Source organism: Pectinophora gossypiella, unplaced genomic scaffold (genome assembly GCF_024362695.1).
Source record: "Pectinophora gossypiella unplaced genomic scaffold, ilPecGoss1.1 Pgos_34, whole genome shotgun sequence".
Taxonomy (NCBI): Eukaryota; Metazoa; Arthropoda; class Insecta; order Lepidoptera; family Gelechiidae; genus Pectinophora; species Pectinophora gossypiella.
Window position 1 is genome coordinate 755,837 of NW_026063244.1, and position 72,089 is coordinate 827,925.

General features: G+C 37.7%; 1 protein-coding gene across 3 annotated transcripts; it reads right to left on the reverse strand.

The window, feature by feature from the left end:
* Positions 1–28,190: 28,190 nt before the first annotated feature.
* On the reverse strand, positions 28,191–57,061 carry LOC126381028 (uncharacterized). Of its 3 annotated transcripts, XM_050030586.1 has the most exons (3): positions 56,549–57,061; positions 33,237–33,392; positions 28,191–32,266 (listed from the first exon to the last, which is right to left on the reverse strand). In XM_050030586.1, the coding sequence occupies exon 3, from the start codon at positions 32,025–32,027 to the stop codon at positions 28,458–28,460; it is 3,570 nt and encodes a 1,189-aa protein (XP_049886543.1). In that variant the 5' UTR covers positions 32,028–32,266; positions 33,237–33,392; positions 56,549–57,061; the 3' UTR covers positions 28,191–28,457. The 3 variants fall into 3 exon arrangements, with proteins under 3 accessions (XP_049886543.1, XP_049886544.1, XP_049886542.1); XM_050030587.1 differs by lacking the exon at positions 56,549–57,061 and having other exon boundaries at positions 28,191–28,670; positions 33,237–33,715; XM_050030585.1 differs by lacking the exon at positions 56,549–57,061 and having other exon boundaries at positions 33,237–33,715.
* Positions 57,062–72,089: the final 15,028 nt, after the last annotated feature.

Below are 72,089 nucleotides of genomic sequence, written 5' to 3' on the forward strand. Positions count from 1 at the left end.
AATGTTTTTTCCCGCTAACTACCGTTCCCGTGGGAATTTTGTAATATCCTGTTGCAACTAAGCTTTAAGTTTACTAAAGTACCTGCATGCCAAATTTCAAACGTCTAACTTGAGTGGTTTAGATTTTTCATACAAAAGGATTTTCCCGCTAATTCCCGTTCCCGTGGGAATTTCGGGAATTCCTTTCTTAGTACACCTCTACGGTGTCTAAGGTACCTGCGTACCAAATTTTAAACATCTTACTTGAATGGTTTAGATTTTTCATACAAAAGGATTTTCCCGTTAATTCCCGTTTCCGTGGGAATTTCGGGAATTCCTTTCTTAGTGCACCTCCACGGTACCTAAGGTACCTGCATGACAAATTTCAAACGTCTAACTTGAATGGTTTAGATTTTTCATACAAAAGGATTTTCCCGCTAATTCCCGTTCTCGTGAGAATTTCGGGAATTCCTTTCTTAGTGCACCTCCACGGTACCTAACCACTCTACAGTCGTTGGTAATTATAGCTACCGATTCCAAATTCACCTCAGGAGTCGATGGTAGCTATACTTACCAATAGTCGGGGTTCCGTTAGGGTGACCAATTTTATGGATTAACTAGTTTTACAAGCTAGTATAGATTATAAAATTATACTAGTATTGTGTACTATAAAAATCCTTACTAGGTGGTATTTGCATCTCTTCCCTATGAGTTGGTAACATTAAAAAAACAACTGTCGAAGTCAGACGAGTGTTGGTCGAGTCTACTGTCAATTACTGTGTTTGCGATTGAGTGTTTTAGACAAGAAATATGCCGTAAGTATATAAAATATATTATTTTTATTGATTAGCATACATCTTGAATATATCCTCTACCGTTTTCTACAAAAACCTGAACATTTAAGCCATGATTTTGTTCCAAAAACATTAAGAGAAAAATATCGTATCAAAAAAAACGTCTCTTGACACTAAAATGGAGGCAAATTACGGAATATTACACGACGCATTATATTTTATAATGTTTTAAATATACCACGTTACTTATTAGTTACTCGTGGAAACACATTATTTACCGAAATAAACAATTATTTCAGCAGATGCCCAGGATATTGATTACAGGGTACACCAAATTTGGTCAACTTTCATCATGGTAACTAAACCTACCATCGACTTATCTGGGTTTAAGGGTTCGTACAAACGGAGCGCTAGCGTTATTTTAACTTCAGTTCTAAACAATGACTTTTTTTTCAGAGATGCTATAGTTCAGCTATAGAGAGGACACAGAGAGTAATTACAAAAAAAAAACGAATTACTAAACTGCCAGTAGATGTCCGACAGGAGCTTACGGACAGAAAGCGGCAGGCGCAATTAGATTTAGCAATAAGGCCGCCTTTTGTCTCTAGTGTCTCGATTTATTTGTTTGGTACGTCATTTTGTGCAATCAAGTATATTGTATTGCAAGACTGTAATTTTAAATTCTAATAAAAAATATATACTTTTAAGGTCCGAATGTTAAGTGCTTGGTAAAAAATGTAAATAAAACAAGCATTCAATTATAAATTGGTTTTAGTTCATATTAATAAACCTTAATTTTTCTACTGGTTTTCTTTAATTCCTGAAATCACACACACAAAATGTCTATGTTAATCTTACCCGTTATTGGTAACCATAGTTACCATCGACTTAAAAAGGCAGAAACGCTCAGTGCGAACAGAAACTTAGCGAGGGCGGCCATCTTGGTAAGAATACGGTGTTACAAATAAGTCGTGACCAGGTGTTATATTTATATTTCTTGTGTTTAAACTAAATAACATTAAAATATAATTTGAATACTAGTAAAAAGTGTAAGAAATGCGCTTTCAAATAAAAATTATTACAGTCCCTAGAACATGATACTTTACATGCTATTAACAGGCATGGCTGGGATAACTGAAAAAATGAGCGGATTCTGTCAATTCTAATTGGATTTGAGATAGATTTTATAATGTGATCTTTTTTATTTTTATCTAATTAGAATCATTGCACATCTGGCTTGCTGTTTCTGAATTTTCTTTATTATAGCCACAGTAGTTTTTGAGTTACAAGCCTATTTATAACACGCCACGATATCGCCCACCGAACGCCGCGCAAGTTCGAAATGCCTGGACTGTTGAGGCTAGATTTGCTAGTGCGCCTGGACTGTCAAGTGGCTAAGGTATCTGCATGCTAAATTTCAAATGTCTAACTTGAGTGGTTTAGATTTTTCATACAAAAGGTATTTCCCGCTAATTCCCGTTCCCGTGAGAATTTTGGGAATTCCTTTCTTAGTGCACCTCTACGGTACCTATGGTACCTGCATGCCAAATTTCAAAAGTCTAACTTGAGTGGTTTAGATTTTTCATACAAAAGGATTTTCCCGCTAATTCCCGTTCCCGTAGGAATTTCGGGAATTCCTTTCTTAGTGCACCTCTACGGTATCTAAGGTACCTTCATGCCAAATTTCAAACGTCTAACTTGAGTGGTTTAGGTTTTTCATACAAAAGGATTTCCCTTCACTACTCTGCTCCTATTGATTGTAGCGTGATGAAAAGTATACTATGACCTGTCCAGGAGTGTGAAGAATAATTGTACCAAGTTTCATTAAAATCCGTCCAGTAGTTTTTGTTTCTATAAGGAACATACAGACAGACAGACAGACAGACAGATAGACAGACAGACAGACAGACAGACAAAAATTTTACTGATTGCATTTTTGGCATCAGTATCGATCACTTATCACGCCCTGATAGTTATTTTGAAAAAATATTTAATGTACAGAATTGACCTCTCTAGAGATTTATTATAAGTATAGATATTTTGTTTTGTAAGGTTTACACAGAAGCAGATACCTACCTACTTGACGTAAGTTGGTTTGGTTAATGCGTGATGATGATTGCACTGCTCTGTTCTAATTATTAAAGTAAACTAAGCATGCCTATGTGCCTATTCGGTGCTTTTAATCTATAAACTAACTACCTATTTAAATTGGGGATGTGCCGTTTTTGTACATTCGCTATCAGCTGGCATAGCACCTGGTATATGAATAAAATAAAGATATTTTAACAAAAAACTGTTACCTGATCAACTGTAGTATTTCAGCGTGGTTGTGAATTATCTACCTAGGTATATAAGTTAACTTTTGCAAAAACACCCTTGATTTTGTTGTTATTTGTTCGCTTGAGTTTGATACGCATTTTATTATTAACGCATTGGTAATAACCTTCTATTTAATACCTAAATAACGATAAAATATCTAGGTTTGTGTCTAATTTTGGTAGTGAAAGGGTCCTTTTTATTGCTTAACATCTATTATGTACCTACCTACAAACAATGTATTTAAACCATTATGTTACAATTAACAGATTCCACTAATACTGCAACCCAATCCAGTACAACCCAGTGGATGAATGACCAGAAATGCAAAAATATTTCAAGAAACTATGGGCATATCTTCTCGTCGTAGTCAACATGAGACACATTCTCTTGAAGGTTACGTACCTATCCGTATCCTACTAAAGTCGAGTAAACTTCTTCTTCTCTCGTGTGGGTTGAGACAATAATTGACTGACCTCATCAACCCTGGTATCAGGGTTACTACTGAGCCGCTATAGGTCCTTGACATGCCTCATGTAACGACGACATACCTGCATACTTAATTAAGCCGCAACCGACTGCCTAACGTGCCCTCCGACGCACAGATCATCTTACTTTTGGGCAAAAAAAATAATATTAGTTTTGGATTCAGAAGCAGGTAAACGTTAAAAAAACAAAGGAGAATGGGCGAATCTGGTCCAAGAACCTCCACTGATGAGACTTATATGTAATGAAAGCTTATGCTTTCTCTATGATTCTGGCAAAGTTCTATCAGATTCTGTCCCGGGGTTCTTTTTTTACGGCCATGTTTGTCCTGGCTAAAAATGTGATAAAATACAGTGGGAGCTAAAATCGGCTCAAGATTTGTTGCTGGATAACTAAGTCTACATAAATAATTATGTATCATATTGTATATCATTTTAAAGAGGATCTTTTCCAGAATACGAAACATAAAAAAAAACAAAAAGTCTTTATGTAAGCGAATTATAGTCAATTTGCATCTGCAGCGCCATTCTTTCTCGGTAGCTAATATCAAGTTTCATGCCTTTTACCCCTTCCAAAAGTATCTTACCGATTTTTTTTATATTGTTTCCGGAATTTGATCTGAGTGATAATAACAAGAAAAATAAATAGACACCTCTCCGATAGAGACCGCCTAAGCTATTGCCTATTGCAATAAACCGTCATCATTAGCAAGTCATTACGGTTTTGCATATAAGCTTATCAGCAACTTGGAACTTGGTCCAAGAACCTCCACTGGTGAGACTTGCATGTAATGATAGCTTATACTTGTCCTATGATTCTGGCAAAGTTCTATCAAACTCTGTCCTAGGGTTTTTTTACGGCCATGTTTGTCCTGAGTGAACAGTAGTGGACTGCAAAATCACCTCAGGATTTGTTGTCGAAAAACTATTTAACTAAGTTTATATACATAATTATATATCATAATGTATATCAATTTTAAAAGGGACGGTTATCAGAATCAGAAACACAAATAAAAAAAATGCATTAAGTATGTAAACGACTTTTAGCCAACTCACGTCCGTAGCACCATTTTTCTCAGCAGCTACGTACGAGTTTCGCGCCTTCCAACCTTTCCAAAGAAGCCCAATCATTTTTTCCTTCTTCTGATATTGCATTCTTAACCTAACAAGTGACAACAACAAGAAATAAAATAGATACCAATCCGATAGAGGCCGCGTAAGCTATGGACCTATTGCAAGATAACGTACTCAAAGGCTAGTCATTATAATCCAACAGACGTAACATGATTAGAATGCGGGAGGACGCAAATGTAGTATGTTTTCTTTCACCACAATCTTGTTTTATTAATCCAGGCTTATATCTTGTCTTATAAACAATGCCGAATGGTACAACAAACGTATCGTAAACGTAAGGTTGCCTGGTAGTAATTGCTACCTTGGCAATAAAGCCGCCTTTTGCACCAGTTATTGCCTGAACTTGTTTAATAAATGTGTTTCTTTTGTATACAATAGAGTCATTGTATTGCATCTTGATTAGAATGACTTATTTCTTGTTTCTCTCGTACTAAGCTGTATACTGTTAGTGTTAAAGAGGCACATATTTCGTCTCTTTCGCATAAGGCGATGTACTTCATTTCCGTCCCGCCACTTTCTAATCATGTTACGTCTGTTGGATTATAATGACTAGCCTTTGAGTACGTTATCTTGCAATAGGTCCATAGCTTACGCGGCCTCTATCGGAATGGTATCTATTTTATTTCTTCTTATTTTTTTTATTTTTTTTTTCTTTGTTGTCACTTGTCAGGTTAAGAATGCAATATCAGAAGAAGGAAAAAAATGATTGGGCTTCTTTGGAAAGGTTGGAAGGCGCGAAACTCGTACGTAGCTGCTGAGAAAAATGGTGCTACGGACGTGAGTTGGCTAAAAGTCATTTACATAATGCATTTTTTTTATTTGTGTTTCTGATTCTGATAACCTTCTCCTTTAAAATTGATATACATTATGATATATAATTATATATAGACTTAGTTAAATAGTTTTTCGACAACAAATCCTGAGGTGATTTTGCAGTCCACTACTGTACACTCAGGACAAACATGGCCGTAAAAAAACCCTAGGACAGAGTTTGATAGAACTTTGCCAGAATCATAGGACAAGTATAAGCTATCATTACATGCAAGTCTCACCAGTGGAGGTTCTTGGACCAAGTTCAAAGTTGCTGATAAGCTTATATGCAATACCGTAATGACTTGCTAATGATGACGATTTCTTGCAATAGGCAATAGCTTAGCCGGTCTCTATCGGAGAGGTGTTTATTTATTTTTCTTGTTATTATCACTCAGATCAAATTCCGGAAGCAATATAAAAAAAATCGGTAAGATACTTTTGGAAGGGGTAAAAGGCATGAAACTTGAACTTAGCTACCGAGAAACAATGGCGCTGCAGATATAAATTGACTATAATTCGCTTACAAAAAGATTTTTTTTGTTTTTTTTTTTATGTTTCGGATTCTGGAAAAGATCCTCTTTAAAATGATATACAATATGATACATAATTATTTATGTAGACTTAGTTATCCAGCAACAAATCTTGAGTCGATTTTAGCTCCCACTGTATTTTATCACATTTTTAGCCAGGACAAACATGGCCGTAAAAAAAGAACCCCGGGACAGAATCTGATAGAACTTTGCCAGAATCATAGGGAAAGCATAAGCTTTCATTACATATAAGTCTCATCAGTGGAGGTTCTTGGACCAAGTTTCATACAAAAGTGCCCATTGTCATTTCTCACAAAAAATACAAATCGATTTATTTACAAAATTATTAAAATCTATTGGGAACAAAATGACAAGAATTTAAGTAAGTAAATGAAAATAAACGAACCCGGTGAGGCCTTACAAATCACGTCGAACACGATCCGAACACCTCGAGCGCCGCCAAACAAGTGAGCCCGAGCATACCGCGCGGGCGGTTTATATAGAGGGGTAAGCAAAATAGCGGTACTTCTACAACACGGCCTCTCCTGATCGTGCGTCGTCCCCGACAACACCTTTCTTTGCATGGTCTTCTTGCACTTCAGTCCAGTCATTCAAATCCGGCATGGATAGACCTGCTGCGCCCGACGGCGCTGTGGAGGCCCCCGATGCCATCATGTCATCATCCCCTGCTCGTTGTGATGTAGCAGGTCCCGATGCAGAGGAGGGACCTGGACTAGGATCATTCACTTCTTCAGTATCTGAAATTCACATTTTGGTTATTTACTGAGTTATCCGTGCCCTGCCGAAAAGTCATGTAACAGAACTTTTGAAAACTAAAGATCTAAGGTGAGACGTCTCTCAATGAACACCTCCAAGCATACGCATCACTGAATCGCGTGCTTAGAGTACAAAGGGAAGAGGCATCCCGCAGTCTGCGTTCCCATGAGTCGTGAGATTCCACCATCCCCGTACATTTCATAGGCATAGGCCTCACTGAATCGCGTATCTATGAAAGTACCCACTCTCATAACCATCGGATAGAAGCATCACTGAATCGCTTCTCCCCAAGCCTTCCTTCCACCAGACAGTGGCATCCCGCAGTCTACCATGTCCATGAAGGCTTCTGCAGCCAATGTCCATTTGTATTTCAAGACGTATTGTAACACGTTTCGTCACGGACTCGCAAATAAGGGGAAATTTAACGGCCGCAAAGGAAAGGGCTATGAACCTTTCTGGCATATCTCAGTGGCGCCACCTGGCGGAAATCAAAACTGCGGCGCACGGTGAAACCTGTGCAAATCGATAGGGGACACTTGTCTGAACAAAAAAGCTTTAATGGACCTAAGCTCTAAAGTGTCAGGTTTTCAAGATATCTAGCTTGAAAGTTACGAAAAGTGTCGTATGAATAAATCGATTTTACTCTTTATCTTTACAGGGTGTCCCGTAAAGAGCACGACAGACTGAAATGTAAGGAAGATTGAGGTGTGCCCTACTCGATAAAAAAAAATTACCTCAGTAAAAGTGTCACTGTTTTCGAGATATTCCCGACTTTTTATTTTTTTCGACAAATTCCACTTTTGGTCAGTTTTTTTGTTGCTGTGTGTACAAAAAAGCAGATAACTCTGTAATTTATTTTTGTAAATATTCTAGAATAGTAGATCTACCATATTTAAATACTATTTTGCTAAATATCATTAAGTATCTTTGAAAAAAAAATATTATTCTTATTATTTTTTTGTACAAAAATTATTTACCTCAACTTTGGCATTCGGTGGTGAAAAAAAAATGTACTGGACTGTCACTGCACATTTTACAGATAAATTACTTATTTAATAAGGATTTCAGAAAGGTATAATATCGGCCATATTTTTGAAGAAAAAAAAAGAGATTGCCAGTTTTATGCCAAAGGGGCTGATTGTTATTAAATCCGATTTATTAATTTAAGTTTAAATTACACATTTTTACCCATCCCTGGCCATGCTAAATTGATGATAACAATAACATGAAACGACCACGTTCACACTCAGGTCTACAGTTAGCTTGACCGGGTAGTACCTGCTCTGGCCTTTTTTTATGATACCGACCGGTTTTCTATTGTCATATCTACAGCCGTTGCTATTGTGCTTATCTATCCTGTTTGCTATCTCGCTCTTACGATAGCAAAAGGATGCGTCTGTCTTTGTCACTTTCCTGCCCCTTCCTCTGCCTGCCAGCCGCCAGCCAGGGCAGCCAGTACGATCCTTAACGCTCTCCTGCGCACACGTCGTCGCTCTGTTACCGCTGTTGTTTTGCTATCGTACTACGTTTTTTGCTTGGAACTCGGACTCTGATTTGCCTAACGATTTGGACTTAGTTATCTGTGAACTTTGTGTTGTGAATTGAACTGTGACTGGCTGTGCTAGTTCGCTTGAACTTTAAATAATGGCGGCGGCGGCGTCCACGTACACGTCGCATGAGTATGCAGATATGCATCTTATTTATGGCGAAGTTCGCTGTAACGCCAGAGCTGCTGCGAGACTTTATGCTGAGCGATACCCTAACCGCCGGCATCCAGGTCATGAGGTTTTTACGCGAACCCATAGAGCCATTTCTGACGGGCGTGTACCTGGGCAGCGTACGAGCGAAGGACGACCACAAACGGCAGAGGAAGATATTGTATTGGACGAAGTTGAAGAAGACCCTTCCACTTCAGTACGGATGATCGAACGACGTACCGGGGTTCCAAAATCTACGGCTCACAGAATTTTGCAACGTCATTCGTATCACCCATACCACATTCAACGAGTCCAAAGTTTGCAGCCACGGGATTACCCGGCACGAGTTAACTTTTGCCGAGAAATGCTGAGACGACATCAATCGGATCCCAATTTTTTTAATAAAATCTTGTGGAGCGATGAGTCATCATGCAAGCGCGATGGCTATTTTAATTTACACAATCTGCATAGCTGGCAGATATCCAATCCACATGAGATGCGGGAAGATCGATCTCAATACCAATACAAAATAAATTTGTGGACCGGTATCTACAATGGCCAAATACTAGGACCGGTCGAACTGCCACCCACTCTCAATGCCAATAACTACTTGGAGTTTCTTCAAAATCAGATGCCGATTTTACTTGAGGATATTCCACTGGCGGAGCGGCGTGCAATGTGGCTGCAACACGACGGGTGCCCCGCGCACTACGGCCGTCAAGTAAGGGACCATTTAAACTCTACATTCCCTCGTCGATGGATCGGACGAGGAGGCACAATCAATTGGCCTGCTCGATCCCCCGATCTAAATCCATTGGATTTCTTTTATTGGGGCTGCATGAAGGACAAGGTGTATAAAGAAGCTATTCAGAGTGAAGAACACCTGCGACAACAAATTAATACAGCAGCCCAAGAAATATCAGAATTAAGCTTAAGACGGTTAAAAAGGGCTTTCATTAAGAGGTGCCGCGCGTGTATCGCACAAGAAGGCCGGCAATTCGAGCACATACTAGATGTATTCATTGACTAAATATTAAAAAATGATTTTTTTACTCAAACATGTGTATTTTATTTATTATTCAAATTTAATATGAATTAGCCCCTTTTGCACAATACTGGCAATTTCTTTTCTTTTTCTACAAAAATATGGCCAGTATTATACCTTTCTGAAATCCTTATTAAATAAGTAATTTATCTGTAAAATGTGCAGTGACAGTCCAGTACATTTTTTTTTTCACCACCGAATGCCAAAGTTGAGGTAAATAATTTTTGTACAAAAAAATAATAAGAATAATGTTTTTTTTTTCAAAGATACTTAATGATATTTAGCAAAATAGTATTTAAATATGGTAGATCTACTATTCTATAATATCTACAAAAATAAATTACAGAGTTATCTGCTTTCTTGTACACACAGCAACAAAAAAACTGACCAAAAGCGGAATTTGTCGAAAAAAATAAAAAGTCGGGAATATCTCGAAGACACTTTTACTGAGGTAATTTTTTTTTATCGAGTAGGGCACACCTCAATCTTCCTTACATTTCAGTCTGTCGTGCTCTTTACGGGACACCCTGTATACAATCGTAATATAGTGACAAAGTGATTGATTATACATGAAACATTATTTAATATACAACATATTTATCTTATTGAAAAAATGAAATTAATAAATACTTGCAACAACATTAATGGTTTTTGTCTTTGCTACATTATATAGAAAGTACATAGGTACTTAACTGTGCACACCTTATCTAACGTTACTAATTGCAAACTGAGTTTATCAGTTTGTGTTATGTATGATATAGGCGTCATTTACTCCTTTACTTGATTTTACTTGACACAACGACAGGATCTAATGAAATATAAAATAAAGTTTACATTTTTATATACGCAATGCGCTTAGTGCGGCATCATTAGTACTCGTTAAAAAGCAGAATAAATTCTCGAAGTTTAAGAAATCTGTGTAAGAGAAACAAAATGGTGTACTTATTAACTGCCATTTTGCTTTCTCGTTTAATTCCAGGAACTACGAAAATGGAGGTCTTTTGTTTAAAGTTGCACGAATTTCTATTGTTTCGGCGGAATCAACAAGGATAGCGAATAGCCATACAATAAGTGTGAGTGAGACAACATCATACAATAAATACAATACGACGATTGGCAGCCGGGTGAACTTTCAGTCAGTTTGCCACTTTCATCTTCAACGTGCGCACGCGCTTTTCTCTGTTCTGAGACTCTATCCTGTTCATTCTGTTGTATTTGTTTCCACTGTTGAGTTTGTTAATATTCCTCTTGGGTTTGTTAGTATTTTTGTTGACTTTGTTAGTGTTATTGTTGAATTTGTTGTTGTTGTCTTGGCAAGATGTCCAGTCATGTTGGTGCCAGGCAATGTTTTTTTTTTTTTTATGGTGTAAGCACTGTTCGTGGCCCGCGCCGAAGATCTCGGCGTCATGTTGTACTTCCTGCCACGACCATGGATGTTTTTCTAATATCTTTAGACGGTAAAAAATAGTCAGGATTTTGTACTATTATTTACCACTGTTTTGAAAATGTCTACCAACTAGATCTAGGAGATACGATGGTCGTGCTGAGAAGAATACTTTCTAACACGATCACACAGAAACCCGTGTTATTATTAGATTTCAAAATGGTATTAAATAGCTTGGAAAATTTACTATTTTTTACGCCTATTTTCGAACTTCCTACTATCTAGATCTTAGAAATATGACTGTCGTGCTAGAAAGAACAACTTCCTAGCACGACTATGCACAAACTCAGTGCTGTTGTGGAATTTTTAAAACGGTATAAAATAGTTTAGAATATTTACTATTATTTACTCCTATTTCTCAATTTCCAACTATATGGATCTTAGAGATACGACTGTCGTGCTGGAAAGAATGACTTCCTAGCACGACCTCGCCGAAACTTGTGTTACTTTGTTGTTTTTAAAACGGTATAAAGTAATTTAGAATATCTACAATTTTTTTACTCCTATTTACTAATATCCCCGTAAATAAATCTTAGAGATACGACCGTCATGCTGGAAAAAATAACTTTCTAGCACGACACGCCGAAACGCTTATTGTTCTGGGGATGTATAACAGTAAAACATAATTTAGAATATTTACTATTTTATACCCCTATTTTGGAACTTCCTACTATGTAGATCATTAAAATACGATTGTCGTGCCGAAACTCATGTTATTCAGGGGATTTTAAAATTGTATAAATTGACTAAGATTTTTTATTATTTACCACTATTTCGCAATTGTCTAATATCTAGGGTGCGTATTCTAACTTTATAATAAAGTTTATTTATATATTGTATAATTTATTATGCGTTTCATTCGACATCTGAGATCAAGAGCAAACCCATTTCTTATAAAAAAAAAAACATGCATCCACAGTTTTTTTTCCTACTACCCTGCACTATTTCATATATTGTATTAGATACTATATTTGCAACATGAAGCGCGGAAGGCCGTTATCAGTGTCTTTAAAAGAACAAAAATCTATATTTTTGCAATTTAGTGAACATTTCCATAACAGAGACGAATTACCATACTGTGGAAGTGATATATACAAAGATATTAGCAAAAATTTGTCCTGTCGCTTATCACCTAAGGGATTGTACTTTTCGGCAAAGAAAAACTATGGTTTTTTTTTTTAAAGATCAAGGTGATAACGCTGATCAATCTCACTTGCAATTTAGTAATTCATCAAGCAAGTGTTTTGAGGAAAATTCCAGTAGTACCGTGAATTTATCCGATGATTGTGAAAGTGATAACGAGTATTTTGAGTTCGATTCGAAGCTAAACACATGGGATTTGATAAAACCTGAAGTATATTATGGTGTACGCACTGATAACAAAAATTTACAAGCAGATGCCCGCCGCTTACGGCGTTGTTTACCACCCCGAAAATGGACCAATATTGTAAGTGAATTAATCTTTAAAAATACTACTTGTGAGTGCATCTGGATGTTTAAGAAACATGATGTTTATAATGAACTATCCGCTACTATTCATGGATATTGTAAACAATGTAAGGGTAAAATTAAAATACACGTAGAGAAGAAAGACATGGAAGTTTCGTTTAAAGGTTACGTTCAGAATGTGAATAAATCGTTGATTCATACTCAAGAGAAGATAAGGCTTACGTCGTACAGGAAAAGTCAGTTAGCCTCAGAGCTAAATCATGAATATCCCATAGTAGTCAGAAATAAATTACTGAATAGAGAATTAAAAGGTGACGAGACACGAGAACCACCTTACATTCCAAAGTTAAAGACATTGCAAAACATTAGGCATCAAAATACATCGAATAAATACTACCACCAGCTTCTTGTAGTGGCGCTTTGGATTATGTCATTTACTCCCCCGTACAATAGTATTATACAGTATGTTGCAGCGTTTCCTTTCATTGTACGTTATTGGACTGAATTGCAAAGTAAATTATATCACAAAATTTCAACCATGAGCTACGTCACCTTAAGTATTGATGCTACAGGATCATTTTTTAAGAAAATTTGTCCACCCTGTGATCCGAATCAAAATTATCAAGGAAAACATTTATTTTTATATATAATAGTACTAAAATTACAAGAAACTACGATTCCGGTTAGTCAAATGATTTCAGATACTCAAACGATGCACGAAATTTATCAGTGGTTAAAAGCTTGGATATCTAAAAGGAAACCGCCTAACGAAGTGATAATTGATCAATCAGCAGCTCTTATTGGCGCGGTCGTAAAAGCTTTTACATCATTTAAATCTACAAAAGATTATCTTAACCACAGCTTCCGGATATTACAAAAAAATACATCATCTATTCCTTCATGCTTCATAAGACTAGACACGTCTCATTTTGTTAAAGTTTTTTGCGGGTTACCTTGTTTTAAGTTTGTTGATAAGCGAGTAAAATTTTATTATGTCAAATATTTACATAAACTCAGACTTTGCACTGATTACGAATTGGCAAAATTACTGATTGAAAATTTGGTAACAGTAGCAAACCAAAAATTTGACAGATGTGATAAAAATGGACAAAAGACAAGATGTGAAGTAGCTACAGAAGCCCTAAAACAGTTAGCCACTAACTATGAAATAAATATTGATAATGAAGATGATAATGAAGATAATTCTGAATCTAATGAGAATACTTTTTGGAACGACGATAATGAAAAACAATGTGAAAACGATTTTCTGTTATGGTTTGACAGCATTGTAGCAAAAGAAAGGATTTATGCAGACTTAAGTGATTCATCCGATTACTTCAATATATTTTATTTACCGAGCTTCATAACATGTCTGAGACATCTACTAGAAAAGTTACCGCTTTCAATATTCAATATTCAATATTCTTTATTTGCATACTATGATGGTGTACAAGATGATGATGATGGTGTGTATGATGGTGTATGGTGGTGTATGGTGGTGATGGTGGCTTTGGTCAAATGTTATGCTTTACTATTATAAAAATCAAAGTGATGTACCAAGTAGTAGCAATGTAGAGAGTTATTTTAAAAATGTAAAGCATTTGTTGTTAGGTAATACAAATAACCTAATCAGGGTGGATGATTTCATAATGAGACATGTTGAGTATCTATCAGGTGAAGTAAAAGGTGCTTTGTGTAATTTAAATTTTGATGAAGAACACACACCTTTACATATTTTACAAAAACAAGATGAATGTGTAAAAAAGGACGATTTTCCCGAAAATTCAATATTTTCTTCTCAACCTACATTAAATGAAAATTGGCGTAAAAAATGCGATGAACAAAAGCCACTACCAATGTCAGAAACAGTCAAGCCACGTCGTCGCAAGGATGTGATTGATTTTCTTTCGAATGGAAACAACTCTAGCTCCGGTATTAAAAATGTTCTCTTGAACAATACTTGCGCGACTCTGTTTTACAAGCCTTCGTCGTAGGTTACACTGAACGTGCTAGTGTAAAACAACTTATCAATGATCTAGACACTGAATTTTGTACGTTGGTCAAAGCCATATCAAAAAAAGAATATACACAAAACGTTTACACAATGAGAACAGAAATTCTCCAAAAACATTGTTCAGTTAAGAAGCAAGGTAACTTGTCAATCATTGACTGTACTTCAACGATCGCTTTCGTATTAAGAACTGTTTTGAACGGTCAGATCTATAGTTCCAACTTTAAAAAAAGTTGCTTACAGTGTAAGCGTGATACGACAAGATCTTATCAATATATTTGTCTGAACGAACTGATTCTCTCCGATAAAGGAATCACGGCATTGCAAGAATCAGCAGCTGAAATGATTACTGCCGATGAAATAAGTTCATCGAATAGCTCATGCTGCAACAAACTGCAAACTTCTAAACATGAGTTAAACGAAGTGATCTTGTTCGATGTTGATTTTGAGCTCTTATTAAACGATGTGCCAGATCAAATAACTTTAAAGAACAAAACTTACAAAGTTCTTTCAGTAATCGAAAAGTTGCCAGCACATTTCCGTGTTCATTGTAAACAAAAACAATGGCTTCTTTACGACGATTTAGAACCTAAAGTGGTTAAATCTAAAATAAATAGTGCAATAAGATGTTATCTAATTATGTATACGACTATGTGATAGCAGTTTTTTATAGGTTAATTTATTGATTGTTTTGATCCTAAATGTTATTTGCTTCTTTTTCTTTGATACTGTATTATATTGAAATGTAAATTTTGGGAGTAAATAAATCATTCATATCTTTATTCATATGTGTGTATTTCATTTAGTCTTACATTATTGCGTTTTTACCTCTTCTAACATAAAAAAAAACATAAACAGCCTATATACGTCCCACTGCTGGGCACAGGCCTCCCCTCAATCAACCGGAAGGGGTATGGAGCATACTCCACCACGCTGCTCCACTGCGGGTTGGTGGAGGTGTTTGGGCTAGAAGCCCCGGACCAACGGCCTAACGTGCCTTCCGAAGCACGGAATCATCTTTCTTTTTCGGACAATCAGGTGATTCAGCCTGCAATATCCTTACCAAACAAAGGACAGTCTCACAAAATGATTTCGACAATGTCCCCATCGGGAATCGAACCCGGACCTCCAGATCGTGAGACCAACGCTCTAACCACTAGACCACGGAGGCTGTTTACCTCTTCTGCATTTCATAAATTATTGATTTTAAATTGAATTTTTTTTTTTGAATTGTCTAATTTATTTTTGGGAAGCATATAGTATATTTTAAATGAATCGGCGGTCTACTAAATCCGCTAAATATATCCTAACATTTGCTACGGCAGATGTGTTTTAAACCCATAGTATACGAGTGATATGCTACATAGTATTATTTACAGTACGACAGACGTACATTTAAGATCTATATACTAAATTGAAAAATAGAAGTAAAAAATAGTAGATATTCTAAATTACTTTATACCGTTTTAAAATCCCCAAAGTAACACAAGTTTCGGCGAGGTCGTGCTAGGAAGTCATTCTTTCCAGCACGACAGTCGTATCTCTAAGATCCATATAGTTGGAAATTGAGAAATAGGAGTAAATAATAGTAAATATTCTAAACTATTTTATACCGTTTTAAAAATTCCACAACAGCACTGAGTTTGTGCATAGTCGTGCTAGGAAGTTGTTCTTTCTAGCACGACAGTCATATTTCTAAGATCTAGATAGTAGGAAGTTCGAAAATAGGCGTAAAAAATAGTAAATTTTCCAAGCTATTTAATACCATTTTGAAATCTAATAATAACACGGGTTTCTGTGTGATCGTGCTAGAAAGTATTCTTCTCAGCACGACCATCGTATCTCCTAGATCTAGTTGGTAGAAATTTTCAAAACAGTGGTAAATAATAGTACAAAATCCTGACTATTTTTTACCGTCTAAAGATATTAGAAAAACATCCATGGTCGTGGCAGGAAGTACAACACCTCGGCGTCTATACAGTCTTACTTGACAACTGAAGATTATATTGCTAGGCACCCTAACATCCTGAATTATGCTCGCCACTTATTTGACGATCGAGAGCTAAGTAATCTTATTTGAACATTGAAAAATTAAAAATCTCAGTATGCAGTGTATCTGGTATCTATATTATAGTCCCTGGTCAGTATAATACAAAAATTAAGCAAAATTAAAAATTTTGAAAAAACCCACGACGGTAAAAATCTCATCGAAAAAGAATAAAATAACTCAAAACCCCCGACTTAACCCAATTATTATGTAACGAAATATTATATTAGACTTAAAAATACTTTCTAAAAAGAGTTGATATCTCGAGACATCGGTAATAGATATACTTAAGTACCTAAACAATGAATATGGATGTTTACAGTTTTTTCCTAACGTGTCTGTTTCTCGAAAATATACTTAAATGTAGCGATAATAATTTTACCATAATACATAACCGAGGAATATCCGTCGGGGGCTGCCATTAACCCAGCTAAAGTTTTTCTAGTGACGTGAATACAATTATTGAAAAATTGTAGATGTTTAACGACGACATAAAATACACTTATGAGTATGATTAAATTTTTGTTGAAATTTCATATAGAAAAGGCAGCCCCCGACGGATATTCCTCGGTTATGTATTATGGTAAAATTATTATCGCTACATTTAAGTATATTTTCGAGAAACAGACACGTTAGGAAAAAACTGTAAACATCCATATTCATTGTTTAGGTACTTAAGTATATCTATTACCGATGTCTCGAGATATCAACTCTTTTTAGAAAGTATTTTTAAGTCTAATATAATATTTCGTTACATAATAATTGGGTTAAGTCGGGGGTTTTGAGTTATTTTATTCTTTTTCGATGAGATTTTTACCGTCGTGGGTTTTTTCAAAATTTTTAATTTTGCTTAATTTTATTTCAGACTTTTTAGAGAGCATATACGAATCATAATCTATATAATGTGTAGGTAAGATCTCGCAAAACAATAAGTGTGATTCATCCTACCACATAATATTAAGTCCCTTATTATATATTATACAGTTGCTTTCTGTTTAAAGTTACCTCTATAACACTCATCTGAGAACATGCACCAATCACCCACGAACTCATTCCTGAAATCCGCATTGAAATCAGACAATACGTTTTAATTTTAATAATATTGCAATATAAACGTTTCACACTAATATAGCAGCGCCTCCTAGTGAGTTAATATCATAAGACTTATCTTAGACCATGCACCATTCAACTACGAACCCATTGCTGAAAACCGCATTGAAATCGGACAATTCGTTTTAATATTATTGCAATACTATTTTTCACTAATATTGTAGCACCCTCTAGTGAGTTAAAGACGTAATTTTTATTATTTGGGAACATGCAATAAGCTACCACGTACACATTGCCGAAAACAGAATTGTAATCGGACATTTCGTTTTGATTATATTGCAACATTGTTTTGCACTAATATTGTGGCGCCCCTAGTGAGTTACAGCCATGACACCTGTCTAAGAACATGAATTCATCAAACACAAACCCGCTATTGAAAACCGCCTCAAAATCGGATCATTAGTTTAAAAGATAGGTGGTAACATTACTTTGCACAAACGCACACACAAACATCTCTCACCCTAAACGCATATAAATGCTCCGTTCCGTCGTGGGTAATAAATGTAATTAAAATTATACTAACCGTAATTAACAACACTTTGCTTTACTTAATACATAACATACATAAACTGCCTATATACGTCCCACTGCTGGGCACAGGCCTCCCCTCAATCAACCGGAGGGGGTATGGAGCATACTCCATCACGCTGCTCCACTGCGGGTTGGTGGAGGTGTTTTTACGGCTAATAGCCGGGACCAACGGCTTAACGTACCCTCCGAAGCACAGAATCATCTTACTTTTTCGGACAATCAGGTGATTCAAGCCTGAAAAGTCCTTACCAAACAAAGAGGACAGTCTCACAAAGTGATTTCGACAATGTCCCCATCGGGAATCGAACCCGGAACACCAGATCGTGAGCCTAACGCTCTAACCACTAGACCACGGAGGCTGTTTACTTAATACTACCTGATTATTGAGTGATGGGTTCAACTTTATGAACATTTGTACCAGTGTCGTCAGGTGTACCCCAGGGTTCGCATCTCGGACCTCTGCTATTTAACATTTTTATTAACGACATCCTTCAATGTTTCAAATTTTCCAAGGTGCTGCTGTTTGCGGACGATATAAAATGTTTTACTGTTGTTAAATCCGACATCGACTGTGTTAACTTACAGAACGACTTAAACCGATTTGGTGAATATTGTTTGGCTAATAAATTATTTCTAAATTTAGATAAATGCTGTACAATTTCTTTTAGCAGAAAAATAAAACAAACAATTTATAATTATTCACTCTATAACAAACAACTTACCAGAGTGTCCGAGGTTCGTGATCTGGGTGTCTATTTAGATGACCAATTGCAGTTCAAGTCTCATATTGATAGAATGATATCTAAAGCATATAAGATGTTGGGTTTTGTTTTCAGACAAAGTGCAGACTTTAAGAATGTAGGCACGTTGCTTGTTCTTTATAATTCCCTGGTGAGGTCACATCTTGAGTATGCTTCCACGGTGTGGACGCCACAGTACGCTGTATACACTACTGCTATTGAGCGAATTCAGGAGAAATTTCTTAAACGTATTAGATATAAATTTAAACATGCAACACTGAATTTGCAGTCCCTGGAAGAGCGCCGTGACCAGAGAGATGTCATATTTTTATATAAAATCCTACACAATCTAATTGAATCTCCTTACCTCTTAAAGAATTTCTCGTTAAGCTGTCCCCGAGCTAATCTTCGTCTATCGATTAGGCCAACATTCGCATTGCCACGTTTCCGCACGAATTATGCTAAAAATCGTTTTGTTAGACGTGCTTGTCATTTATATAATACCAAGTTTAATGAAATTGATATTTTCCACCTTAAATTTCTTAAATTTGCTTCCGCCATCAAACATAAAACGGTGAAAAAAAAAAAAAATAGAATAAAAAATTCTATTTAAATTGAATTAAAATAAGTATGTGTGTTTTGTTTCTTTCTTTATTTTGTTTGTTATTAGTAAGTTAAACTGACTACTGAAGAGTAAGTACTCAATGATATACTGTACTCACTAATATTATTACTATTATGTCTAAATTCGTGTTCTCTTTTAATCATCCTATATGTGTTTTATTTTTACTTCTTTTTGTATACCCAAGTGCATGCATTAATTCTTGGTGAAAACTTAATTGGCTTCTGTACTACCTTAAATGTGTTATACTGATACATGTGTTATTTTAAGCTGTATGTTTTCCTTAAATAAAAAAAAATAAAATAAAAAATGAATTAAATGAGGATTAATTGGATGAATTTGATTCACTTGACCACACAATCCACGTGCCACTTATAGTCGATCTTGATTTTTCTTTAATCTTCTCTTTAATCTTCGCCAATCACTTCGTATTAATTTATCTACAATTTATTGATTGTGATCTGGGATCTTCTCTGAAATCTGGCTCGAAGGACCATGAATATGCCATCAGGCAAAAAGGCATATCAATGCCTTTTTACTGATTTTTAAGGGATTTAGGTAGCAATGAAACAGCACCGTGTTCGACGTAATTACGTGTAATCAATGGAACCGAAAAAAAAAACGCCTGTCAAAAACAATTAACTAATAAAAACTATTGCAAATAAATTGCTATTATAAATTGAAGAGGCGTTTCGGATAATATTTATTCTAAACACTAATATTGTGGCGCCCCCTAGTGAGTTACAGACATGACACGTGTCTAATAACATGAACTCATCAAACACAAACCCGTTATTGAAAACCGCATCAAAATCGGATTATTAGTTTAGAAGATAATTAATAACATTTCTTTGCACAAACGCACACACAAACATCTCTCACCCTAAACGCATATACCTGCTCCGTTCCGTCGTGGGTAATAAAATGACAATGTATAAATCGGCTCGTTAATCAATCGTGCTTTTCATAATCGAAATGTCATATGAAAAAAATTCGTGTATGGAAATAATATATCCTACTTTATCGAAGCTCTTTCATTATGTAGCGTCTTAGACGAAGTAATCAAAGCAAAACATTTTTAACAGAAAGTCGTGAAATTATCTCTATTATAATTAGCCAGAGATAGGTCTTACGCCAAGCGTATTACTTGTGTACCAGACTTACGCTTTCAATAGATTTTATAGCCAACTATTACCACTTAATTATGTATAATAAATGATATTTGCATTTTTTTGTAACAGTAGAGAGTGATCAGTTCATATTAATGCAAGCACAACGGTAAGGCTGTTTTTTCATCTGACATGTGCTGCGTTGCTAGGTTTAATATCCACCAATCAGATAATTGGGTCTGATTCTGATCGGCACAATGAACCCGATTTTAGGGTATGCAACGTAGCATCTAGCATGTTACTGGTGGAAACGCAGTCTAAATGTGACGTACTTACTTCATTATTGATGGAACAGTATTATTATCGTTTCCAGCTAACTACGCAATACCGAATATGCCACATTTAAAAGAGGAAGTGAGGATTGCTTGCGCCCTAATAAATGCCTTCGGAAAACGGGTGACAGATCACCCACTCGTAAATGAAATAATCAACGATATATCGTCACTGGAAAGGCAAAATTACGTAAGCGCCAAAAGGCCATTTCGAGAAAAAGCCGTTTAAAGTTTCATTTTTTCGTTTTTTTATCATAACTTTTTACCCAATTATCCAATTTAGATGATGTCAAAGTAAGGTTACATTGTTTTTTAATTTTCTATGTCCAGCAATACATATTATAACTGTTGGATTGCTATTTTAGGATATAGTGGCGCTTACGTAAAAATGACTTCAGTTTACAGTAAAGCAAATTTACTTAACCGCCATCTGGTTAAAATATTATTTGGAAGCAAAATTACTTACAGCTCTTACGACAATGCATACGAGAACGACAATATTTCTTTAAATATAATAATACTGTAATGTTAGCGGAGTAAAAGTTACTGTAACGACTTTTACACATCTGCTCTCATTATGTAAAAATTGCCTACAAAGTGATCGATTGATTATGTCAGTTCACCAAAAATTCTTTAAAGTAAGTTTTTGTAATATCTTACATGGGTAAAAAGACGTAAGAGACAAATAATTATTCTTAATACCTCCTTAAACTACTTATTACTTCAATTGATTTATAAAAATGGCTATTAAAATACTGAAGTGCCAGAAATAAAGTTTCATAAAATATAAATAATAGCGTACAACCCGTTATCTGTTTGTAAAAGTTTCTTTTTAACACTTTCAAAGACAGAACGTATACGGACGTTCCGATTCCAAGGTGCCATACTACCTATTATGAACCACCAATGACCCATGGTCTCTGTCCGTGAAAGGGTTAAACGGTTTTATTTAGCTAAACCCGTACGGTATATTTGTATCAAAATTAGATATTGCAATTTAAGTACCTTCCTGTTGTCAGATTGATCTGAAATTTGGTACGCACCTTTAATTCCGATGTCAATACAATATAATAAAATCAATAACATTATAAATCTAAGATGGCAGCCGGTACATAATGGGGGATTACATATTTTTCCACAACCCCCTCAATATGGGTATCAAAGATAGGACTACACTAGTAGAATACTGTCATTATGTCAAAATTTCAAATCCAAGATGGACGATATTACAAAATGACTGAAAGAAGGATGTTGCCCTTAATTTTGTCATTGTCATCCACCGTCCATAATATGCAGGGCAGCACAGTGGATCGCTGGGTGGGGTCGCTCCGCGAAGCCTGTGAAATCCCCAGGAGGCTTCTGAGCTTCTGGAAGGAGATAGGTTGGCTTACGTAGTCAACAATTACACGCATAATGGGCCACCTTAGAGTCTAAATGCGGAAAACAGAGCCCAATAACATAACATATGCAGGGCAGCACAGTCGACCATGCAGTAGTATATTTGGGCTCAAAATTGTTTGAATTAGGACAAGCATACGTGCCTCTAAGTCGAGTCAAGTCTCTGGAAGGGTCAAGTCTTTTTAATTCCTCAATAATTCCCCTTATTGTTTTTAAGAGTATTTACCACGAAGTTTAATACACTTTTCCATTCGCTCGAACCAGGTATTATTTAACATTTATTCCACTCCAAAGTAGAAGTGTTCAAAATGGCTGACTTGAAAGCGTTGGCCGCTTCTTCACCGCACTGGAACCTTTGACCACGAAGAGTTTCTTTTTTAATTTTAGGAAATGTAAAGAAATCATTGGAGCTTAGGTCAGGACTGTATGGAGGATGGTCAAGAATTTCTACGTTTTCCTGCTTCAAATAATCGTTTGACGAGCGGTGTGTGAGCTTGCGTTGTCATGGTGCAGCATCCTGCACTCCTGCGCATCATCATGCGTCGCTTTGGGTTACATTTTCGAAGTTCGGCGATGACTTGTGGTAAACAAATTGTGGTATACCAATCTGCATTAACCGTCCTACGATCTTCAAGTGCAATTGTCGCAACATGACCGATTTTCTCCACGAAGGTAGCCACCATCTTCTTTGAAGTGCTTCGAGAGCGAACAACTTTAGTCGGCTTTGACTCGTTTTGGAAGACCCAAACTGTGGATTGTTGTTTGGAATCAGGATAATAGCATAAATTCAAGATTCGTCACCACTGATGATGTCGTACACGTGATTTGACTCTCCTCGGTTGAACCTCTGAAGAGTTTTCTTACACCATCTGACGCGGGCTACCTTATGATCGTCAGAAAATGCGGGATGCAACGGCAAACTAGTTTTCTCACACCAAGTGCCTCATTCAATATCGTTTAAATGGTTGTCCCTGAAATGCCTAATAACGCCTCTATTCTCGGTATGTCACATGACGATTTTTGAGGATTAGTTGTCTCACAGCAACGATATTATCTTCAGTGAAGGCGGATATCCACGCTCGAATTCTAAATACCAGCGTTCGATGGCTCGCAGACATGGCACTTCATCGTGGAATAGAGATTTTAACTGTTTGAAACACTGAAGTCGCAGTAGGCCTCTTCGAAAGTTATAGAAAATTTTTCTTTGTAAGATTCATTTTCGGACATGATCTGACAGATTCAAACCAACGCTGTGACTAAACAATTGCATTAATCCTAATGCTTTCAATTGTTTTGATATTCGAAATTCCAACAAATTTGAATTTAGAGTTCTTAATTCAAAATTGGCGCTAAATATGCAAACGACAGAACTTAAAAAGTATAACAAAGTCGCTTTTTCTGTCCCTATATCCCTATGTACGCTTAAATCTTTAAAATTGCACAACGGATTTTGATGCAATTTTCTTTAGTAGATAGAGTGATTCAAGAGGAAAGTTTATAGGTATGTATAATAACATCCAATAAATAGTGTAGAAATACTGTTATTTTTGAGGATTTTAATGTGATGTCGTAAATAATTTCATTTTTCCTCAGCATTGCATCCGAGCGAAGCCGGGTCGCTAATAAATTATAAAATCAATTCTAAAATAGTTTTACTTTTAGATCTATTGTTAAAAAATAACTTCCTGGGAAACTTACTGCTAGCCCACAAACTTGCTTAATAACAGCATAAAAATGCGAAGGCAAATTTACGTACACGCCTTACTTATTCTAAATACTGTAAGTCAAAATTACTTATTCGCCATTCACTGCATAAACATGCTAGCACATTTTTTTCTTATACGCCTTACTTATTTTAAAAGCTGTAAATAAAAATGACTTATACATAGTCTATTTTTTATTTTCAGTAGTCCAAAATTACTAATAAAATGATACTTTTCAAACTATAGAATGCCAAATTTACTTAAAGTTAATATGTAGTTATTATATAGGACCACAATATTACTTATACACCAGTCACAAAAAAAACACCAAAATCTTGTCGTTTAAGAAACTGGAATTGAAAAAAGTCAACTATTTTCAAATTTACGTAAGCGCCAAAAAAGTGCTCGTATCGCAATGCTACCCAGACAGATCGACGCAGAATGAAACGCTGATTCCGAATATATAAAAAACCCAAAATACCTATTTTGGCGCTTACGTAATTTTGCCTTTCCAGTGACGATATACCTTAAGCACGACGCCCCAAACTATCTGTGCGAGTTAGTAATACAAAACAATTTAAATCAACGCAGAGCCGCTTTCCAAGCTATAAACTCAAGTGAAGGCTTTCAACAGTTTCCCATCTTATCATATGAGGATCTGTTGATAATGTCTCTGGGACCGTATCAAGTGACGCAGGCAAGAAGCTACTATGGCGAACACCTAAAAGAAAACGGAACGTTTTTCATTGAAGTGTATGAAGATTTTGAAGTTGACTATAATTTAAATCAATACAACATAGTAGTTTGTGATCCTTGGCTGACAAGAGCTAAAATACACTCGAGGCACCAGAGCAACAGAAGTTATTTTGTATATATCTTGCTAAATAATAGTTTGGAAAACAGAAATAAACTTGTCGGTCACTAGCAGCTGTATAGTTGGAAAACGGACACTCGGGTGCTGTGCTCATGTCATGTGCATAGTTTGTTATATGGGATGGGCTCGGCACCAAGAAATCCCCATTCAACCCCCTGCTGCCTTTTTAGATCAAGTTATTATATCTGATGAAGAAGAAGATTGATTATTCAAGAAGACTGATATTCATTATCCTAATAGGTACGAATTTGTATAAACTAGGTATGTTCCATACACTGCTGTAAAGTAGTCCTAAAAGCGAATTTTCACACCCCACCTGCTTTCACTGTGATTAGACATTTAAGCTGCCTTTCATTCAATAAACATAAAAACTCAAAAAGTGTGAAATTATGAGACAGTCATAGCAAATAACTTTGAGCGTGATTACCACGAGAATAAGTCAAGAGCTGTACATCTCACGACTCTTTTCTGGATTTCTTTTAAGTTACACATAAAAGTAAGTTATAGATATTTATTTTATCTATTTTCTATTTATTTATTTTTCAATAAAGTAAATATGTGGTAAGTAAATATTAAACACTAATATTCCATGCATAATCACTTAGTCACTATATTCTAATTGCATATAAAAGTAAAATCGATTTGTTCATACAACACTTTTCGGAACTTTCAAGCTAAATATCTTGAAAACGTGACGCTTTAGAGCATAGGTTCATTAAAGCTTTTTTGTGCAGAAAAGTGCCCCCTATCGATATGCACAGGTTTCATCGTGCGCCGCAGTTTTAAAAAATCCGCTAGGTGGCGCCACCAGGCTATGCCAGCCTCCATAGTGAAATGTTCAATGCACTTACAAGAACTCTAAGAGAACCATGGCGAACAGTACCACAATTTTTTGCCCCAAAACGACAAAGTTAATTGACAAAAACTTACTTTCAAAGAAGCTGGCGCATGACTCGGGGCACCATTCTCCTTTCCAGAGCACTAAATACTCTGCAGCTGCTTGTGTCGTTTTGCCGTACGATCCGGTCAGCAATTTCATTTCATAGCGCCCGCTTGGTAGAGCCTTCACAATCTTATATGGCCCTCTCAGGCCATGGTCAAGTTTTCCATTCCAGTCGACTGGGAGTACTTGATTGCAAACACTAAGTCGCCAACTCGGAACACACGTGGCGGGCGACGCCTCTCATTACAATAGGCGTCTTGCTTAGAGCGATTCCGATCCAGCAGCTCACTTGCTCGCGCTCTGCACATCTCTCGCCAAGCTGCACGATTAGGTTGTTCGTTTTGGATTGCCACATCCCGCACGAGGCTCCGGATTACAGGAGTAGCCCCATCAATGCCAATCAGGAGATTCATGGCCGATGCCTGTGTCGTCTTTTGCTTGGTGATATTCAGTACCAACTGCAGTCTCCATAGTGTTTCGGACCACGACGCCTTCTTATAGTTGGTTTCGATTCGGATCATATTCAAAACGGTCCTGATGTACCGTTCCACTTGGCCGTTTGAGTGGTGCATTTCAGGGGTGATATAATGAAGATCACACCCCAGATCATTGATCCACTTAACAAAGCGATTGGCCTCGAACATACGTCCGCGATCGGTGATCATAAGTTTGGGAACACCAAACAAAGATATAGCACTGGTAATCTGTTTCAGAAGTTGATCTGCGTCTTGACGACACATCGGATAAAGCAAGCAATATTTGCTGAAAGAGTCGACCATGACCAACACATACTTATATCCATTTGATATAGGTAGTGGACCCAAAGCATCCACATGTACCGTATGAAAAGGGGCGTCAGGCTTCTGCCATGACGTGATATGCTGATGGGGTGCCCTGGGAACTCGTTTCATGGACACACAGACAAGACAATGAGCAATGTATTTAGCCACGAATTGGCGAAGGCAAGGGAACCAAAAGTGTTTAAGAATGAGGTCCAAGGTTTTTTCGACACCCACATGTTCATGTTCGTCATGAAAGATTCGAAGCAAACTTAATCTGTGCCCTTTAGGGATAAAACATAATAGCCTGGACTCTTCACCTATAGGCGAATATCGATAGTAGAGGGTGTCATTTTGATGGACATAACGAGTGGGGTCCAATTGATCCTCTAACAACTGTTGAATAAGACCTTGGGTCTCCTCATCCGCGGCCTGGGCTATCTGAGCCCAATTGCGTGGTTGAGATATGTTGTAAACCTCAGCGATGGGGTTTCGACTCAAGAAGTCTGCGTGGGACATCATAGTGCCCTTACGATATTCAATTTCGAAAGAAAAGTCTTGCAGATACACCCACCATCGAGCGACGCGGGGGAATAGGTCCTTCTTTTTCTCCGTAGCTTTGAGAGCATTGCAGTCGGTAATGAGCTTAAATTTGAGACCTACCAAATAATGACGGAAATGTTGTAACGCTTTAACAACTGCAAGGGTCTCAAGCTCATATGAGTGGTACCTACTCTCCGCGCCCTGGGTGCTCTTGCTGAAGTAAGCAACCACTTTCTTCGTCCTATCCTTATGAGTCTGCATTAGGACTGCCCCGTACCCAACACTGCTCGCATCGGTGTGTACCTCAGTAGGCAATTCAGGGTCAAAAATCGAGAGTACCGGTTCACTCGTTAAGAGAGAAATTATCTCCTGACGGACTTTCTCCTGCTCCGGACCCCAATGAAAAGGAACATCCTTTTTAACTAGGCGTGTCATGCAAGATGTTTTAACCGCATATCCCTGAATATACCTTCTGAAGTACCCGGCCAAACCCAAAAATTGTCTAACCTGCTTTACATTTCCAGGAGGCGGGGAGTCGACTAATGCAGCCACTTTGTTAGGGCTCGGCCGAACCTGACCCTGACTAATCACTCTCCCCAAATACTCCACCTCCTTGGTGAGGAAGGAGCACTTGCAAAGGTTGACCGAAAACCCAGCGTCAGTGAGCGTCTTAAGGACTCTGCGCAATAGGGATATGCCCTCCTCAACAGTAGAGCTCAGAAGGAGCACGTCATCAATGTACACTAGTACGGATCCTTCGTCAATGTATTCGCGCAATGTTTCATTTATAATTCGCTAGTAGACGATCGGAGCATTCGTTAATCCGAAGGGCATTTTGACAAATTCAAAATGCCCCTCCGGCGTAACGAATCCCGTCTTGTGGATAGACTCCTCATCGATCGGGATCTGGTGGAACCCAGTTGCCATGTCCAGACTGGTGAAGTAAGTCGCCTGTATTGAAGACTAAAGCCCTATCACTTACAAGGGTTATCTACTCTGGTGTTGTAATAAAACTATCAGTGGACTGTAAAAACTGGTAATTATTAACTTGAGATTATAAGAGAAAAAAAGGGCGTTGTCAGCTGTTCCGCCGAGATCGTCGCAGTGTCTTTTTAGCGGCGCGCAGACCCGTTACTGTAATGTTGGACAGGCGCGCAGGCGCGTTGCGCCTCTTATGCCGCTCGTAAGTCCGGGTGGGTTTAAATGTTCAACCATGTACTCCCGGCGTTGAAGATGATGAGTCAGGTTCAAATTACTTGATTGGTAGGGGGCACAGCATGTTGTAAGCCCGCCTGATGATGCCCTTCTTTGTCTTGATGTCGGCAACCCGCGCTATGCCGTCTCTACCAGGCACAACATGAACGACGCGGCCGAGGAGCCACATCAGAGGTGGAAGGTTCTTCTCCTTTACGATAACTAAGGCTCCTTGCTCTAACTGCCCTGTGGAATGACGCCATTTGGTTCTCTGTTGGAGCGAAGAAACATATTCGTTAGAAAAGCGCCTCCAAAAGTGTTGTTTGAGGTATTCCACTCGCTGAAATCTCTGCAGGCTGGTGATCTTCGCATTGCTGATTTGCGGATGAGGCACGCACATGAGAGATCTTCCGACAAGGAGGTGGGCAGGAGTAAGAGGAGTGAGGTCAGAAGGATCGTTAGAGAGAGGTGTAAGAGGTCTTGAGTTCAGGATTGCTTCGACCTGAATAAGGCATGTACTCATTTCCTCGTAAGTTAAATGTGTTAGACCTAAAATACGTCTTAGGTGGTGTTTGACGGACTTTACAGCGGACTCCCACAAGCCACCGAAGTGTGGAGTGTACGCTGGAATAAATGAAAAGTTTATACCTGAGCCAGCCATATCATGAGAAAGATCTTGTTTCAGAATATTTGAAAGTTCGTTAAAACATCCTACGAACGTAGTACCGTTATCGGAATAGATGTTTCTCGGCTTACCCCGACGAGCTGTAAAACGGTTAAGAGCTGCAATGAACGCTTCTTTTGACAAATCTGAAACAAGCTCGAGGTGCATCGCTTTTGTGGCTAGACAGATAAATATGCAAATATAAGATTTAATAAGTTTACAGCCTCTACCTTTACGATCGGCTAGAAGAATTGGCCCGGCGTAATCTGTGCCTGTGTCAATAAAGGGGAACTCTAACTGTACTCTTTGTTTGGGTAAGTTTCCCATGATTGGTTGCACAGTTTGTGCTTTAAACCTTATGCACTTTACGCATGTGCGCACAGTCTTTTTAGCCAGGTTCCTGCCGCCCAGCGCCCAGTAAGTATGTCTAACTGTAGCTAGAAGTAATTGAGGGCCGCCATGGTAGAGCCGTAGGTGAAACATAGTGAAAATAAGTTCGGCTAAATGATGTTTGCTACAAATGAGAATAGGATGCTTAACATTGTAGTCATAAAAAGAGTTTTCAAGCCTACCACCAACTCGAATAATGCCGTTCTCTATGAAGGTTGACAGGGAAATAAGACGGTTCTTTTTTGGTAAGTTTTTACCTAACTTAAGTAACTCGTATTCCATCGAGAAGGACTCTTGCTGAGCAATACGTAAAAGGGAATAGGATGCAGCATTTAATTCTGAAGTTTTAAGACAGCCAAGCTGTTTTGTAAGGGTCCTTCGACAGTTGTTAACGAATCGAAGAACATATGCCATTACGCGATGAAGATGAGCGAAGTTTGATGACTCCAGAATTAACTTACTTATGGGATTAACATCATGACTTTCAGTCACGTGAAGACATTTGACAGTAATGGTATCAGGCAAGTCCGTTGTCTTTACTTTGTTAGGTGTTTCAGGCCACAAGGTAGGATCCGACAATAAAAAAGAAGGCCCCGACCACCACAAGGTAGAGTCGCTAATTAAGTTAGCGCTTAGTCCGCGTGAGACTAAGTCTGCGGGGTTTTCTTTGGTGGGCACGTATCGCCAAGATTGTTCTGGAAAACCTTCCTGTATCTCACACACGCGATGACGTACAAAAGGCTTCAGTGGGACGGGCGAAGACGCCAGCCAACCCAGAACAATCGTGGAATCGCACCAAAATATGCACTCGGGCTTTATGGTTAAAGAATTAAGGACCTTTGTACATAACCGTGCTCCCACCAGCGCCCCGCATAGCTCAAGGCGCGGTATAGTTGTTGGCTTGATTGGCGCAACTTTACTTTTGGAGGTTAGAAGACGGACAGTGACTGAACCATCAGACGCCACGGTGCGCACGTACACGCAAGCTCCGTATGCCTTTTCAGATGCGTCTGTAAAAATATGCAGTTGGATAGATGATGGCGAGTTACACATTACCCATCTGGGAATGTTTGTGTCGTTAAGATGTGGTAGGGTATGAGCAAAGTTATGCCACAGCTTTTTAATATCAACTGAGACTTCGTCGTCCCATGAACATTTGTCTATCCACAACTTTTGCATAAGAATTTTGGCTTCGACTATGCAAGGGGAAACAAGTCCTAAAGGATCGAAAACCTGAGCAATTGTGGATAGTATGTGACGCTTGGTAATGGTTATGTTTGTGTGTAAGGATGAATTGATTGAAAAGGTAAGTGTGTCTGTGTTACATTGCCAATTAAGACCCAGAGTTTTTGAAAGCTCATTAGCACTGAGATCGACTACTTTGGAAGGGCAGTCATTATTAGACACAGATTCTAAGACTTCTGTGTTGCTTGACTGCCACTTCCGTAGGTTGAACTGGGCAGTCATAAGAGTATCTGTAACACTTCGACATAAGGCAATAGTCTCCGGTATCGAATCAGCGCCACTCAAAAAGTCGTCAACATAAAAGTCGCGAGCTATAGCTTGTTGCGTTTTCGTGTCTGGTGCTTCCTTGGACAGCTGAAGTAAGCAGCGAGTACTCAAGAAAGGCGCGGAAGCCGTACCATAAGTGACGGTGTTTAAGATGTACTTTTTGAGTTGGTGTGATGGATCGGCTCTCCACAGTATTTGTTGAAGGGCGCGTTGCGATGAATCGACCTCTATCTGTCGGTACATCTTTTCGATGTCGGCCGACACGACTATCTTATGTTGTCGAAATCGAAGTAGTATAGATAGTAGGTCGTCTTGAACAGTCGGACCTACTAACTGTATCGAGTTGAGGGACTTACCGGAGGTTGTGGCGGCAGAAGCATCGAAAACCACCCTAAGTTTAGTAGTCAGACTCGATTCTCGCACAACCCCATGATGAGGCAAGTAATAAGACTTCGTTGATGTCTTTTGTTCTGTGTTTTCGCTCATGTGGCCTAATGCTTCATATTCCTCCATAAACTCTACATAGCGTTTTTTGAAGGTGGGCTCTCTCTCGAATCTACGCTCTAATGATAAAAACCTGCGTTTAGCCATCTCATATGAGCTACCTAGAGCCTCGGGAGGTTCGCAGAGAGGAATAGTCACGACAAAACGCCCATCACTTTTACGCTTAGTAGTCTCTATGAAGCTTAGTTCACATGCGCGTTCTTCCTTTGTGTAATCGTGCTTGGGTAGTATCGTATCAAGTTCCCAAAAACGTGTCATGTCTGTAGATGCTTGTGTGTCTTGTACGAACATACAAACTGGTTTTGTGTGTGTACGACTTGGCTGATGTATGACGCCTGAGATAAGCCAGCCAAGCTTGGTTTCAAAAAGCACAGGGTTATGATTGCCTAGCTGTATTCGGTTAGTGCCGATTACGCTCCAGAAGACGTCTGCTCCAACTAGTATGTCGATGGACGAAGGGACGTTATAAGACGGATCGGCTAGGCAAATCCCTGACGGTATGGGTATGTCATGTGTGTTTATGTATGTGTTTGGTATAGAAGTGGTAATTTTAGGCATTATGAAACAGTCAATGTCCGTCCTGTAGCCACCATCATAAGACTCTATGATAAGAGAGCAAGAGCGTGTGGTGTCGGAGACTTGATTGTTTATGCCGGTTACCTTAGACGTGACAGAACGAGTTGGTAGGTTAAGCTTACTACACAAGTCCTGCGTTATGAAATTCGTCGTGCTTCCATTGTCCAATAAGACCCTGGCGCTGTGCGGCTTACCCTCGCCGTCATACGCTTTGACCAGAGCTGTGGACAGTAAGACATGACGTGATGAGTGTGGTGTACTGTTACAGGCCGATAAGGCTACAGTTTCAGGCGCAATGCTCGGTTCAGTATGCTTATGCAGTAAGGTATTATGCATGGCTTTACAATACTTGCAGTGACTGAGTCTACACTTAGCGTCGGTATGACCCGGCCGCAGACAATTAAGACATACTTTGTACTCCTTCGCTTTAAGTATGCGCGACTCTACTGGTAGAGCCCTGAATGTTTCGCAGCTGAAAACGTAGTGGCCGTTACTGCACATTGGACAGGTAACTTTAGAGTAGTTAGTTTTAGAATTAGATGTAGTTAGAAGGCTTTTTGCTTTATTAGGATAGGATTCTGCTTTACCTTTTGTTGATTTTGATTCCTCTATGGTTTCCAGAAGATTAGACCTGTTGCTAATGAACTTTGTAAACATGTCCAGGGTAGGAGCATCTTTCAGGGAGTTCCTATACTCTTCCCATTGCCTGCTAGTGACGGGGTCTAATTTAGAGGTCATGATGTGAATAATCAACGTGTCCCATTGCTGAACCGGTTGTTTTAAGGTTTCTAGGGCTCTCAGGTTCTTTTTTGTGTCATCTACGATCTGACGTAGAGCTTGACTAGATTCCTTATGTGCCGGTTCGACATTGAAGAGGGCTTGCACATGATTGCTGACTAATAACTGATTGTTATCAAATCTATCGCAAAGCAGATTCCATGCATTTAGGTAATTATCGGCTCTGAAGTCTAAGCTCTGAATGATTACGGCTGCACTTCCATGAAGAGAAGTACGTAAGTAATGAAATTTTGTTATGTCATCGATGGATTTATCTTCATGAATTAAGGAAAGATAAATATCTTTGAATTCGAGCCAATTCTTGAAGCCCCCGCTAAAGTGAGGTATATTGATGATGGGCAATCTAACAACGCTTTGCCGATTGATTACTGTGCGAGCATCGGACGAGCCTACCTCAGATTGGCCAGCTTGGGCGTCCTTGTCGTGGGAGCGGCGGTGCCGCGTGAGCAGCTCGCGCGCCTCACCAACCGTGCTGTAGTAGCTGGTCTCAAATACCTCTCGCTCCGCATACAGCTCGTCAGTCTTCTCCGATAACAGCTCTAGCTCACTCTGGAATTCATCGTACAATAAGAATGAGTCCTCTAATTTTCCGATTCTAATTTCTAGTTCGGTTAGTTGTGAGTCGCTAAGCTGCTTACAGGTTTTAGAAGTGTTAAAGAACCCAATGAATTGCGTAAGTTTAGCTTTGATGGAACCACGTTTCTTTATTAATGCTTTTATTTTTTCTTCAATGCTTGGATCTTTGTCGTTATTCATGGTTGAAGCTAAAGTAATTTAAGTTATGCAAAGAAATAAGGCCTGTATTTTCAGAAGAGACTTTAGGTATAAGCTTATTTATTCCAGGCAAGGATTGATAAAAAATTGTTAAGGTGATTGCGAAGGGTGTCCGATTATTTGACAAAAAACAAATAATAAATTTTCATTTGAAAAACAACATTTGTCAAAACTATATTTGATAAATGTATCATTTTACAAACTATTGTTTAATAAACTACTCATTAGACAATATATTTACAAAAAAAATAATTATTACGCTAAAACATAAATTTACAAATTGATTATTTTATAAACATGTTAGATGGCAAAACAACGTAAAGCAAAAATAACATTTGACAAAATGCATTGCTTGGTAAATATTTTATTAACCAAAATCTATGTAAATCAACAAAAATCTTTCTCAGTTTACTATAGTTTAACAAAAAACGTATGAAAAAAGATCATTTTAGAAGAAAGTAGTAAGCTATTAAGTACGTGTATATCATTACTTTGGGTTCATGCATGAAAGTCCAATAATAATAAAGAAGTTAAATAATTATAATAATCATTTATTTTCCAATGTTTGGTTAGGTTAGGTTAGAACTGCGACCACAACGCACGAGCCGAGCGAGCGAAGCGAGCGTGCCGCGGCAGCGGCCGGCGAGTGCCAGAACCGAATTCTACTTATTTTACTAAATTCACGTAATATGATTTTTTTTAAAAGATTTAAGTTTCTATGGTATTAGTATTAATACAAAATTATTTCTGGCCTATAAACAATCTGTTCAAGAGTTTAAATAGTTATTTTTAAAAACTAAGTAATAATTTATTTTCTAACTTTTTGTAATAACCAAAATCTATGTTAATCAACAAAAATCTTTCTCTGTTTACTATAGTTAAAAAAATACAATACGCGTCAGTCACACTTATTTTAAAAGACAGTGCAATAAACGAAATAGTGCGGCAATAAGTGGGTACTACAATAAAATTATTCTAAAATACCGACTTTTGTACGGCTTTACATAAAAATAGTTATTTAAAAAAAAAATAATTTATCTTGTAACTTTTTGTATAATCACCAGTTTGGCAAACGAATTATTTAGTCATGTGATTATTTTAAATATAATATTTTAACAGTTGAATTATTTTCTAAGTAAAACATTTGCGGAATCTGTATTATGTCATATGATTGTTTTTAAAGTAATATGTTTGCGAAATGAAAGTTTGTCAAATGATTAGTTTTCCAAACGTTGTTTGTAAAATGATTATTTGTTATACGTTTTTTGTAAAACATTAGTGAACCGATTGCGAAGACAATTACGCCTGACAAAATAAGAAGAGCAACCAAAAAAAAGAGCCTGTCAAATTTAAGGAGCAAATATACTTTAATCGTAATTGCTATTATTTTGGAACAGGCGTTAGTTACATCGCACCCCCCGTGGAAAAACGCAGTAAGTGGACTAGCGACATTTTTTTTTTTATTGCACCATTCAATTCAGCGTACACGAATACACCTTCTCACAAATTTTCATTAAGATATCAGTAAAAATGAAGAAATTATTACAAAAACAATGAAATTGTGCAACATTGATAAAAATATTTTTCCCCCATAATAAGAAAGTAAGTATAAATACGTGATTTTTTTTTGTAATTTTCCCATATAGTAAAGTCATAATAACACTTACGTCGATTTTACACGAAAGTTTTTTAGGATGGTCGAGTCGTAAGTAAACGTACTAACATGTTTCACGACATTATACGACACGACAGTGGTTGTACGTCTAGTTACTTCGTTATTCCACGAATCTTTTAGCGTTACTATTTGGTGTAACTCCAGCTACTTGCCTATTCTGCGAATCTTTTAGCGTAACGGTTTGGTGTAAATATAATCACGTTTTTTTTTCCAAGCAAGATTTGATATTACTATTACGTTATTTCATTTAACTTCATTTTTCGATGACATATTTTATACTACACTCTTCATAAATATGAATACAACTCTTTTAAAGGCAATAATTTGAATCATTTGTCGTGTTATTCTAATTACTGTACTTACGCCGCGCCGGCGGCGGCGGGCTGCACACTCAAAGAGAGGTATTAGAAAGATATTAGAGAGGTATTACATCTATCCACCAATTTTTCGTCAATCTCGACTTTATATTCAACCAAAAATCGACCCTATTATTACTGTACTGTGATCGTTATTTGTAGGGTCGTATGCTGATTGTGCTTTTACCACGGTAAAACCAAGATCACCCATAGACAAAATTATAGCCGACGAAGTTTATAAAAAACGACCTTATTATTATCGCACTGTGATCGTTATTTGTAGAGTGAAAGCTGATTGTCTATTTGTGATCGTAGTTTTACCACGGTATTCCGTCAGTCAGCATACGACCCTACAAATAACGATCGCATTGCAGTAATAATAAGGTCGATTTTTGTTAGAATAAAAAGTCATGATTGACGAATGTTGGATAGATGTAATAATTATCTCTCTATTTAATTTGTTCATGGTGGCTACTCGAAGCGTGCATATCTTTGTGTGGAAGTAAAAAACCCAAGGATTATACGTATGCTCAACTTGGACAAAATCGAAGATGGTGAGTTATTTACTTATAAATAGACTAGCTAGATTTTAGGTACCTATTACCTTACCTACTTAGTATATTACTATTTATTAGACTATTAATATTATAAATATTTTGTTTTGTAAGGTTTACACAGAAGCAGATACCTACCTACTTGACGTAAGTTGGTTTGGTTAATGCGTGATGATGATTGCACTGCTCTGTACTAATTATTAAAGTATACTAAGCATGCCTAGGTGCCTATTCGGTGCTTTTAATCTATAAACTAACTACCTATTTAAATTAGGGTGTGCCGTTTTTATACATTCGCTATCACCTGGCATAGCACCTGGTATATAAATAAAATAAAGATATTTTAACAAAAAACTGTTACGTGATCAACTGTAGTATTTCGGCTTGGTTGTGAATTATCTACCTAGGTATATAAGTTAACTTTTGCAAAAACACCCTTGATTTTGTTATTTGTTCGCTTGAGTTTGATATGCATTTTATTATTAACGCATTGGTACTAACCTTCTATTTAATACCTAAATAACGATAAAATATCTAGGTTTGTGTCTAATTATTAGGGTGATTTGGTAATGGGTCATTTTTATTGCTTAACGTCTATTATGTACCTACCTACAAACAATGTATTTAAACCATTATGTTACAATTAACAGATTCCATTAATACTGCAACCCAATCCAGTACAACCCAGTGGAAGAATGACCAGAAATGCAAAAATATTTCAAGAAACTATGGGATATCTTCTCGTCGTAGTCAACATGAGACACATTCTCTTGAAGGTTCGTATGTACCTATCCGTATCCTACTAAAGTCGAGTAAACTTCTTCTCTCGTGTGGGTTGAGACAATAATTGACTGACCTCATCAACCCTAGTATCAGGGTTACTACTGAGCCGCCATAGGTCCTTGATATGCCTCATGTAACGATGACATACCTGCATACTTAATTAAGCCGCAACCAACTGCCTAACGTGCTCTCCGACGCACAGATCATCTTACTTTTGGGCCATCCGGTAACCAGACTGCAATGTCCTAGTGATCTCGCCGCTCGGCTACGATATGGGTGTCACTTTGACTACTTATGTATGTCGGTAATTAGGAAATAGTACTAATATTAAATATTAAAATGAATATTAGTACCATTTCTGATTTACGACTTGGCCGGGAAGCTAAGCAGCTGAAAACGTTTTTAGTTGGTTGTGCGCTGGCAAGTGTAGGTGGTGTCGGAGGTCCACAAATAAATAAGCAGGGCACTCACTATTTACGTATTTATTACCAATCCACATATATATAGTTCCAGGTACACGGAAGCACACACAATATAAAGTTCAGAAGGAGTACACAGTTATATACATAGTTAATAAAATATATTAAGCAGTTTAGACACAAGAAAGATAGATAGCGTAGCACAAGTCACAAGAAGAAAGTACGGAAGAAAGTACATATGATAAGCAGTCTTTTAATTTAGCAAGGTACGTAATTTACGCGTGCGCGTCGAGAACGATAGCGGAGCGAAAGCAAAGCGACAAACGTCTCACGCCGAAGGTAAGTCTCGACTGCCGCGCAAGGACCTGCAGTATACCGGCGCGTGCGTCCGTCGACGCTACGTCACACGAGAACAAAGGAGCAGGTTCTCAGTGCGTGGTTCCAGTACACAACGTCAATTAATCAGGTGGTACGGCACGACAAAATAAGTATTTATAATATTAATTATTTAGTGTTTTAAATGCGAGTGTATCTTTATAATATATATATATATATAATAAAGGTAAGTATATGCTATATATTTATGTCGATATGTATTATATAATTTTATCTTATATAAATATATATGTATATTTTAAGTAATAAATTAATGAGTATATAGAATGTAAATATATAATTAAGATATATAAAGAGTGCCCTACATCACTCCCCCCCAGAGACCGTGGCTACGGGCGATAATAGTCGGGGAAGTGGACAACGCGCCCTGATCGTGTCCGAGTATTTTCCCGAGCTCGCGGTTCTGGTGGTTTGGAGAGTTGCAGAGGTGCGCGGCCAGAAACCGTTTTTGGGTTGGTGTTTGGTGCAGCAATAGCAGTGGGTCTGTTAACACTATCAGGGTTGACAGTAGTATTCGGGTCTACGAGTATATAGGCGGGCTTAAGGCGATCAATCGAGACCGTGACGCTTTTGCCTTTTACCAGTATTTTGAATACTTTGTCACCTTTTTCGACCACTTCGTAAGGTCCAGTATAAGGGGGCTGCAAACTACCGCGTACAGTGTCATCCCTTAAAAATACGTGTTTCGACGATGATAAATCTTTGTAAATGAAAATTTTGTCCTTATTGTGCCGAGAAGCTGGAATTGGTCGAAGTTTTACTGCAAAATGGCGCAGTCGCGTGGTAAAATCAGATATGTCGGTCGCATTAGGGGAAGTAGACAAAAAGAACTCTCCTGGCAGACGTAATGGTTCTCCATATACTAGTTCCGCAGAAGAAGCTTGCAAGTCTTCCTTAAATGCTGCTCTGATACCAAGCAAAACCAGCGGCAACTTATCCACCCAATTACTGTCCGCGTGGCACATAATGGCCGCTTTTAGTTGACGGTGGAATCGTTCTACTAAGCCGTTGCATGCTGGATGATATGCGGTGGTTCGGCGATGTTTAAATCCGATCATTTTTCCTAAATACTGGAAAAGTGCGGATTCAAATTGCCGTCCTCGGTCAGTGACGATATCCGTTGGACATCCAAACCTGGATATCCACGATATCAGCGCTTTACCGACCGTCTCAGCTGTTATGTCCAGCATGGGAATAACTTCTGGCCAACGAGTAAAACGATCCACTGCCGTCAGACAGTAGCGAAAGTTTTGGGAGGGTGGCAAGGGACCAACTATATCCACATGGATGTAATTAAACCTAGCGCGTGGTAAATTGTAAGTGCCCAACGGAGCTGACACGTGACGATTTACCTTTGCGCGTTGACAGGCTAGGCATTTTCTCGACCACTCCCGACAGTCTTTGCGCATGCCTGGCCAGACAAAACGCTCGGCTACGAGTCTAGTAGTCGCGGTAGCGCCAGGGTGGCTCAGACTATGAAGGCTGTCAAATAGCTGCTTTCGCAGTGGTTTGGTCACAAATGGTCGTGGAGTAGCTGTACTCACGTCGCAATATATCTCCACATTGCTGTTGGGTACTTTGAGCTTTGTCAAGCGGAGTGAATATTCGGCGCCAGTATAATGCTGTAGCTCTTGGTCTACAGCTTGTGATGCAGCCAATTGGGTCAGGTCTATAGGCATATGCAGTTCTTCGACTCGTGACAGTGTGTCGGCAACGACATTGTTTTTGCCCGATATATGTCGAATGTCAGTCGTGAACTGCGATATGTAATCGAGATGACGGTGTTGACGTGGCGAACAATTGGCTTTCCGTTCGTGAAAAGCGAAAGTGATAGGTTTGTGATCGGTGTAAATTATAAAATGGCGAGCCTCAAGCATATGGCGAAAGTATTTGATGCTTTCATATATGGCCAATAGCTCGCGATCATAAGGCGAATACTTGATTTGAGCAGGACTTAATTTCCTCGAGAAAAATGCAAGAGGTTGCCATTCCCCATCTTTTAGCTGTTGCAAAACTGCACCCAGTGCCACATCTGACGCATCTGTCACCAGAGCTAATTGGGCATTACAGTCTGGGTGTGCGAGTAATGCGGCGTCAGCCAGACTTTGCTTGCATTGTTCGAAAGCAAGAAGTGAATCGCCTTTGAGCTGTACTGGCTGTAATGGCTTCGTGTGTCCGGTTAGTATGGCGTTTAAAGGGGCTTGAATTTTAGCAGCGTTGGGTAAAAATCGCCTGTAAAAATTCGCCATACCTAAAAAGCGCCTCAATTGCCTAACATTTTTAGGGATTGGGAACTCTTTTATGGCTTGGACTTTGGATTGTAGAGGTTTAGTACCGGATTCGGAAATTTGGTAACCCAAAAATTTTACTTGGTTTACTCCAAAGACGCATTTGGAGGTGTTGATGAGGATGCCGTACTCTTTCATGCGGCTAAAAATCGTTTGTAAGTGGATCTCGTGTTGCTCCTCGTTAATTGAGAACACCAGAAAATCATCGAGATAGCAGAAAACAAAATCGAGTCCTCTCGTCATCTCATCAACAAACCTCTGAAAGGTTTGAGCGGCATTTCTCAGTCCAAATGTCATAAAAGGGAACTCATAAAGTCCAAAAGGCGTTGTAATTGCCGTCTTATGTATATCTTCCTCGTAGACTGGGATCTGATTATAGGCTTTCACCAGATCAATGGTGCTGAAAACTTTGCAACCAGAGATGTTATGGGCGAAATCGTGAATATGCCTAATGGGATACCTATCTGGGATAGTGCGCGCATTTAACATACGATAATCGCCGCATGGTCTCCAATTATTGTCGGGTTTTGGCGCCAAGTGCAATGGGGAAGCCCAGGGACTATCAGAGGGTCTTGCTGTGCCGTCATTCAGCATAAGTTGGAATTCCTTCTTTGCTATGTTAAGCTTGTCTGGGGCGAGTCTACGGGGAGTGCTATATACGGGTGGTCCGGGGGTGGTCCTAATATGGTGTACTGTATTGTGTTTCGGAGTTCGCGGTGTGCCTGAAGGGCGAGTTATCTCCGGGAACCTACTCAATACTTCATGATACCGTGTGTCACCTGTTATAACCTTAACCGAGCATACATTTGTTTTAGCTAAAGTAGCATCAGAACATAGTGTTGTAGTATTATCAATTAAACGTTGATTACTGCAATCTACAACAAGATTATAAAAACTTAAAAAATCTACACCAATGATCGCTTTTGTTACATTAGCTACAGTGAAACGCCATGGAAAACTACGTCTTAAACCTAAATTTAGATTTAATTCTATGTTTCCGTAAGTGTCTATGGCGGTTCCGTTAGCTGCACATAGCTGAAAGTTGGTCTTCGGTCGTCGCTCGCGTAGTGCCGAATAAGGGTAGACGCACAGGTCGCTACCGGTATCCACCAGGAACTGCATAGCTGAACTGCGGTCTGTCACGAATAGGCGACCTTTGGAGCCAGGGCAATCGTCAGCCGCCATTAGCGACTGCCCATCGAGTTTTCCGCCTTGTAATCGCACGGTTTCAAGCACTTGCTAGCTTTGGAGCCAAACTTCGCGTGGTACCAACATACTGGATACTTCCTGTACGATGAGTTTGAACGAGACCTCTGGCGTGAGGATGTACGACGCTGCTGGGGCCTGGAACGGTCATAAGAACGTCTCGTAGCCCTTGTATGATCCTCCAGCTTCAACGCCAGATGCTCCACCATTTTCCTCAGCTCTGCAATTTCGTTGTTTGCGCCACCGCCATATGGTGCAATAGCGGGGGCAGCCGATGAAGTGGACGCGACGTTTGGTTGTGTGATCTCTTGTATGCGATCTGCTAGGTCCGCGAGTTGTTGCACCGAATGAGTAGGCTGAGATGCTAGCACAGTCTGAATGTTATTGGGTAGGCGATTACTCCAAATAGTCCTTATAAAATCTTCCGGGACAGAGGGTCCTGCCAAATCCAACAAGTGTCGAAGAAATTGTGAGGGTTTCCGATCACCTAATTCCTCATGTATCAGCAACTGCTTTACTTTTTTCTCATGCGATGCGGAGAGGCGTCGGATCAGTTCGGTTTTCACTTTCTCATAACGGTTCTTGGCTGGAGGTTGGATTATAATATCTTTCACGGCCTTTGCGTGATTCAAATCTAAGTTACTCAGTACACAATTAAACTTGACGGAGTCTTGTGTGATATCCAAGTTTTCAAACTGTCCTTCCAAGAGTGCAAACCATATCTCTGGTTCATCGGGTGAAAATGCCGGAACTTTCACGTTGGTCTTCGAAATTTCGGATGGGGCATTGGAATCACGCTTCCTTTTCTTGCGACATTGTTCAGTGTCCATGTTTACATTCCCATAGTCACTGTCGTGCTCACTCATTGCCTTCACGTTAGTCTTCGTCGTGTCGGATGATGTTTTGGAAACACGCTCCATTTTTCTGCGACGTTGTCGGGTATTCGTGTTCACATTCCTATCTTTCTGCGAAGATGCCGATTTAAGTGAATCTTCACTGTCGGGATCGCTCATTATATACTAGAATATAATGTATATTATGTAATCGTGCACTGTCGGGTCACCAGTTTAGTTGGTTGTGCGCTGGCAAGTGTAGGTGGTGTCGGAGGTCCACAAATAAATAAGCAGGGCACTCACTATTTACGTATTTATTACCAATCCACATATATATAGTTCCAGGTACACGGAAGCACACACAATATAAAGTTCAGAAGGAGTACACAGTTATATACATAGTTAATAAAATATATTAAGCAGTTTAGACACAAGAAAGATAGATAGCGTAGCACAAGTCACAAGAAGAAAGTACGGAAGAAAGTACATATGATAAGCAGTCTTTTAATTTAGCAAGGTACGTAATTTACGCGTGCGCGTCGAGAACGATAGCGGAGCGAAAGCAAAGCGACAAACGTCTCACGCCGAAGGTAAGTCTCGACTGCCGCGCAAGGACCTGCAGTATACCGGCGCGTGCGTCCGTCGACGCTACGTCACACGAGAACAAAGGAGCAGGTTCTCAGTGCGTGGTTCCAGTACACAACGTCAATTAATCAGGTGGTACGGCACGACAAAATAAGTATTTATAATATTAATTATTTAGTGTTTTTAATGCGCGTGTATCTTTATAATATATATATATATATTAAAGGTAAGTATATGCTATATATTTATGTCGATATGTATTATATAATTTTATCTTATATAAATATATATGTTACCGCTTTGGTTATCAAATGAGACCTTACAACTTATATTTCAAAGAGAAAAACATAGAAACAATGTTACAATGGAAGAGTTTAGACGCATAGATAGAGATGTGAAACGTAGTATCAGAAAAGATATTAGAAATTTCAACAAAATAAATATCGAAATTGCACTCGAACAAAATAGATCTCTTAGAGTTGCAAAACAAGGCATATCAAGGAGCAAATCCTGGATTTCATGCCTCAAGGATAGCACGGGTGCGAAACAGGGCAGCAGAGATAGAGTTTTAAAGATTAGCACTGATTTCTACAAAAACTTATATTCAGAACCCCATACATCCACAAATATTATAGAATACAAGTATGATGATACCATCCCTCTCATAACAGACCTAGAAGTACATCGAACATTACGCGCGATGAAGTACAATAAGAGTCCAGGTGAGGATGGTATCACTATCGAAGTCTTAAAAATTGGTACACCCACACTTTTACCACACATTACAAACTTTTTTAATTGCATCTTAAAGACAGGAAAGCTACCTAAGCAGTTTTGCCACTCAAATATCATTTTACTACATAAAAAGGGAGATAAATCTGATATTAACAATTATAGACCCATAAGCCTTGTTTCTCACTTGTACAAAACGTTTATAAAAATCATAGAACGCCGTGTTTCTGGCAGACTGGATCTTAACCAACCACCAGAACAGGCAGGTTTTCGACCGGGACTCTCTACCACTGATCACCTGCATACATTGAACCAGATATTGGAAAAGCATACAGAGTTCAATTTGCCTCTATATCTAGCTTTCGTCGATTACTCCAAGGCGTTTGATAGTTTGAAGCACGACGCCTTGTTTGACGCACTCCAGAACCAACAGATACAACAAACTTATATAGATCTTCTAAAAATAATCTATGCCAATAGCACAGCAGCTATACAATTAGAAACGACGGGACCATCTTTTAAAATTGAAAAGGGCGTCAAGCAGGGTGATCCTCTGTCGCCAAAGCTATTTACTAGCACGCTAGAGGAAGTTTTTCGGAGCCTAGCGACAGAATGGGAGAGGCGGGGTATCGACCTTGGTGGCAAGAGACTGAATAATCTCCGCTTTGCCGATGATATCGTCCTTCTTTCTTCCTCGGCTTCAGAGTTAGAAAAAATGCTGCAGGATTTAAGTTCGGCGAGCCTGAGGGTTGGACTGATGATGAATATGTCAAAGACTAAGCTCATGACTAATAGCATACAAAAACGGGTAGTTTTAAATGATGGGGGAATGGAATATGTCCATGAGTACATTTACCTGGGGCAAATAGTCTCCTTCCAGTCACGTCAAGACAAAGAAGTTGCACGACGGACCGAAAATGCGTGGAGGAGCTATTGGTCAATGAAGGAACATATGAAAGGCGATTTACCTCTATCTCTAAAACGCAAACTCGTGGACATGTGCATTCTCCCAATATTAACCTATGGAGCTCAGACTTGGTCTTTGACAAAGGCTCAAAGGTCCAAACTTCAGGTCTGCCAGCGAGCAATGGAACGCAGCATGTTGGGTGTGAAACGGACTGATCGTGTCAGAAACACCGTGCTGCGTTCTAAGACTCAAATTGCGGATGTGGTCCACGCAGGCGCCAAGTTGAAGTGGGATTGGGCAGGTCACGTCTGTCGGATGCCTAACGACCTGTGGGCTAAGATCACCACAGAATGGTCTCCGAATAGAGACAGGCGCAGGCGCGGCAGACCGAGGCGGAGATGGCGCGACGACTTGGATGCTTTCCTGGAAGGCTGGCCGGAGGAAGCACTGGAGAGAGAGTCCTGGAAGAAATGGAGGGAGGCCTTTGCCCAGCAGTGGGACACTTTAGGCTAGATAAGATAAGATAAATATATATGTATATTTTTACCCACGACGGAACGGAGCAGGTATATGCGTTTAGGGTGAGAGATGTTTGTGTGTGCGTTTGTGCAAAGAAATGTTATTAATTATCTTCTAAACTAATAATCCGATTTTGATGCGGTTTTCAATAACGGGTTTGTGTTTGATGAGTTCATGTTATTAGACACGTGTCATGTCTGTAACTCACTAGGGGGCGCCACAATATTAGTGTTTAGAATAAATATTATCCGAAACGCCTCTTCAATTTATAATAGCAATTTATTTGCAATAGTTTTTATTAGTTAATTGTTTTTGACAGGCGTTTTTTTTTTCGGTTCCATTGATTACACGTAATTACGTCGAACACGGTGCTGTTTCATTGCTACCTAAATCCCTTAAAAATCAGTAAAAAGGCATTGATATGCCTTTTTGCCTGATGGCATATTCATGGTCCTTCGAGCCAGATTTCAGAGAAGATCCCAGATCACAATCAATAAATTGTAGATAAATTAATACGAAGTGATTGGCGAAGATTAAAGAGAAGATTAAAGAAAAATCAAGATCGACTATAAGTGGCACGTGGATTGTGTGGTCAAGTGAATCAAATTCATCCAATTAATCCTCATTTAATTCATTTTTTATTTTATTTTTTTTTATTTAAGGAAAACATACAGCTTAAAATAACACATGTATCAGTATAACACATTTAAGGTAGTACAGAAGCCAATTAAGTTTTCACCAAGAATTAATGCATGCACTTGGGTATACAAAAAGAAGTAAAAATAAAACACATATAGGATGATTAAAAGAGAACACGAATTTAGACATAATACACTTCTCATCAAAAAAATCGAAACACCTTGCAAGTTTACGTTTTGTCAGGATTATCAGAAAAATGTGTACATTTAGGAATAAATGTTAAATGTCGTTTAATAGTGAGTAGTATGAGCTTATCAAATCTTAATGTTAATGTTCTAAATTTAAATGAATTTTTCATAGGTTTCGTATTTTGTTAAATGAGTCATTTTTATTCCGTATGGAGTATAAAGGAAATGGATAAAACAACACACGTAAATGAAAAAAAAAGCTAAAAAACGTTTATTTAATAACTTGTATTCCCTCCCCGAGCTCTAATTACTGCTTCCATACGGTTCTTCATCGATCGGATGAGAGTCACGATCACATGCTGTGGTATATTGTCCCATTCCTCTTGGATTGCATCTTGCAGCTGGCTAAGTGTTTCTGGGGCAGGATCTCTTGCTCGAATTCGTCTCTTTAATTCATCCCACAGATGTTCAATGGGATTCATGTCCGGGCTTCTTGCTGGCCATTCCATAATAGAGATATCGACTTCGTTAAGATAATCTCGTACGAAGCCCGCGGTGTGAGCCCTAGCATTGTCGTGCATGAATATGAAGCCGTTGCCAATAAAATGTGCATAGGGCATCACATGAGGCTCGAGACACTCTTCGACGTACCGATGACAGTTTAGTGCAGGCAGACGTGGCCCAGACACGAAAGCAAGCTCTGTTTTACCGTCGGCGCTGATTCCTCCCCAAACCGTCCACGAACCGCCACCATAGCTGACCTTTTCTTCAATGCAGCATTGTGCATAGCGTTCTCCGTCTCTTCTGTAGACCTTGTTCCTTCCGTCGTTACCATACAGCATAATTTTACACTCATCAGAAAAGAGAACTTTGCTCCACTGTAGGTATGACCAATTTAGGTGCTCACGTGCAAAGTTAAGGCGCGCTCTTCGATGGTCTGCAGTTAATTTCGGCCCATTTGCTGGCTTATGCGGTACCAGTCCACGATCCTTCAACCTTCTTCTAATTGTAGAGTCACTTACAGCCACCCTTCGTACAACACGAAGCCGCTGCTGCAGTTGAAAAGCGTTAAGGCGTCGATTTCTTAAAGAAGTTGTTACAATAAATCGATCATCTCGCTCAGAAGTGACCCGATTCCTGCCAGATCCTGAACGGCGCGTGAACAAACCAGTCTCCCGATAACGTTTATAGACTCTATGAACAGATGACAGGCTTAGATGCAGTCTTGCAGCCACAACACGCTGACTAAGGCCAGAATCCAGCAATGCCGCAACTTGGGCGGCTTCTGTGGGCGAAGTATCCATACGTTTTAGAAAAAAAACCTTTTTTCAGACGTCCCAAAGTCACAGTATTGAAATAAAAAACAAAAAGTTTAAGGATAGGCGCCAATTTTTAGTTTTTAAACGCTAAATGTACTCCAACCCTAAACACACATTTGTCTCAAAACAGTGATTCATTTCGTTTATAAGATAAACAAATGAAATTCTAATTTTGAATTTAGAATTTTCGCTTATTACTGTAATGGCCAAACTGCCAGCTATACATTTATGTATTTTTTTTCATCGTATGAATTCTTTTTTGTGTTAAATTCGGAAAGAAACAATGAAAACGGAAGTGTTTCGATTTTTTTGATGAGAAGTGTAGTAATAATATTAGTGAGTACAGTATATCATTGAGTACTTACTCTTCAGTAGTCAGTTTAACTTACTAATAACAAACAAAATAAAGAAAGAAACAAAACACACATACTTATTTTAATTCAATTTAAATAGAATTTTTTATTCTATTTTTTTTTTTTTTTCACCGTTTTATGTTTGATGGCGGAAGCAAATTTAAGAAATTTAAGGTGGAAAATATCAATTTCATTAAACTTGGTATTATATAAATGACAAGCACGTCTAACAAAACGATTTTTAGCATAATTCGTGCGGAAACGTGGCAATGCGAATGTTGGCCTAATCGATAGACGAAGATTAGCTCGGGGACAGCTTAACGAGAAATTCTTTAAGAGGTAAGGAGATTCAATTAGATTGTGTAGGATTTTATATAAAAATATGACATCTCTCTGGTCACGGCGCTCTTCCAGGGACTGCAAATTCAGTGTTGCATGTTTAAATTTATCTATACTTATAATAAATCTGTAGAGAGGTCAATTCTGTACATTAAATATTTTTTCAAAATAACTATCAGGGGGTGATAAGTGGTCGATACTGATGCCAAAAATGCAATCAGTAAAATTTTTGTCTGTCTGTCTGTCTGTCTGTCTGTCTGTCTGTCTGTCTGTCTGTATGTTCCTTATAGAAACAAAAACTACTGGACGGATTTTAATGAAACTTGGTACAATTATTCTTCACACTCCTGGACAGGTTATAGTATACTTTTCATCACGCTACAATCAATAGGAGCAGAGTAGTGAAGGGAAATCCTTTTGTATGAAAAATCTAAACCACTCAAGTTAGACGTTTGAAATTTGGCATGCAGGTACCTTAGATACCGTAGAGGTGCACTAAGAAAGGAATTCCCGAAATTCCTACGGGAACGGGAATTAGCGGGAAAATCCTTTTGTATGAAAAATCGAAACCATTCAAGTTAGACGTTTGAAATTTGGCATGCAGGTACCTTAGATACCGTAGAGGTGCACTAAGAAAGGAATTCCCAAAATTCTCACGGGAACGGGAATTAACGGGAAAATCCTTTTGTTTGAAAAATCTAATCCATTCAAGTTAGATGTTTGAAATTTGGCTCGCAGGTACCTTAGATACCGTAGAGGTGCACTAAGAAAGAAATTCCCGAAATTCCCACGGGAACGGGAATTAGCGGGAAAATCCTTTTGTATGAAAAATCTAAACCACTCGAGTTAGACGTTTGAAATTTGGCATGCAGGTACTTTAGTAAACTTAAAGCTTAGTTGCAACAGGATATTACAAAATTCCCACGGGAACGGTAGTTAGCGGGAAAAAACATTTGTATGAAAAAATCAAATCTAAATAAAAGGAGAAACTGACTGACTCAGTGACTGACATATCAACGCATAGCCTGAACGGCTAAACGTAGGCATTTGAAATTTGGAAGGGACATAGCTTAGGTACCGTAGAGGTGCACTAAGAAAGGAATTCCCGGAATTCCCACGGGAACGGAAATTAGCGGGAAAATCCTTTTGTATGAAAAATCTAAACCGCTTAAGTTAGACGCTTGAAATTTGGCATGCAGGTACCTTAGTTAACTTAAAGCTTAGTTGCAACAGGATATTGCAAAATTCCCACGGAAACGGGAGTTAGCGGGAAAAAAACATTTGTATGAAAAAATCGAAACCGCGTAGGATAGATGTTTTCAATTCAATTCAATTAAATTATTTATTGCATTCCATGTAGTACAATGGGGTGTTACATAGGCATAGGAACTAAAACATGGACCCTGTAGGGCACAGCAACGTTGAAGGGAAGAGAGGAAGTGTGTATTAAAATTAAAACTCAATGAACAATCAATAAAAAAAAAAAAATCAATTCAATCAATTGATTCAATCTAGCATGCATGCATACCTTAGTAAATATAAAGTTTATTTTTTGCTGTATTTTGACCCAAGTTATTGGGAAAAAAATTGTATGAAAAAATCTAAACTGCATAAGTATGCACTCCCACACACACAAAGATCTCTCTCTTATATAACACGCCACGCGGACGAAGTCGCGGGCAAAAGCTAGTATCTAATACGTTTAAGAAATTTCTCCTGAATTCGCTCAATAGCAGTAGTGTATACAGCGTACTGTGGCGTCCACACCGTGGAAGCATACTCAAGATGTGACCTCACCAGGGAATTATAAAGAACAAGCAACGTGCCTACATTCTTAAAGTCTGCACTTTGTCTGAAAACAAAACCCAACATCTTATATGCTTTAGATATCATTCTATCAATATGAGACTTGAACAGCAATTGGTCATCTAAATAGACACCCAGATCACGAACCTCGGACACTCTGGTAAGTTGTTTGTTATAGAGTGAATAATTATAAATTGTTTGTTTTATTTTTCTGCTAAAAGAAATTGTACAGCATTTATCTAAATTTAGAAATAATTTATTAGCCAAACAATATTCACCAAATCGGTTTAAGTCGTTCTGTAAGTTAACACAGTCGATGTCGGATTTAACAACAGTAAAACATTTTATATCGTCCGCAAACAGCAGCACCTTGGAAAATTTGAAACATTGAAGGATGTCGTTAATAAAAATGTTAAATAGCAGAGGTCCGAGATGCGAACCCTGGGGTACACCTGACGACACTGGTACAAATGTTCATAAAGTTGAACCCATCACTCAATAATCAGGTAGTATTAAGTAAACAGCCTCCGTGGTCTAGTGGTTAGAGCGTTAGGCTCACGATCTGGTGTTCCGGGTTCGATTCCCGATGGGGACATTGTCGAAATCACTTTGTGAGACTGTCCTCTTTGTTTGGTAAGGACTTTTCAGGCTTGAATCACCTGATTGTCCGAAAAAGTAAGATGATTCTGTGCTTCGGAGGGTACGTTAAGCCGTTGGTCCCGGCTATTAGCCGTAAAAACACCTCCACCAACCCGCAGTGGAGCAGCGTGATGGAGTATGCTCCATACCCCCTCCGGTTGATTGAGGGGAGGCCTGTGCCCAGCAGTGGGACGTATATAGGCAGTTTATGTATGTTATGTATTAAGTAAAGCAAAGTGTTGTTAATTACGGTTAGTATAATTTTAATTACATTTATTACCCACGACGGAACGGAGCATTTATATGCGTTTAGGGTGAGAGATGTTTGTGTGTGCGTTTGTGCAAAGTAATGTTACCACCTATCTTTTAAACTAATGATCCGATTTTGAGGCGGTTTTCAATAGCGGGTTTGTGTTTGATGAATTCATGTTCTTAGACAGGTGTCATGGCTGTAACTCACTAGGGGCGCCACAATATTAGTGCAAAACAATGTTGCAATATAATCAAAACGAAATGTCCGATTACAATTCTGTTTTCGGCAATGTGTACGTAATAGCTTATTGCATGTTCCCAAATAATAAAAATTACGTCTTTAACTCACTAGAGGGTGCTACAATATTAGTGAAAAATAGTATTGCAATAATATTAAAACGAATTGTCCGATTTCAATGCGGTTTTCAGCAATGGGTTCGTAGTTGAATGGTGCATGGTCTAAGATAAGTCTTATGATATTAACTCACTAGGAGGCGCTGCTATATTAGTGTGAAACGTTTATATTGCAATATTATTAAAATTAAAACGTATTGTCTGATTTCAATGCGGATTTCAGGAATGAGTTCGTGGGTGATTGGTGCATGTTCTCAGATGAGTGTTATAGAGGTAACTTTAAACAGAAAGCAACTGTATAATCTATACTTATAATAAATCTGTAGAAAGGTCAATTCTGTACATTAAATATTTTTTCAAAATAACTATCAGGGGGTGATAAGTGATCGATATTGATGCCAAAAATGCAATAAGTAAAATTTTTGTCTGTCTGTCTGTCTGTCTGTATGTTCCTTATAGAAACAAAAACAACTGGACGGATTTTAATGAAACTTGGTACAATTATTCTTCACACTCCTAGACAGGTTATAGTATACTTTTCATCACGCTACAATCAATAGGAGCAGAGTAGTGAAGGGAAATCCTTTTGTATGAAAAATCTAAACCACTCAAGTTAGACGTTTGAAATTTGGCATGCAGGTACCTTAAATACCGTAGAGGTGCACTAAGAAAGGAATTCCCGAAATTCCCACGGGAACGGGAATTAGCGGAAAAATCCTTTTGTATGAAAAATCTAAACCATTCAAGTTAGATGTTTGAAATTTGTCATGCAGGTACCTTAGATACCGTAGAGGTGTACTAAGAAAGGAATTCCCGAAATTCCCACGGGAACGGGAATTAGCGGGAAAATCCTTTTGTATGAAAAATCTAAACCACTCAAGTTAGACGTTTGAAATTTGGCATGCAGGTACCATAGGTACCGTGGAGGTGCACTAAGAAAGGAATTCCCGAAATTCCCACGGGAACGGGAATTAACGGGAAAATCCTTTTGTATGAAAAGTTAGATGTTTGAAATTTGGCACGCAGGTACCTTAGATACCGTAGAGGTGCACTAAGAAAGGAATTCCCGAAATTCCCACGGGAACGGGAATTAGCGGGAAAATCCTTTTGTATGAAAAATCTAAACCACTCAAGTTAGACGTTTGAAATTTGGCATGCAGGTACCATAGGTACCGTGGAGGTGCACTAAGAAAGGAATTCCCGAAATTCCCACGGGAACGGGAATTAACGGGAAAATCCTTTTGTATGAAAAGTTAGATGTTTGAAATTTGGCACGCAGGTACCTTAGATACCGTAGAGGTGCACTAAGAAAGGAATTCCCGAAATTCCCACGGGAACGGGAATTAGCGGGAAAATCCTTTTGTATGAATAATAATCTAAACCACTCAAGTTAGACGTTTGAAATTTGGCATGCAGGTACTTTAGTAAACTTAAAGCTTAGTTGCAACAGGATATTACAAAATTCCCACGGGAACGGTAGTTAGCGGGAAAAAACATTTGTATGAAAAAATCAAATCTAAATAAAAGGAGAAACTGACTGACTCAGTGACTGACATATCAACGCATAGCCTGAACGGCTAAATGTAGGCATTTGAAATTTGGAAGGGACATAGCTTATGTACCGTAGAGGTGCACTAAGAAAGGAATTCCCGGAATTCCCACGGGAACGGAAATTAGCGGGAAAATCCTTTTGTATGAAAAATCTAAACCGCTTAAGTTAGACGCTTGAAATTTGGCATGCAGGTACCTTAGTTAACTTAAAGCTTAGTTGCAACAGATTATTGCAAAATTCCCACGGAAACGGGAGTTAGCGGGAAAAAAACATTTGTATGAAAAAATTTAAACCGCGCAAGATAGATGTTTTCAATTCAATTCAATTAAATTATTTATTGCATTTCATGTAGTACAATGGGGTGTTACATAGGCATAGGAACTAAAACATGGACCCTGTAGGGCACAGCAACGTTGAAGGGAAGAGAGGAAGTGTGTATTAAAATTAAAACTCAATGAACAATCAATTAAAAAAAAATCAATTCAATCAATTGATTCAATCTAGCATGCATGCATACCTTAGTAAATATAAAGTTTATTTTTGGCTGTATTTTGAAAAATGGGAGTTATTGGGAAAAAAATTGTATGAAAAAATCTAAACTGCATAAGTTAGATGCTTGAAATTTGATATGCACTCCCACACACACAAAGATCTCTCTCTTATATAACACGCCACGCGGACGAAGTCGCGGGCAAAAGCTAGTATATAATAAGGGACTTAATATTATGTGGTAGGATGAATCACACTTATTGTTTTGCGAGATCTTACCTACACATTATATAGATTATGATTCGTATATGCTCTCTAAAAAGTCTGAAAAAAAATCGGGGGCTGCCTTTTCTATATGAAATTTCAACAAAAATTTAATCATACTCATAAGTGTATTTTATGTCGTCGTTAAACATCTACAATTTTTCAATAATTGTATTCACGTCACTAGAAAAACTTTAGCTGGGTTAATGGCAGCCCCCGACGGATATTCCTCGGTTATGTATTATGGTAAAATTATTATCGCTACATTTAAGTATATTTTCGAGAAACAGACACGTTAGGAAAAAACTGTAAACATCCATATTCATTGTTTAGGTACTTAAGTATATCTATTACCGATGTCTCGAGATATCAACTCTTTTTAGAAAGTATTTTTAAGTCTAATATAATATTTCGTTACATAATAATTGGGTTAAGTCGGGGGTTTTGAGTTATTTTATTCTTTTTCGATGAGATTTTTACCGTCGTGGGTTTTTTCAAAATTTTTAATTTTGCTTAATTTTTAAGTAATAAATTAATGAGTATATAGAATGTAAATATATAATTAAGATATATAAAGAGTGCCCTACACGTTCCCTGTTTTGTATGCCGAAATATCCTTTCAGTATTTGTATTCTAGATTGATATAGTTATTTACCTACTAACCTGGAAGCGGCGCGTGGTAAAGTTTCTCTGAAATAGTCAGTGCCTGTGTATTTGTGGTATAATTATTCTGTCATTTTCCTCTTATCATAACAACCACAGATATATTTTTGATTTGCTTAATGTAGTTTTTTCTAGAGTTATCTCTTATGCAAACCAACTGGCTTTTATAGGGTTTTAGCCAAGTTGCAACGATTAAGTACGTAAAACGACAGTGACAGTGATTTGAGAGATTGACATGTAACCTTATGTCAATCACATACATTTTTATCACTGACTCTGTCGCTTTTCGGATACGTTGGAAAATTGGCTCATCTCTAAGCTTACTATAATAGGTATTAATGGTTGTTTTTCTTTTTAGTAATTTATTATCATACTGAATAGTTTTTATATTTTGTCATTTGCAGGTTCTACCGAAAAGCAAAGAGGGGGTGATCGGAAAGGAGCAAAATGTTCAAGAAAACTCTTAATGATTAACTGTAATAACTGAAAATGAAGGTTTTTCTAATGAAGGCAAGTGCCATACCGTATTAATATTATTTTGTGATTATGCATGTAATAATTAATAAACGTTTTAAAATTAAAAGTTTGATTTTAATTACAAATAGAAATAACTCCCTAAAAACTGAAAACCCATGCGGGTCAAACGAGTTTTGGCACAGCTAGTAAATAAATATTCATGTTTTTAATACAAATTAGAATAAACACTTAATTTAACACTGATTTAATTTATTTCAATATACATGGTGGCCCAAAAATTCACGTTCAAAATGAAAAATTTGATAGAGGGGCTCATTAGCTACCAGAAACACCCCCATATATGTTCAGCGATTATTTACGGTTTAGGAGATATGACCCATTTTACACCTTTTTCTTGATTTTCTATCTTACTTCAGAAATCATCATTTTGTCGCTATCCCATTCTTAATAATTCTAATTTTTTCTTTTTAATTTCTAATTATTTTGCTTCATAACTATGCCTAAGGATGTGTATCGCTAGGTGAAAAAATAAAAACAGTCGAATGAAAGATAAAAAAGTCATTGGAAGTTGGAAGTCAAAGTGAGAATTCGTCTAAAATTGTTACAGTTGTTAAAACTTCGCCGAAGAATAATAAACACATGAGATTTTCATGAACCCTGAAAGTGTTTTTAAAAACTGCTCCATTTAATAGGCTTTTAGACACATCAAAAAAAGTACCCTTAATAGGGGCATAAAACTAGTAATTAGCCCTCAAAGATTGCAAGACAGACAGATTTTATTTTAGTATCTCATAGTATGAATCACCAACAGTGTTTGGGGATAACTTTTACCTTCATTACAATATGAATACCAAAAGTGACTGCAAGTTTTGTCTTCAGACTGTTGCTATGTCTACCCTGTTAGCGATTATGAGCGTGATTCTTTTTATTGAAAATGTGTCTTTGAGCACCTTTAACAACGTTAGAAAGAAGCAGCTACCTACATTGTATGAGAATGTAATTTTTTCCTTCAAATCTGTCTATCTTGCCATCTTTGAGGTCTAATTACTTAGTTTATTGCTTCTATTAAGGGTACTTTTTTTGGATGTGTCTAAAAGCCTATTAAATGGAGCAGTTTTTTAGAGATACCTACTGTCAGCGTCCATGCCAATCTCATGTGTTAATTATTCTTCAGCGAAGTTTTAACAACTGTGACAATTTTGGTCCAATTCTCACTTTGACTTCCAATAACTTTTTTTTTGTCTTTGATTTGACTGTTTTTATTTTTTTACCTAGCGGTATATATCTTTAGACGTAGTTGTGAAGTAAAATAAAATAATTATTAAGAAAGGGATAGCGACAAAATGATTATTTCTGAAGTAAGGTAGAAAATCTAGAAAAAGGTACAAAATAGGTCATATCTCCTAAACTATAAATAATAATAAATTATGGCTGAACATACATGGGGGTGTTTCTAATAGCCAATGAGCCACTCTATCAAATTTTTCATTTTGAACTTGAAGTTCTGGGCCACCCTGTATAATGTATGAGCATACATACTTCTACATTCTAGACTAACCCCTGCAACAAACAAGTATTTAAAGATACATACAATTATTTTGAGATATTTCCTTATTAAAAAAGCAATTTCTATAGTTACACTATCTAAGATCATTTACTTTCACGTGGAACAAATAGGTTTCTCAACTTACGCAAAATATTTTGTTAAAATTTTTCGTGTAAGAACGAAGTAACTAATACTTACAACATCCGAGTAAGGCGAAATCGGAAGGTGAACAACGTTGTAGGTAAAGTTACAACTGTCAATGTTGTTTGCACTACGTAATAATAAAGCAGTGTCTGTACTTACAACGGAACGTTTGATTATAGTTTCGTGGAATATCTACGCAATCGTGTTTTTTTAATTTTTTTTCAAATATACACTATTAATTAAAAATTAATAAATGTGGGTCAATCCGGGCTACATTTTGCTATTATTTTCTCTTTGAAGGTTATTTCCAGGACTTATACCTAATTAGTAGGACAGTTTTTTTTAGCTCCTGAAAAGTTGATAAAATCAACTTACTGCGTTTTTCCACGAAGGGTGCGACATAGAGATGTCGGTCAGTAGTTGTTTATTAAATTATTTTATGGGATAGAATAGTTTAGGATGCAGTTAAATTAATAATGGAATGAGTAAAATACGTAAGCTAGTTAGTGAATAATGAAATAGTCTATTAAATCATAGGATTAAAATAATGAACTATTAGAAATAAGGTCTGAGCAATATTGAACAAAGTTGTAAGATTTTTTTACTTAGGATAGGATATGAAATGATAGGATAATGTAAATGGAAAGATCTCACTGCGTGCCGATGACCACAGAAGGCGAAGCTCCAAGTTATGTCGAACTTCGTGATGCAGGTCACAACAATCGATGAATGTTTGATGATGGCAAATCCACTTGAAGACGGATGTTAGAAGCTTGATTGCAGACAATAAGAGCCACAGTAGAAGAGCTTCTGTCGATTGTTGCCGGCTGGAACGACGCACGATGTTGCAGGAAGTTTTATCTTGAAGAAACTTCCTCTATAAGACGCCTTTTCTTTCTTCTCAAGAACAATCTTCACGGCGAGATGGACCATGTATTGGAGACTAGAGCCCTATCACTTACAAGGGTTATCTACTCTGGTGTTGTAATAAAACTATCAGTGGACTGTAAAAACTGGTAATTATTAACTTGAGATTATAAGAGAAAAAAAGGGCGTTGTCAGCTGTTCCGCCGAGATCGTCGCAGTGTCTTTTTAGCGGCGCGCAGACCCGTTACTGTAATGTTGGACAGGCGCGCAGGCGCGTTGCGCCTCTTATGCCGCTCGTAAGTCCGGGTGGGTTTAAATGTTCAACCACGCCTTATCCAAACGATCTATGTGGTCGTCGATCAATGGCAATGGATACCGATCCCGGATCGTGAGACGATTCAGACCCCGGAAGTCCACGCACATTCTATCTGATCCGTCTTTTTTCCTGACTAAAATTATGGGGCTCGAATACTGTGACTGTGAGTCCCTGATTATGTTCTTGTCCTTAAGATCTTGGATTATTTCGCGCACCTTGAGCTTTTCCTGATGGAATAGTTTATATGGACGATAGACCACGGGCGTATCATCGGTCAATCTAATATGCATCTTACCGGTCCTAACGGTAGTTGCCGCAGTGCCCGTTATCAAAAATTCCGAGTACTCGTCCAGTATAGCTATCAGCGACTCTCGCTCTTCACCTTCGAGAGGTGTGTTAACTGGACGTTCTTCGCTGGTAACTGTACTGACCGGTTTAGGGTCCTCGAGAGATCGCGTCAAGTATTGGCGGTTCTTTGTTCTTATGTATGTTACGCCGTCACGATTAAGAATGTCCGTTCCGATAATTATTGGGGCAGTCATGCATTTAGCTGGCACTACCACAAAATCTGCCTCAATGATATTTCGCTAAACTCAATAGTCAGCGTGACATAGCTATCGACCTTCACTTCATGACCACCAATCCCTTTCAATGTGCAATTGACGGGTTTCAAAGTATGTGCCAAATACCTCAAAACATCAGCTGATATCAAAGAGACGTTAAGGGCACCGCTGTCAATTAGCACATCGACTGGAATGCCCTGAATTACCGCTGTAGTAATATCACTAGCCTCAGGTTCAAGACGTGACTGCTCGGAACAGAAGTTTACCTTGCGTTTATTGCGGGGCTCTGACCAGTTTTTCGCGAAGCAATTTTGTTCCATGTGGCCGGGTTTCTTACAAAAAGTGCAAGTATTAGACGTACGTGATGTTACCGTTTCGGCCGTTGAAGGACCCGCAGTCCCTGCAGTTGAACCGTCTTGTACCTTGGCTTTCTTGGGACAAGTATAACTTTTATGTCCAGTCTGACCGCAGCTAAAACACTTTCGCTCACCTTTAGCCGCCAATGGACGTTTCTTTGCGACAGGAGCAGCAGATTTGCTGTCGTTACGACCAGGCTTGACATATATTGACAAAAACGACATTAAATTGTCCGTGGTTAGATTTGCGTTGGACGCTGCCGCCTTGATTTGAGGATCAGTTATTCCTCGGATCACAATTAAAACCATGAGCTCTTCACTCAGTCCTTTCACAATTTTCAAGCGCAGCAACGTCCTTCGCGCGTATTCCGCATAAGTTGTGTATTTGTCTGACGTTGTATATAAAATGTTCGCATAATCTAGCCGACGGGAGCACAGAGGCTTAAATTCCACAACAAAATTACGCCAAGACCGATCGTTTGACACCCATTCGTTCAACCAAGTTAGCGCATCACCCTTAAGGCAATTCGCGACCCTTGACAAACACTCCTGATCAGTCCAACCGTTGGTGAACTTTGCACGCTCCACCTCTTTGCACCAAACCTCTATGTCGTGAATCGCGGCATCGAAATTCGATACAAAATAATTATCAGAACGCGTGGGTTTCAGAGATATAATCGCTTGAATTAAATCTTGGGTTGGAATGGTGGAGAGTGCTTCAGTGTCACCTTTCGATTGCGGGCCGGGAGTTGAATTCACAAAATTTTCACTATGAGGCACCGGTGACTTGTTTATGTTGCCTTTCGACATCAACACGTGAGCTTCGGGTGTCGCGACGGTATCCTCACGCACTACAAAATTATTTCACGACATGGCGAGCGGTGGCGTACACGGAGGCACAGAAGAACGCACACTCGCGGGTACCCCAACAGCCGTGGAGACAACAAAATTATCATTATTAAGCGAATTTCAATTTTCCAATACATCGAGCCTATTCAAAATCGATTCTAACGTCGTAGCCAACCGATCGGAACTTCGACGCGACGAAGTACGAGGACCTGACCGATCACGCGACCTATGACTACTCTCGTGTCGACGTGTTTTGCTTCTCGAGCTTCGTCGAGGGTTAGGCATTATAAAAACACCACAAAAACAAAAATAAAAAAACAACAAAGTTAAAAATAATTAAAACTGTCGAAATCTTGTTCCAATCGAAACAAATGGGCCTGGAAGTCGTATCCCACTTCTGATTTTGGATTCAGAAGCAGGTAAACGTTAAAAAAACAAATTTCTCACAAAAAATAAAAATCGATTTATTTACAAAATTATTAAAATCTATTGGGAACAAAATGACAACAATTTAAGTAAGTAAATGAAAATAAACGAACCCGGTGAGGCCTTACAAATCACGTCGAACACGATCCGAACACCTCGAGCACCGCCAAACAAGTGAGCCCGAGCATACCGCGCGGGCGGTTTATATAGAGGGGTAAGCAAAATGGCGGTACTTCTACAACATTAGTACCATTTCTGATTTACGACTTGGCCGGGAAGCTAAGCAGCTGAAAACGTTCCATGTTTTGTATGCCAAAATATCCTTTCAGTATTTGTATTCTAGATTGATATAGGTATTTACCTACTAACCTGGAAGCGGCGCGTGGTAAAGTTTCTCTGAAATAGTCAGTGCCTGTGTATTTGTGGTATAATTATTCTGTCATTTTCCTCTTATCATAACAACCACAGATATATTTTTGATTTGCTTAATGTAGTTTTTTCTAGAGTTATCTCTTATGCAAACCAACTGGCTTTTATGGGGTTTTAGCCAAGTTGCAAACGATTAAGTACGTAAAACGACAGTGACAGTGATTTGAGAGATTGACATGTAACCTTATGTCAATCACATACATATTTATCACTGACACTGTCGCTTTTCGGATACGTTGGAAAATTGGCTCATCTCTAAGCTTACTATAATAGGTATTAATGGTTGTTTTTCTTTTAAGTAATTTATTATCATACTTAATAGTTTTTTATATTTTGTCATTTGCAGGTTCTACCGAAAAGCAAAGAGGGGGTGATCGGAAAGGAGCAAAATGTTCAAGAAAACTCTTGATGACTAACTGTAATAACTGAAAATGAAGGTTTTTCTAATAAAGGCAAGTGCCATACCGTATTAATATATTTTGTGATTATGCATGTAATAATTAATAAACGTTTTAAAATTAAAAGTTGGATTTTAATTACAAATAGAAATAACTCCCTGAAAACTGAAAACCCATGCGGATCAAACGGCTTTCGGCACAGCTAGTAAATAAATATTCATTTTTTTAATACAAATTAGAATAAACACTTATTTTAACACTGATTTAATTTATTTCAATATACGTACATGGTGGCCCAATAATTCACGTTCAAAATGAAAAATTTGATAGAGGGGCTCATTAGCTACCAGAAACACCCCCATATATGTTCAGCGATTATTTACGGTTTAGGAGATATGACCCATTTTACACCTTTTTCTTGATTTTCTATCTTACTTCAGAAATCATCATTTTGTCGCTATCCCTTTCTTAATAATTCTAATTTTTTCTTTCTAATTTCTAATTATTTTGCTTCATAACTATACCTAAGGATGTGTATCGCTAGGTGAAAAAATAAAAACAGTCGAATGAAAGATAAAAAAGTCATTGGAAGTTGGAAGTCAAAGTGAGAATTCGTCTAAAATTGTTACAGTTGTTAAAACTTCGCCGAAGAATAATAAACACATGAGATTTTCATGAACCCTGAAAGTGTTTTTAAAAACTGCTCCATTTAATAGGCTTTTAGACACATCCAAAAAAGTACCCTTAATAGGGGCATAAAACAATTAGCCCTCAAAGATTGCAAGACAGACAGATTTTATTTTAGTATCTCATAGTATGAATCACCAACAGTGTTTGGGGATAACTTTTTCCTTCATTACAATATGAATACCAAAAGTGACTGCAAGTTTTGTCTTCAGACTGTTGCTATGTCTACCCTGTTAGCGATTATGAGCGTGATTTTTTTTATTGAAAATGTGTCTTTGAGCACCTTTAACAACGTTAGAAAGTAGCAGCTACCTACATTGTATGAGAATGTAATTTTTTCCTTCAAATCTGTCTATCTTGCAATCTTTGAGGTCTAATTATTTAGTTTATTGCTTCTATTAAGGGTACTTTTTTTGGATGTGTCTAAAAGCCTAATAAATGGAGCAGTTTTTTAGAGATACCTGCTTTCAGAGTCCATGCCAATCTCATGTGTTAATTATTCTTCGGCGAAGTTTTAACAACTGTGACAATTTTGGTCCAATTCTCACTTTGACTTCCAATAACTTTTTTTTGTCTTTGATTTGACTGTTTTTATTTTTTTACCTAGCGGTATATATCTTTAGACATAGTTATGAAGTAAAATGAAATAATTATTAAGTAAGGGATAGCGACAAAATGATGATTACTGCAGTAAGCTAGAAAATCTAGAAAAAGGTACAAAATAGGTCATATCTCCTAAACTATAAATAATGGCTGAACATACATGGGGGTGTTTCTAGTAGCTAATGAGCCACTCTATCTAATTTTTCATTTTGAACTTGAAGTTCTGGGCCACCCTGTATAATGTATGAGCATACATACTTCTACATTCTAGACTAACCCCTGCAACAAACAAGTATTTAAAGATACATACAATTATGTTGAGATATTTCCTTATTAGAAAAGCAATTTCTATAGTTACACTATCAAAGATCATTTACTTTCACGTGGAACAAATAGGTTTCTCAACTTACGCAAAACATTTTGTTAAAATTTTTCGTGTAAGAACGAAGTAACTAATACTTACAACATCCGAGTAAGATGAAATCGGAAGGTGAACAACGTTGTAGGTAAAGTTACAACTGTCAATGTTGTTTGCACTACGTAATAATAAAGCAGTGTCTCTACTTACAACGGAACGTTTGATTATAGTTTCGTGGAATATCTACGCAATCGTGTTTTTTTTAATTTTATTTCAAATGTACACAATTAATTAAAAATTAATAAATGTGGGTCAATCCGGGCTACATTTTGCTATTATTTTCTCTTTGAAGGTTATTTCCAGGACTTATAATTAATGGCATATTATTTTCGCGGCGACTAAAAACTTAAAGGGCGACTAATTGTTTTGTTACAAATAATTACTTGACAGCGATTAAATATTATTGCGACAATTATATTAGATGAGCTTCGAAATGCAAAGATTTATAAAAACTCAATAATGGCTGCTACTTTAAGGTAGCAAAATATTTAACAGGGCCAATGAAATTATAGGTGAGGTATTATAAATAATGACTTGGCGACTAATATTAAGACAGGAGAATTAAAAATATTTTATTGGCAAATATAGGCTTCCATATAAAAATACACGTAAGGCACGGAAGGCTAGGTGGCGCCACCGTTGCGTACACGTTCAATTTTAAAAGCTCTGTATTTAAATTGTGTATAAAAAATAAATCCTAATTACTTTAGAGTCAAATAGTTCAAAACGTGCTTAGAATACTATAAATTCTCATGATTAGTGTTATCCAGTCGAATAGACAAGTGAATATTCTAATAATAAGCCTAATAGAAAACAGTTATTACCTAGTTGTTTACTTTTTTAAATGACTTATCAAATGCTTTTAAACTATATGGGTGCATAACAAAATGTAAACAGTGCAGTGTAGAAGTGAAAAATATGTGATTAAAATTATAAGAAATATGAAAAAACCTTGAAAAGAACAGTGGCTAAATCAAAAAGGCTATATTACAAAAACTTCATTAAAAAATCCGATAACATGATGAAAGCAATGTGGCAGGTAGTTAAAGAGAAAACAAACAAAGTAAATAATAAAATTAAGAATAACATAAATATAATTATAAACAATACACTAACAGAAAATCCATACATAATCTCAAATCATTTCAATACTTTTTTCACATCAACTGGCAACCCCCCACCACACACTCCACATCCCCTTGGCCGCCCAGTGCAGGATCGTATAACTAACTCATTATTCGTTACACCAACTGATCCTATAGAGATATGTAAGATAATTAATTCATTGAAAAATAAACGCAGTCATGGATATGACGATATTCCACCAATATTAGTGAAGGAATGCGCTTTTGAATTTGCCACTCCTCTTTCATATCTGATAAATCAATCCTTCTTGGAAGGAGTTGTCCCGGATGCGCTCAAGATTTCCATCGTCAAACCTTTATTTAAGAAGGGTGTAAAAAATGATAGCAACAATTACCGTCCGATAGCACTCTTGACAACTTTCTCTAAAATTCTAGAATCTGCGATGCAAAGACGACTATATATTTTTTGCGAGAAGTACAATATTTTCAATGAAAATCAATATGGTTTTCGGAAGGGCCGCTCTACTTCAACAGCTGTCTACAAATATATAAATGAAGTACTCAAAGTAATAAATGATAAATTTTGCGCTGTGGGAGTACTGTTGGACATGAGCAAAGCTTATGACCGTGTCATATATGAAATACTTTTAAATAAACTACACGATATAGGTATAAGGGGGACTTGTTACAAATGGTTTGAATCATACCTCAAAAACCGCATTCAATATGTAGAAATTGAGTACCATAACTTTGATTCTGGAGAAATAAGCAAAATCAGATCTAATAAATTAAAATTAACGAAATCTATACCCCAAGGCAGTGTACTCGGATGCATACTGTTTTTGATTTACATTAATGACTTGCCTAAAATCATACAAACACCATCCATACTATTTGCAGACGACATATCATTAATATTCCCTTGTAAAAATAATTTAGAGCTACAAACAGTATTAGATTCAAACTTAATTAAATTAAGAAATTGGTTACAAGACCACAATCTAGAGATTAATTTTCAAAAAACAAAAATTATACAGTTTAGGCCATACCAGCATAGCTCTTTAAATATAAATTATACATTTAATAATACAATACTGGAATGTGTAAATACATATTCATTGTTGGGCATCAATATAGATACACACTTGAATTGGAAAGGCCATATCAACAAGATATCAAGTAAGTTATCCAGTTTTATTTATGCATTGTATGAATTGAAAAGATCCACAGACTTGCAAACAGCAACCTGTGCATACCATGCTTATGCGCACAGTTGGCTCCGCTATGGTATAACTCTTTGGGGCAATAGTACGGATGCAAATGACTTATTTATACTACAAAAAAAATGTATAAGAATTCTAGCTAATATAGGACAAAGGACCAGCTGCAAACCATTTTTTATTAAATATGGAATCGAAACCTTAACGTCACTCTACATACTCGAAATGTCTATTTTCGTTAGGAATAACATGAACATGTTCCCCCAATATACTCGACCAAATCATTTAAGACCTCGCAACGCACTGGCCAAACTCCCTTCCCATCTAAAATTTGTAGACTCCGGCCCTCACTCAATGTCCGTTAGAATATATAATAAATTACCTAAATTCATAACTGAAATAGACAAAATACATCTCTTTAAATTGTCGTTAAAAAAATACTTAACTGAAAAAGCATTCTATACGCTGCATGAGTTTTTTAACGAATCTATGAAATACGGATAATTGTAAATGTAGCTATCTTTTATTCTTATTTTATTTTTTTAACATGATCTTTACTATTTTTTCTTTAAATTTTAAGCTGTTGTAGTGCCCTTACAGGGTTCCTGTTTGTACTTTCTTTTATTTTTAAGACCTTTGTAAAACATCAGGAATGCAATAAATATCTTATCTTATCTTATCACTTTCGGGCTGCGATTTGCAAGCACCTAAAAAAATAAAACGGGTACTGTAATTAAGTATTAGGATTCTAATATTTTTGTTTGGGAATCAAAATTTAATGAAAACGGCGCCAAGCGCGCACGCTTAGCAGAGTGCGGGCCGCGGTGCGGGGGGTGATGTAGGGCGTTATTAGCCAATGGCAAGCGGCGGGCGGTTATCACGGGATGATACGATTGCCTGTTACTGTTTACTTGTAATATTTTCACAATTTTTGAAAACAATTTTTACTATTAGCCGAAGTCTCTTTTGAAGTTTTTTCATTCCCTATATGATCTATTTGACATATTTTGGTTAGTTGTGACCATCGAGGCCCGAAGGGCCGAGAGGCGGCGGTGAAGATTTGTTTCATAACGACAGCAGTCACGGGTGCGAGCGAAGCGAGCACGGAAATTCGCGGCACCCCGACACTGTAGATATAGGTTACGAAGGCTGTATGGCAGGGGGCGAGCAAAGCGAGCCCCCTGCCATATAGCCGAGTGGGTTAGGTTACCTGTGACCATCGAGGCCCGAAGGGCCGAGAGGCGGCGGTGAAGACCTTTTAAGGTCCAAGATTTTGAAGGTTTATTAACAGTAGTGTAATGAATGTTCGGCATCATGATATTTGGGACAAAATGTATTTCGGCCAACCCTAACTTCGGAAAATAGTTTTTCCCACAAATGAAACGTCGGAGTAACGAAAAGAACGAATTGTTATTAAGTCAAACGAAACTTAGGCAAACGTGATTTCAGCGAAGTGAAAAAAACCGAAACGAAAATAGTCGAAAAGTTTTCTGTTTAATTAAATTCGGCAGAAAAAACCATCAAACTTAAGATACAAGTATTATCAAGTATTATTATAAACCAATAATATTTTTTGCATGCCAATATTTGCTTTAGAGCTCATAAAATGTCGCTCAAAGTATATTTTTTATAATCTTGTTCATATTTTTTTCTCACCTAGGTTAACTATATTTACAACCCCAATGTATAATTTTTTTTTTTTTCTTTTATTTTATAGAGGGTTTTTTCTATACAGAATATGCCACCCTCATAGTTCTTACAATATTATAGGTTTAACCTACGTTTCTCTGCCACCTTAAATAACTTATAAAGTGCCTTAGCGTCGTCCGAAGTAGGGGAGGCCAAGACACTATTACATATACCAACCTCGCAGTTGTAATTGACTAACATAAAAAAATTGTATCTCTCAGCCTCATTCCGAACGCACTCCATTATTACATGATAAGCATCTTCTATGGTATTACACTCGCTACAGTTAGGAGATGGTACCTTCTTCATAAGGAAAGCGAAAGAGTTAAATGGGATATGTGCAGAGCGAAGTCTGAGAGCAGTTACAATATCTTGCCCGCTCATATTGGCTCCGTCAAACCACGGTGTTCTGCATAATGCTGGTTGAATGGTCTTATACCAAATTCCCTTTGAAAGAGACCTTTCGTCAAAGTATTCGGTCCAAAATTGTATACATTGTGTTTTAGCTATATGCAGCAGTTCTGTGAAATATGGTAAGCAACGTATAGGTACTCCATCAGTCACCGCTTGCTTTGCCAGAATATCAACTTGATCATTGCCCATCAAGCCAATATGAGCGGGCACCCACTGCAGTATTACATACTTGTTGTTGGCAGTTAATTGCATTAACGATTCCAGTATTGTATAAGCAATCGGTGTTCCTCGAAAATTCGAGGTACATCGAGCCAAATGCTGCAGGGCACTCCTGGAATCGGACAATATCACAAATCTGTCACCATCAATGGAACTGATATATGATGTAGCTTCCAAAATTGCTACTAATTCAGCTCGCATAATGGAAACATTCCTGTCGTCTATGTTAAACTGGCAATAAGCACCACATTGCGGGTCGTAAAATGCCGCACCGACTGTATCTTCATCCTTAGAACCGTCTGTATACACTTTATAATATTCTGAATAATTTTCGCAAAGAGAAATATTACATAAATGTTTCAGGTTTCTCTTTGAATACATCTTTTTACTGTTGTCAACGTAATCTAAAGTAACCTTAATACATTTGGAAAGATCTATTTGACTAACCCAGGTATTCAAAGTAAACATGTCCAACTTCTCAACTTGGTGCATAGCAAAATCACTGAACTCTCGATGAATTTTAACGAGCAGAGGGATTCTTTTATTTCGCCAATAAGGCAAAGATTTTGCAAATTATTTAATAGTCGGATCGCTCTACTATCGCGCATTGATTTACACTTAAGCCAGAATTTAGCAGCTAAGAAATGCCTCCTAATATACAAGGGTGGAATACATAATTCATTTTCCATAACATGGATAGGGGTAGATTTTATGAAACCTCCTACCAGTCTTAAGCATTGATTTTGAAATATATCAAGTTTACTTAAGTGTGTCCGGCAAGCACTATCATATAAAAAGCTACCAAAATCAATTCTACTACGAATCAAAGCTATATAAAGACGTCGTAGATGAGAGGTGTGCACGCCCCAGCCAGGCCCTCTTAATATTTTAAAGATGTTTAAATATCTGGACAATTTATCACTGAGTTCGTTGATATGCTTGGACCATCGTAAAGAGCGATCCAGCCATAATCCCAGGTACTTAACTGTTTCTACTATTTCTAAATTATTCTGTTTAATTTTTAATTGTACTAAATCTCTCCGGAATCCTCTGCTAAATACACAAATCTTTGTTTTTACCCACGACGGAAGGGAGCAGGTATATGCGTTTAGGGTGAGAGATGTTTGTGTGTGCGTTTGTGCAAAGAAATGTTATTAATTATCTTCTAAACTAATAATCCGATTTTGATGCGGTTTTCAATAACGGGTTTGTGTTTGATGAGTTCATGTTATTAGACAAGTGTCATGTCTGTAACTCACTAGGGGGCGCCACAATATTAGTGTTTAGAATAAATATTATCCGAAACGCCTCTTCAATTTATAATAGCAATTTATTTGCAATAGTTTTTATTAGTTAATTGTTTTTGACAGGCGTTTTTTTTTTCGGTTCCATTGATTACACGTAATTACGTCGAACACGGTGCTGTTTCATTGCTACCTAAATCCCTTAAAAATCAGTAAAAAGGCATTGATATGCCTTTTTGCCTGATGGCATATTCATGGTCCTTCGAGCCAGATTTCAGAGAAGATCCCAGATCACAATCAATAAATTGTAGATAAATTAATACGAAGTGATTGGCGAAGATTAAAGAGAAGATTAAAGAAAAATCAAGATCGACTATAAGTGGCACGTGGATTGTGTGGTCAAGTGAATCAAATTCATCCAATTAATCCTCATTTAATTCATAAAGTTGAACCCATCACTCAATAATCAGGTAGTATTAAGTAAACAGCCTCCGTGGTCTAGTGGTTAGAGCGTTAGGCTCACGATCTGGTGTTCCGGGTTCGATTCCCGATGGGGACATTGTCGAAATCACTTTGTGAGACTGTCCTCTTTGTTTGGTAAGGACTTTTCAGGCTTGAATCACCTGATTGTCCGAAAAAGTAAGATGATTCTGTGCTTCGGAGGGTACGTTAAGCCGTTGGTCCCGGCTATTAGCCGTAAAAACACCTCCACCAACCCGCAGTGGAGCAGCGTGATGGAGTATGCTCCATACCCCCTCCGGTTGATTGAGGGGAGGCCTGTGCCCAGCAGTGGGACGTATATAGGCAGTTTATGTATGTTATGTATTAAGTAAAGCAAAGTGTTGTTAATTACGGTTAGTATAATTTTAATTACATTTATTACCCACGACGGAACGGAGCAGGTATATGCGTTTAGGGTGAGAGATGTTTGTGTGTGCGTTTGTGCAAAGAAATGTTATTAATTATCTTCTAAACTAATAATCCGATTTTGATGCGGTTTTCAATAACGGGTTTGTGTTTGATGAGTTCATGTTATTAGACAAGTGTCATGTCTGTAACTCACTAGGGGGCGCCACAATATTAGTGTTTAGAATAAATATTATCCGAAACGCCTCTTCAATTTATAATAGCAATTTATTTGCAATAGTTTTTATTAGTTAATTGTTTTTGACAGGCGTTTTTTTTTTCGGTTCCATTGATTACACGTAATTACGTCGAACACGGTGCTGTTTCATTGCTACCTAAATCCCTTAAAAATCAGTAAAAAGGCATTGATATGCCTTTTTGCCTGATGGCATATTCATGGTCCTTCGAGCCAGATTTCAGAGAAGATCCCAGATCACAATCAATAAATTGTAGATAAATTAATACGAAGTGATTGGCGAAGATTAAAGAGAAGATTAAAGAAAAATCAAGATCGACTATAAGTGGCACGTGGATTGTGTGGTCAAGTGAATCAAATTCATCCAATTAATCCTCATTTAATTCATAAAGTTGAACCCATCACTCAATAATCAGGTAGTATTAAGTAAACAGCCTCCGTGGTCTAGTGGTTAGAGCGTTAGGCTCACGATCTGGTGTTCCGGGTTCGATTCCCGATGGGGACATTGTCGAAATCACTTTGTGAGACTGTCCTCTTTGTTTGGTAAGGACTTTTCAGGCTTGAATCACCTGATTGTCCGAAAAAGTAAGATGATTCTGTGCTTCGGAGGGTACGTTAAGCCGTTGGTCCCGGCTATTAGCCGTAAAAACACCTCCACCAACCCGCAGTGGAGCAGCGTGATGGAGTATGCTCCATACCCCCTCCGGTTGATTGAGGGGAGGCCTGTGCCCAGCAGTGGGACGTATATAGGCAGTTTATGTATGTTATGTATTAAGTAAAGCAAAGTGTTGTTAATTACGGTTAGTATAATTTTAATTACATTTATTACCCACGACGGAACGGAGCAGGTATATGCGTTTAGGGTGAGAGATGTTTGTGTGTGCGTTTGTGCAAAGTAATGTTACCACCTATCTTTTAAACTAATGATCCGATTTTGAGGCGGTTTTCAATAGCGGGTTTGTGTTTGATGAATTCATGTTCTTAGACAGGTGTCATGGCTGTAACTCACTAGGGGCGCCACAATATTAGTGCAAAACAATGTTGCAATATAATCAAAACGAAATGTCCGATTACAATTCTGTTTTCGGCAATGTGTACGTGGTAGCTTATTGCATGTTCCCAAATAATAAAAATTACGTCTTTAACTCACTAGAGGGTGCTACAATATTAGTGAAAAATAGTATTGCAATAATATTAAAACGAATTGTCCGATTTCAATGCGGTTTTCAGCAATGGGTTCGTAGTTGAATGGTGCATGGTCTAAGATAAGTCTTATGATATTAACTCACTAGGAGGCGCTGCTATATTAGTGTGAAACGTTTATATTGCAATATTATTAAAATTAAAACGTATTGTCTGATTTCAATGCGGATTTCAGGAATGAGTTCGTGGGTGATTGGTGCATGTTCTCAGATGAGTGTTATAGAGGTAACTTTAAACAGAAAGCAACTGTATAATATATAATAAGGGACTTAATATTATGTGGTAGGATGAATCACACTTATTGTTTTGCGAGATCTTACCTACACATTATATAGATTATGATTCGTATATGCTCTCTAAAAAGTCTGAAATAAAATTAAGCAAAATTAAAAATTTTGAAAAAACCCACGACGGTAAAAATCTCATCGAAAAAGAATAAAATAACTCAAAACCCCCGACTTAACCCAATTATTATGTAACGAAATATTATATTAGACTTAAAAATACTTTCTAAAAAGAGTTGATATCTCGAGACATCGGTAATAGATATACTTAAGTACCTAAACAATGAATATGGATGTTTACAGTTTTTTCCTAATGTGTCTGTTTCTCGAAAATATACTTAAATGTAGCGATAATAATTTTACCATAATACATAACCGAGGAATATCCGTCGGGGGCTGCCTTTTCTATATGAAATTTCAACAAAAATTTAATCATACTCATAAGTGTATTTTATGTCGTCGTTAAACATCTACAATTCTTCAATAATTGTATTCACGTCACTAGAAAAACTTTAGCTGGGTTAATGGCAGCCCCCGACGGATATTCCTCGGTTATGTATTATGGTAAAATTATTATCGCTACATTTAAGTATATTTTCGAGAAACAGACACGTTAGGAAAAAACTGTAAACATCCATATTCATTGTTTAGGTACTTAAGTATATCTATTACCGATGTCTCGAGATATCAACTCTTTTTAGAAAGTATTTTTAAGTCTAATATAATATTTCGTTACATAATAATTGGGTTAAGTCGGGGGTTTTGAGTTATTTTATTCTTTTTCGATGAGATTTTTACCGTCGTGGGTTTTTTCAAAATTTTTAATTTTGCTTAATTTTATAGTTGTAGACAACTCTAGCCCCATGTGTAACAACATGTTTACTAAATCATCTAATGCCAATTGCAGGTTCCGTGCACTGTCTACTAAGCTATCATTATTGGTATAAAGCACTAAGTCGTCTGCGTATTGGGATACAGACACGTTACGAATATTTTTGCAGATTTTATTAGTACATTATGTTAAAAAGTAGCGGCGAAATAGGATCACCTTGCGCTAGGCCTACATTAGTGCTTCTTACCACTGTAAAATTGGCTATACTGATTTTTAGATTTCTGAGACTAAGGAAATTCCATATATACAGGGTGTAACGGAAGGGGGGTATCAAGCCGAAAGGGGACAAAACTATACCTTATGTAGATCTTATCTGCAAAATTTCAATTAAAAAAAAAACACTTTTGATATTTTTTTCAATTTCAGTTAAAAAAATATTTTAATATTTCCAGCATGTAAAAAAACACGGCACAGCACTATTGAGGTCACTGTTCTTAATCCACTCAAATATTGGCACTACACAAATCTCCTAGCGCGTCCTGGTCGCCTGGTACTCGTAGCGCTCGCACGGCCGCGATAGGTACGAAATTCGAGCGGGCGGCGGCTTTGGCGGCAACGTCAAAAGGAGTCGGCGGCCGATTGGAACAATCCGAGTCGGCGGCACGTCGGCGACTGTAACAAACAAGAATGACACTAAAGCATCTAATATTTTTTTTTTTTTTTTTGGTTTGGTTTTCCCCGAAGGGTAAGGCAAAGGGAACTATGCCCATACAGCCATGTCTGACGTATTTTTTTTCTTGATGATTAATGAAATGATGAAAGGTGATGATGATGAAACCTAAGCCCCCACCCTCGGAGTAGACTCCTACTCCGAACCCCAAACGAATTAACTCAAAAGTCCGCATAAACTTTTGAGTTATGAAGCGGCTTCCTGACACGAAGCGAAAATAGGCAGATACACTTTGTTTATTGAATACTCCAATATAATAAC

Excerpts from the sequence above, each read along its gene's own strand:
- LOC126381028 (XM_050030586.1), bottom strand. The coding sequence starts at position 32,027 with ATGCCTAAAATTACCACTTCTATACCAAACACATACATAAACACACAT.